Source organism: Arabidopsis thaliana (assembly GCF_000001735.4).
Source record: "Arabidopsis thaliana chromosome 1 sequence".
Lineage (NCBI taxonomy): Eukaryota > Viridiplantae > Streptophyta > Magnoliopsida > Brassicales > Brassicaceae > Arabidopsis > Arabidopsis thaliana.
The window spans coordinates 14,885,852-14,957,940 of NC_003070.9; the positions used below are offsets into that span (position 1 = coordinate 14,885,852).

At 34.6% G+C, this 72,089-nt stretch overlaps 2 protein-coding genes and 8 pseudogenes across 10 annotated transcripts; 6 read left to right on the top strand and 4 right to left on the bottom strand.

Annotated features, from left to right (window-relative positions):
• Positions 1–6,584: 6,584 nt before the first annotated feature.
• On the bottom strand, positions 6,585–11,035 carry AT1G40075 (annotated as a pseudogene; the record flags this gene model as incomplete). Its single annotated transcript has 1 exon — positions 6,585–11,035.
• A 2,951-nt stretch (positions 11,036–13,986) lies between these two features.
• AT1G40077 lies at positions 13,987–20,745 on the bottom strand (annotated as a pseudogene; the record flags this gene model as incomplete). The annotated part of the gene is made up of 1 exon: positions 13,987–20,745.
• A 6,343-nt stretch (positions 20,746–27,088) lies between these two features.
• Positions 27,089–29,173, top strand: AT1G40078 (annotated as a pseudogene). Its single transcript has one exon.
• A 739-nt stretch (positions 29,174–29,912) lies between these two features.
• On the top strand, positions 29,913–30,500 carry AT1G40079 (annotated as a pseudogene). Its single transcript has one exon.
• Positions 30,501–31,316: 816 nt separating this feature from the next.
• On the bottom strand, positions 31,317–31,781 carry AT1G40080 (annotated as a pseudogene; the record flags this gene model as incomplete). Its single annotated transcript has 1 exon — positions 31,317–31,781.
• A 1,020-nt stretch (positions 31,782–32,801) lies between these two features.
• Positions 32,802–33,737, top strand: AT1G40081 (annotated as a pseudogene; the record flags this gene model as incomplete). Its single annotated transcript has 1 exon — positions 32,802–33,737.
• A 2,834-nt stretch (positions 33,738–36,571) lies between these two features.
• Positions 36,572–37,204, bottom strand: AT1G40083 (uncharacterized protein; the record flags this gene model as incomplete). The annotated part of the gene is made up of 2 exons (NM_001160923.1): positions 36,572–36,959; positions 37,071–37,204. 2 exons carry the CDS (start codon positions 37,202–37,204, stop codon positions 36,572–36,574), a joined length of 522 nt encoding a protein of 173 aa, NP_001154395.1.
• A 979-nt stretch (positions 37,205–38,183) lies between these two features.
• On the top strand, positions 38,184–38,825 carry AT1G40084 (annotated as a pseudogene; the record flags this gene model as incomplete). The annotated part of the gene is made up of 1 exon: positions 38,184–38,825.
• A 1,175-nt stretch (positions 38,826–40,000) lies between these two features.
• AT1G40085 lies at positions 40,001–41,119 on the top strand (annotated as a pseudogene; the record flags this gene model as incomplete). Its single annotated transcript has 1 exon — positions 40,001–41,119.
• Positions 41,120–44,426: 3,307 nt separating this feature from the next.
• On the top strand, positions 44,427–46,509 carry AT1G40086 (uncharacterized protein; the record flags this gene model as incomplete). The annotated part of the gene is made up of 7 exons (NM_001333195.1): positions 44,427–44,436; positions 44,518–44,591; positions 44,888–44,982; positions 45,439–45,482; positions 45,521–45,540; positions 46,156–46,175; positions 46,473–46,509. The coding sequence occupies 7 exons, from the start codon at positions 44,427–44,429 to the stop codon at positions 46,507–46,509; spliced, it is 300 nt and encodes a 99-aa protein (NP_001321093.1).
• Between the last annotated feature and the right edge of the window lie 25,580 nt (positions 46,510–72,089).

The window sequence follows — 72,089 nt, forward strand, 5'->3', positions numbered from 1 at the left end:
AGAAAATGGGTATAAGTATTGTCTAAACACTTCTAATCTATCTCTAACTCTTATAATTAGTCAAATGCATTGGATTGTGACACAGTTTGACCATAGATATAACTAACAAATATATTGAGTGCTTCTAAACAAATTTTTGTTGGTTTTAGCCTCTTTTGGGAGAAAATGGGTATAAGTATTGTCTAAACACTCCTAATTCATCTCTAACTCTTATAATTAGTCAAACACTTTGGATTCTGACACATTTTGACCATAGAAACACTAACAAACCTATTTACTGCTTCTAAGCAATTTTTTCCTTGTTTTAGCCTCTTTTGGGAGAAAATGGGTATAAGTGTTGTCTAAACACTCCTAATCCATCTTTAACTCTTATAAATAGTGAAATGCATATAATTGTGATACATTTAGACCATTAAAACACTAACAAAGCTATTTATTGCTTTCTAAGCAATTTTTAATTGGTTTTAACCTCTTTTGGGTGAAAATGAGTATAAGTATTGTCTAAACACTCCTAATCCATCTATAACTCTTATAATTAGTCAAATGCTTTGGATTTTGACACATTTTGACTATAGAAACAATAACAAAGCTATTTACTGCTTTTAAGCAATTTTTTGTTGGTTTTAGTCTCTTTTAGGAGCAAATTAGTATAAGTGTTGTCTAAACACTCTTAATCCATCTCTAACTTTTATAATTAGTCAAAGGATTTGCATTGTGACTTATTTTGACCATCGAAACACTAACAAACCTATTTACTGCTTCTAAACAATTTTTTGTTGGTTTTAGCCTCTTTTGGGAGAAAATGGGTATAAGTGTTTTCTAAACAGTCCTAATCCATCTCTAACTCTTATAATTAGTCAAATGCATTAGATTGTGACACATTTTGACCATACAAACACTAAAAAATCTGTTTATTGTTTGAAAGCAATTTTTTGTTGGTTTTATACTCTTTTGGAAGAAAATGGGTATAAGTGTTGTCTAAACACTCTTAATCCATCTCTAACTCTTATAATTAGTCAAATGCATAGGATTGTGACACATTTTGACCATAGAAATACTAACAAAGCCATTTACTGATTCTAAAGCAATTTTTTGTTGGTTTTATCCTCTTTTGGGAGAAAATGGGTATAAGTGTTGTCTAAACACTCCTAATCTATCTTTAACTCTTATAATTTGTCAAAGGCTTTGGATTGTGACACATTGTGACCATAGAACCACAAACAAAGCGTTATACTGATTCTAAGCAATTTTTTGTTGGTTTAAGCCTCTTTTGGGATAGAATAGGTATAAGTGTTGTATGAACACTCCGAATCCATCTCTAACTCTTATAATTAGTCAAATGCATTGGATTGTGAAACATTTTGACCATAGAAATACTAACAAAGCTATATACTGCTTCTAAGCAATTTTTTGTTGGTTTAAGCCTCTTTTGGGATAGAATAGGTATAAGTGTTGTATGAACACTCCGAATCCATCTTTAACTCTTATAATTAGTCAAATGCATTGGATTGTGACACATTTTGACCATAAAAATACTAACAAAGTTGTTTACTGCTTCTAAAGCAATTTTTTGTTGGTTTTATCCTCTTTTGGGAGAAAATGGGTATAAGTGTTGTCTAAACACTTCTTATCCATCTTTAACTCTTATAATTAGTCAAATGCATTGGACTGTGACACATTTTGACCATAAAAACACTAACAAAACTGTTTAATGCTTCTAAGCAATTTTTTATTGGTTTTAGCCTCTTTTGAGAGAAAATGGGTATAAGTATTGTCTAAACACTCATAATCTATCTTTAACTCTTATATTTAGTCAAATACATTGGATTGTGACACATTTTGACTATAAAAACACTAACAAAACTTCTTACTGCTTCTAAGCAATTTTTTGTTGGTTTAAGCCTCTTTTGGGAGAAAATAGATGTAAGTGTTGTATGAACACTCCGAATCCATCTCTAACTGTTATAATTAGTCAAATGAATTGGATTGTGAAACATTTTGACCATAGAAATACTAACAAAGCCATTTACTTATTCTAAAGCAACTTTTTGTTGGTTTTATCCTCTTTTGAGAGAAACTTGATATAAGTGTTGTCTAAACACTCCTAATCTATCTTTATCTCTTATAATTAGTCAAATTCATTGGATTGTGACATATTTTGACCATAGAAACACTAACAAATCTATTGACTGCTTCTAAGCAATTTTTTGTTGGTTTTAGCTTCTTTTGGGACAAAATGGCTATAAGTGTTGTCTAAACACTCCTAATCCATCTCTAACTTATATAATTAGTCAAATGCATTGGATCGTGATACATTTTGACCATGAAAACACTTAAAAAGTTATTTATTGCTTCTAAGCAATTTTTTTATTGGTTTTAGCCTCTTATGAGAGAAAATGGGTATAAGTGTTGTCTAAAACACTCCTAATCCATCTATAACTCTTATAATTAGTCAAAGGATTTGGATTGTGACTTATTTTGACCATCGAAACACTAACAAACCTAATTACTGCTTCTAAACAATTTTTTGTTGGTTTTAGCTTTTTTTGGGAGAAAATGGGTATAAGTGTTTTCTAAACAGTCCTAATCCATCTCTAACTCTTATAATTAGTCAAATGCATTGGATTGTGACACATTTTGACCATAAAAACACTAAAAAAACTGTTTACTGTTTGAAAGCAATTTTTTGTTGGTTTTAGCCTCTTTTGGGATAAAATGGGTATAAGTGTTGTTTAACCACTCCTAATCCATCTCTAACTCTTATAATTAGTCAAATGCATTGGATGGTGACACATTTTGACCATAGAAACACAAACAAAGCTATTTACTGCTTCTAACAATTTTTTATTGGTTTTATCCTCTTTTGGGAGAAAATGGGTATAAGTGTTGTCTAAACACTCCTAATCCATCTCTAACTCTTATAATTAGTCAAATGCATTGGACTGTGACACATTTTGACCATAGAACCACGAACAAAGCTATTTACTGCTTCTAAGCAATTTTTTCTTGGTTTTACCCTCTTTTGGGATAGAATGGGTATAAGTGTTGTCCAAACATTCCTAATCCATCTTTAACTCTTATAATTAGTAAAATGCATTGGATTGTGACACATTTTGACCATAAAACACCAACGAAACTGCTTACTCCTTCTAAAGAATTCTTTCTTGGTTTAAGCCTCTTTTGGAAGAAAATAGGTGTAAGTTTTGTATGAACACTCCTAATCCATCTTTCACTCTTATAATTAGTCCAATGCATTGGATTGTGACACATTTTGACTATAGAAACACTAATAAAGCAATTTACAGATTCTAAAGCAAATTTTTGTTGGTTTTATCCTCTTTTGAGAGAAACTTGATATAAGTATTGTCTAAACACTCCTAATCTATCTTTATCTCTTATAATTAGTCAAATTCATTGGATTGTAACACATTTTGACCATAGAAATACTAACAAAGTTATTTACTACTTCTAAGCAATTTTTTGTTGGTTTTAGCTTCTTTTGGGACAAAGTAGCTATAAGTGTTGTCTAAACACTCCTAATCCATCTCTAACTGATATAATTAGTCAAATGCATTGGATCGTGATACATTTTGACCATGAAAACACTAACAAAGTTATTTATTGCTTCTAAACAATATTTTTATTGGTTTAACCTTTTTTGGGAGGAAATGGGTATAGGTGTTGTCTAAACACTCCTAATCCATCTCTAACTCTTAGAATTAGTCATAGGCTTTGGATTGTGACACATTTTGACCATAGAAACACTAACAAAGCTATTTACTGCTTCTAAGCAATTTTTTGTTGGTTTTAGCCTCTTTTGGGAGAAAATGGGTTTAAGTGTTGTCTAAATACTCCTAATCCATCTTTAACTCTTATAATTAGTCAAATGCATTGGATTGTGACACATTCTGACCATAAAAACACTAACAAAAGTGTTTTCTGCTTCTAAGCAATTTTTTGTTGGTTTTAGCCTCTTTTGGGTGAAAATGGGTATAAGTGTTGTCTAAACACTCCTAATCTATCTCTAACTCTTATAATTAGTCAAAGGCTTTGGATTGTGATACATTTTGACCATATAAACACTAACAAAGCTATTTACTGCTTCTAAGCAAATTTTTGTTGGTTTTAGCCTCTTTTCAGAGAAAATTGGTATAAGTGTTGTCTAAACACTGCTAATCTATCTCTAACTCTTATAATTAGTCAAATGCATTGGATTGTGACACAGTTTGACAATTGAAACACTAACAAATATATTGAGTGCTTCTAAGCAAATTTTTGTTGGTTTTAGCCTCTTTTGGGAGAAAATGGATATAATTGTTGTCTAAACACTCCTAATCCATCTCTAACTCTTATAATTAGTCAAAGGCTTTGGATTGTAACATATTTTGACCATAGAAAAACTAACAAAGCTATTTACTGCTTCTAAGCAATTTTTTGTTGGTTTTAGCCTCTTTTGGGAGAAAATGGGTTTAAGTGTTGTCTAAACACTCCTAATCCATCTTTAACTCTTATAATTAGTCAAATGCATTGGATTGTGACACATTCTGACCATAAAAAACACTAACAAAAGTGTTTTCTGCTTCTAAGCAATTTTTTGTTGGTTTTAGCCTCTTTTGGAGTAAAATGGGTATAAGTGTTGTCTAAACACTCCTAATCCATCTCTAACTCTTATAATTAGTCAAAGGCTTTGGATTGTAATACATTTTGACCATATAAACACTAACAAAGCTATTTACTGCTTGTAAGTAAATTTTTGTTGGTTATAGCTTTTTTTCGGAGAAAATTGGTATAAGTGTTGTCTAAACACTGCTAATCTATCTCTAACTCTTATAATTAGTCAAAGGCATTGGATTGTGACACAGTTTGACAATTGAAACACTAACAAATATATTGAGTGCTTCTAAGGAAATTTTTGTTGGTTTTAGCCTCTTTTGGGAGAAAACGGATATAAGTGTTGTCTAAACACTCCTAATCCATCTGTAACTCTTATAATTAGTCAAAGGCTTTGGATTTTAACATATTTTGACCATAGAAATACTAACAAAGCTATTTACTGCTTGTAAGCAATTTTTTGTTGGTTTTAGCCTCTTTTGGGAGAAAATGGGGTTAAATGTTGTCTAAACACTCCTAATCCATCTTTAACTCTTATAATTAGTCAAATTCATTGGATTGTGACACATTCTGACCATAAAAACACTAAAAAAAGTGTTTACTGCTTCTAAGCAATTTTTTGTTGGTTTTAACCTCTTTTGGGAGAAAATGGGTATAAGTGTTGTCTAAACACTCTTAATCCATCTCTAACTCTTATAATTAGTCAAAGGCTTTGGATTGTGATACATTTTGACCATATAAACACTAACAAAGCTATTTACTGCTTCTAAGCAATTTTTTGTTGGTTTTAGCCTCTTTTGGGAGAAAATGAGTATAAGTGTTGTTTAAACACTCCTAATCTATCTTTAACACTTATAATTAGTCAAATGCATTGGATTGTGATACATTTTGACCATAGAAACACTAACAATGCTATTTACTGCTTCTAAGCAATCTTTTGTTGGTTAAAACCTTTTTTGGGAGAAAATAGGTGTAAGTGTTGTATGAACACTCCTTATCTATCTCTAACTCTTATAATTAGTCAAATGCATTGGATTGTGACACATTTTGATCATAGAAAAACTAACAAAGCCATTTACTGATTTTAAGCAATTTTTTGTTGTTTTATCCTCTTTTGAGAGAAACTTGATATAAGTGTTGTCTAAACTCTTCTTATCCATCTTTAACTCTTATAATTAGTCAAATACATTAGATTGTGACACATTTTGACCATAAAAACACTAACAAAACTTTTTACTGCTTCTAAGCAATATTTTGTTGGTTTTAGCCTCTTTTGGGAGAAAATGGTTATAAGTATTACCTAAACACTCTTATTCTATCTCTAACTCTTATAATTAGTCAAATGCATTGGATTCTGACAAATTTTGACAATAGAAACACTAACAAAGCTATTTACTCCTTCTAAGCAATTTTTTGTTGGTTTTAGCCTCTTTTGGTAGAAAATGGGTATAAGTGTTGTCTAAACACTCCTAATCCATCTTTAACTCTTACACTACAAAAATATTGGCTTTTGGTAGCATCCGATTAACGCTATCTAACTATTTCATAGCGTTTTGTTATGCGCTATTTCTGCGCCGGTCATCGTAGGTCCGACACTTTAGATAGCGTTTATAATGTCTTCTATTATATTATTATATACAATAGCGGTTTTCTCGATGCAATGAAATATTATTTAATAGCGTAATCATATTGTTATAATTAGATTATTAACAACATTTTTATATTGTTATGTTTATTTTTAATATAGCATTTCAAAAAATGTAATGGTTTAATTTTGTTTCTTGCTATAATTGATTCGAAACGAAATTCAAAATTTGATTCAAATTAGAGAAATCGATATATAGAAAGACGATTATATTGAATGAAAATACTTATGAATTTGTCACATACAACATTAGTTTACACAATACACACCAAGATTTGAAGTTCATTGTACTTAAGACTACCTGAAAAACCCAAAAATATTGTCACACAAATACAATCTTGTTATTAGGCCAAGCAACTGTGGTTCCTACTGCATCAGCTATGAATGTATCTTCGGAATTTACCCTCCACACTCGTGCACCATCAACCTTGGAAACCTCTACCCAGACCTTGCTAGCGTTGGAACCTAAAGGGACGTGATGGACCTTCTTTGCTGGATCAGTTGAAGACACACAACCTACTGCAACTTTCTGCCCAGAGTTATCAATATCGAATAGAAAGCACTTCTGTTTCGAACCTTTGCTGCTATTACCAGTGCTGGGAGTACTAGTACTCTAACAACAAAAAATTTAAAACAATTCATCAGATTAACATCACAGCAACATCAACATCACAGCAACATCAACACATCAATGAAGCTACTCTAATATTCCCATTTTCTAATCTAAACATGAAGCTACTCTAATATTCCCAACTTAATTAAAAACTTACTCAATGTGTTTTTTTGGTTGATTCATGTGCTGTAGGTAGATCAAGTAGGTGTAACCTATCAATAGGCCATGCGATGGTCTCATTTAGTGCATCCCTCATCAATGAGATTGGCGGATTTGGTCTCCATAAATAAGCTCCAGGTTTAAACCACCAACACGATCTTAATGGCTGCAGCACCATGTCCTAGAGGTCTACCGTCTACCAATTCTTCACCATCAGTTGACAACAATAAACCTTCAACAATCAATTCATCATCTCCATTCCAATATTGATAGATGTGAACTCTTCTAATGGTAGCATCCGCTTGCTAATGAGTCATGCATATAATCCACAGTCTATATTAGTAATCTAATCAATATGACTGCAAGAGGAACATAGAAGGAATTCTAATTTACCTCTGATCCCACATTATCTTGTTTCAAGTCAATATCGTCATCCAATATTATCTTGTCAGCGGGCCATGCAATTTTACTTCCTACAGCTTCACCAAGTGTGAAAATGGTTGGAGTAGGTCTCCAGACAGATGCACTCATGACTGATGCAGACTTCAAAAGTACAGCAGCTGCATTACGACCTAACGGTATCAACCAATCTTATAAGTTTGTTCACTTGAACAAAATTCTCCTTCACCAACTATCACCTCTTCATTAGAACACCAATCTAAAAGCTGGCACCTAATTCCTCCTTTGCTAACATTGCTTAAATAAGACATCGAGACTTCGTCATTCTGCCTCTGAGAAATAAACAAGTTTTTAAATATCTAGTCTTATTGAACAAAAGAGTTCACAATGGAAAACAAGATCAGATGAAAAGGTTTACCTTTTTACTAGCTAAGTTACTAACCACATTCTGCAAATTCTCAATCTTGCTAAGTAATTCTGCTTGAGTAGCTTCAAGTTTCTGGACATGTGAGTCTCTAGTCTGTAAGAAAGCCAACTTGGTAACAGTAGCGCCTCTGCCCATTCCTCTAAGTCTTCCAGGTCTGTCTTTTCCTAGTACCTGACTCACAGCATCGTCGCTAACATTATCTGTGGATGTGGTGGAGTCCATTTCACTATCAATTGTCTTGATCATTTCCTGAAATCAAAAACAATACACACGTAGTAGAAGTCCCATTTTAAATGAACCTTAAGAAGATACAAATCTTACAATAGTTTCTGCAAATTCTTCCCTCACATGTCTCCCATCAGAATGGGTATGTCCTGCTATCCACACCTTACTTCTAGTAACTTTCCTTGGATCAGAACTGTTCTTTTTCTGCAAGTTCATCATGAGTAAATTGTTAATACAACTATCAAACACAATGGGAAACAAGATCAGTTAAATGCATACCATCTCATCAGCTAATCGAGTCATTCCTTTTCGACTTGTTGTGTGAGGAATCTGATTCTTCCTCAGCTTTCTGAAATTTTCACTTCGTTCCTACAGACATAATGAGTTAGTATTGTTCTTTTTCTTAAAAAACTCGAGTAAAAAACAGCAGCTCTTACAGACATTACCATCTGTCTCAACATCTTCATTGCTAGTAATTGTTTCCTGATCTGGAACTGATTTCTTGAGAAACTCCAAACAAAATGATATGCATTCACCAGCCAAATAGCCTTCAGCCATACAAGCTTCTGGTCTTGCAAAATTCTTCACATAAGCCTTAAGGGTCTTCATATACCTACAATGGAAACAGAATGTTAATATAGACATAATTTAAAAAGACATCATACTAATTTAAAGAGACATCATACTAATAGCATACCTCTCAAACGGATACATCCATCTGAAGTGTACAGGGCCACCCAAGCGTGCTTCTCTTGCTAAATGAATTGGCAGATGAAACATAATGTCCAAAAGGGATGGTGGAAAGTATCTCTCCAACTGGCACATTGTTTCAACAAACTTTGATTCCAAGGTAACCTGCTGCTCTGAATCTATTACACGTTGGCACAGCCTATTGAAGTAATTGCAAATACGATTCACTGCAATCCGAGGTCCTCTAGGCAGTAAACCTCTTAATGCCACATGTAACAGATTCTGTAGTAGTACATGATGGTCATGTGACTTCATACTACCAATGTTGGGAGGATCTACTGACACACAGTTGGATATGTTGGCACAATATCCATCCGGGCCTCTGAATTTTGCTAACCTTCTGTAGTACTTTCGTTTCTCTTCCATAGAAAGCCAATATGCAGCTGGGGGCAAGTAAGTTCTCTTACCACGGTTCTCTGTGTGTAAGTTGCTTCGAATCCCAATGTCTTCTAAGTCTTTTCTTGCTTTCAAACCATCCTTGGATTTTACACTATGCATCAGAAGTGATAATAGTGCATCAGAGACATTCTTTTCCACATGCATGACATCTATATTATGCCTCACAGGTAAATCCTGCCAAGTTAAAGTTCATAAAGTATTGTCAGTAAGACATTTTAGTAATTAGATTTCAATATAAGTTAAAAACTTCTAGGTAATGACTACTAACCTTCCAGTAAGCTAACTCATATAAGATTGATCTCTTTTTCCACCGCCATTGATCATCGTGTTCTGCATATTCATCAGTTGCGTTCAAGTCATCATCATCATCATCTGCTTCAATCCTTTTTCTCTTGCCTTTCTTCTTTAAAGGTCTACCAAATTCATTCTTAAAGTCTTTAAGGCACTCAAAGATTTCTGCTCCACTCTGAATTCTATTTGCAGTACCAACCTCAACTGTATTGTCAAACCACACTTTCTTACGTCTGTAAGGGTGAGCAGGCCTCAAACGCTTTCTGTTGCCCATATAAACATGCTTGCAGCTAAACTTTAACCACCTATGAGGTGTATCCTTCCCACAAACTTTACATGCTTGCTTGCCCTTCACTTTACAACCAACTAATGTACCTAATGCTGGATAATCAGTGATACTCCATAGCAGCATAGCTCTTAAAGTGAAACTCTCCTTCTTGAATGAGTCATAAACAACCATACCTTCATTCCACAAGTCTTTTAGGTCATCTATCAGCGGCTGTAGATATACATCAATGTTGTTGCTTGGAGCGGTTGGTCCAGGTATCAACATTGTTAGCATGATATTCTCTACTTTCATACACTCAGTTGGAGCCATATTGTAATTGACTAAGAGCACATGCCATGTGCTGTACTTGGTGTTTTGGATAGAAAAGGGATTCATCCCATCAGTAGAAAGACCTAGTCTAAGATTCCTCGGATCTGCAGCAAACTCTGGCCATTTCTCATTGACATGAACCCATGTCAATGAGTCTACTGGATGCCGCGTACCGTCTTCACTAGCATTAGTGAAATGCCAACACAAAGACTCAGCCATCCGTTTTGATCTAAACATCCTCCTAAATCTGTCTTTGATAGGAAAGTACCTCAACACTTTAGCTAGAATCCCTTTTTTCTTCTCACCCGTATCCTTGTCTTTTTCCCATCGTGATTCACTACATCTTGGGCAGCTCACCAAGTCCTCATATTGATTCCGATAGAGTATACAATTATTTCTGCAGGCATGAATGGAATCATAACCAAAACCAAAAATCTTCAGAAATCTCTTCATCTCATCTGTAGACTTAGGCAGCACATTTCCTCCAGGTAACATATCATGAACAAGTGTCAGAAGCAGATCAAAAAAATTCTCTGACATACCACTCTTGACCTTTATCCTATAAAGTCCCATGATTGCGCTAACCTTTGTGTAGTTCAGACAAGTCAAATACAATGGAGTTTCTGCATCCTCTAACTTCTTTCTGAACTCAACTTCTTCTTTACTGTCCATTGTTTCTGACTCTTCAACATTATGTTGCTGTGATGGTAGCTTCTCCTCACTTGCCATAAAAGCTGTCCTAAACAAATCATAAGCCTCATATTCAGACGTCTGTTCTGCAGTATTGTTACTTCTATCCCCATGTTTACTCCAACACTTACTTCTCTTATACTTAATATCCATCCCTCTAATCACTAGATGCTCTAACACTTTCTCATTTGACGGATGAACCATATTGCGGCAATCAAGACAAGGGCAAAACATATCTCATACATTACCCAAACAGCTTGCTGAATCAAATAGAAACTTAGTCGCTCCTTCCTCATACTCAAGGCAATTCCTGTAAGCAATCAAAATCGAAATTCTTTTAGAAAACTTAAAGTTTTTCCGACCGAGAACGAGATTAAAAAAGAGTAAAGAGAACGAGAGCAACGTCTTACCTTGGTAACCAGACCCAAGCTTTATCCATGGTACAAACACTCCGACGGAAGGTGTATACAATTATCAAAGAGAATTCCCAGTTAAGCATGTACAAGAATAGAGTAGGAGATCTGATAACAATAGAGGATAAGAGTGAAATACCTAAATCGAGCCGGAGATGAAGAACGTGAAGAACGTGACTGAGATTGAACGAGACAGAGCGAGCTAGATATTGTCTTCTCGTCTTCCTAAATCGAGCCAGAGATGAGATAACGTGACTGAGCGAGCTAGATTTGGTTGGAAGAGAATACTGAGATTGAATTAGGTTTGCAATCGAGCAAAATTGTTAGAGAGGGAAAACACATCGAGACAAATTGATAGAGAGGGAAGAAATCGAGCAAAAAATTAGGTCTGCAAATTTGGGGATTTTTCGATCCCAAAGAGAATGAAAATTTTCTAAGTGCGGGATCTAAATTTTTTAGGTTACCGCCTAACTTTAACATAGCGTTCTTAATAATTTCTGCTATTGAAAACCTGATTAATAAACACGTGACTTAAAGTTTATTATATCATAGCGTTTCATTATACACAAACGCTATTTAAAATAAAGTGGTTACATAACAATAGCATTACTGAGATAAACGCTATATTATAGTGCTATTAAAACCCAATATTCTTGTAGTGTTCGAATTAGTCAAAGCCTTTAGATTGTTACACATTTTGACCATAGACGGCCAATCCATTGGGATAGAGACGCATATCTTAGAAACTAGTGGATCAAGCATTCCATCGAACACCTTCTGGGTGCGGGAATGCTTGGGATCGAATTCCAGTTGATCAGAAAGAAATAAGCAGTAAACGCAACTAGTCGTAAAGGGATTCAATCAATTCTAAAACTTAACCATTCTACAGAGTACGGATTCCACAACTACTTTATCCCATCCCTAAGAATTCTAAGTCACTACTCAAACAACATGCTCAAAGACATAAACGCAGATAAATGATAATATTGCATAAGTAAAGAGATAAATAGTAGAGAAACAGGATGACAGATGAAATCAAATGTGGAATCTGAATAACTTGGAAAAATCTCGAATTACAGGTTGTAGAAGCAAAAGCGGCGTAGCAGAGTAAAACAAAAAATAAAACTGAAGCAAAAACTCAATGTCGACTAGATGTCTCCAGACAGAACCCTAAGACATCTATTTATACAAAACGAAATAAAATGATAGTAGACGGGCCAATAACCTAATCGCCCGGCCCATAGAATGATAGAGTGAATGGTCGAGTGTGGTCAAGTGGTGTGGCGAAGTGATACTCGACCAAGGGGTCGAGTAATGTGGTAGAGTGAATGGCCAAGTGTTGTCAGGTGGTGTGGCGAAGTGATACTCGTCCAGGGGGTCGAGTAACGTCATCGAGTGGCTTGGGCTGAGGTTACTCGACCAGGGGGTCGAGTAGAAGGGAAAAATGGCTCCAAAGTCACTCGACCAGGGGGTCGAGTAGAAGGGAAGAATGGCTCCAAAGTCACTCGACCAAGAGGTCGAGTATGGTGCTGGATGCACACGACCAGGTGGTCGAGTATATCTTCTAGTTCTGACTCGTTTCTTCCAATTTGCTCGCAAACAGCTCCAAATCACCTGAAAACAACTCAGAAATGCAATATGTATGCAAAGTTATCCTAATCATGCAAAGTATGCAAGAATGATGAGAAATGATATAAAACAGTGATGAATGATACGAAACTGGACTCAAAACGATGATGAATGGACACTGAAAACATGCAAATTATAGACATATAAACTCCCCCAAACTTAGTCTTTGCTTGCCCTCAAGCAAATAAGAAGACATAGTTGAAGGAGAGGTTTGAAGGCGGGGACTCAGAACCAAAGGATATGATAGAGCAAATAAAATCAATGTCCAAGTTGGTAGTTCTAAGATGCGATATGAATGAATTTTACTCAAAAACGTTAGCCATACCTTGTTATCAATCAATCTGTCTCTTATACTCGACCTACACATGCTTTCAAATCTACCAATCCCTTTAACATTCATTAGTTCTGGAACGTGAATCAAGCAATGCATCGTCAATGAACTCATTTGGCTAAGGTGAAGGTCAAGAGACAAAGATGGTCCCTTACAGAATAGGCTTAAGTACCAGGGGATCTCTCAAGAATGATTGAGCTTTAGTAGAATGCTAAAGGTAAGTCCCAAGTTATGCATATAGAGATAAGATCCCATCTACCCAGAGTATAACAATGAAGCTCTAATGGTAATCTCAACTCTAGTCCCAACTTAACTCTACCCTTCGCACTCATGAATCTTTCAAAACCTTTTCATATCATTCTTTTCTTTTCTCTTAACTCTAGGAGAAGCTTTCTCAACACTCTGATACATCTAGCGGATTTGGATTTCTTTAACAACTAAGGTTCCTGTTTTTAATCTTTAAAACCAAAGGCTTTTAACCCTTCTTCTTTAGCTAACAAGAACCTCATTCTTTCTTTAACATTCCCAAAACCTTTACTAGATTATTTTCTAACTTCTTTAGCTTACTTCCCCTAGAATTCTTTCCCTTTCCTTATCAACAATGAATTCACCCTTTTCTTTTAAACACATCCCAACCCATGATATAAGCGCCCACCTAGTCCTATCCAGTCCGAAGAACGCGAACTAGAACTACATGAGACACTATCTCTGTCATTACGAACCTAACACTTTCTACCAAGCTCAATCGAAATAAGACCTCACAAACACTCACAAGTGATATAGGGCTTGAAAGAAAGTTTAGGTTTGGGTTCGGGTTAACTGCTCTAATAAGGAGAGTCAGCTACTTGGATTAACAAGAGTGGTCAAAATGAGTAAGAAAATCCAAGTATTTTAGGGTATCCATGAGTTCAAATTCGATGCCAAGACATGATAATTCTAAATCAGATTCAAGTTCAAATTGATAGGGAATGGTATCAGATCCTAACAGTGTGGTTGAGTAGAGCAATCTAGGCATGGTGCAGTTTTACTTCAATTTCAATGACTACGCATCAGACAACTAACAACGAGGGCACTGAGCTTATCTGGTGAACCAAAATGCTTACAAGGCTATCTCATCATTATCCCCTATGCATATGCAACAATCCTAAACGAAACACTCTAGATTCGATCCTAAATGCAATGCAACTACATGAACACTCTATTTTTGTGAAATCATTTTCTGAAATTTTTCATTTTTTTGGTTTTTTCTATGCCTTAGATGAATGCAGACTCAAGATTGTATACAATGCAACACACACTTCCTGAGCCCTCCCCCAAACTTAAATCACATAATCCACTAAGTGACCAAATTTGGAAGAGAGTACTCAGGACAAAACACATCACAAAAACAAAATAAAAACAAGAGATGGTATATTACAATGGTGGAGTGAGGTGCATACCTCAGTGGAAGAAGGAGCGGAGTTGGTCGTCAATAGCTGCTTGTGATTGCTCCCAGGCCATCGAAGAATCTCCTTGTTGTGTCTCAGCTTCCCCCTGGGGGTACTCGACCTCTGCTCCTTCGTCGCGGCCAGCATCGCTCTGATGATACTCGACCTCTCTTCTTCTTCTGCGGCCAGCACCGCGGTCGAGTGAATTAGTGACTGCATCATTCGCTATACTCGACCACATCGTCATTCGGCCCTTGTAGGGTGTGGTCGAGTGATTTCCTGGGGTGAAAGCCAGAACAATGTCTATTTTGATTGCTCTGTGGTCGAGTATATTGCTGCTCCTTCAAAGCCAGAATCTTTTTCCCTCAGCTCTTCATACTTATCTCCTGAAAACACTAACAAGATGCATCAAAAACAACAAGGAAAATTAAAGATATGTACAAAGATAGGCTTGGGACTTCCTCCCAAGTGAGCTTGTTTTAGGTCTCTAGCTTGACTCCTCATACTCATTAGGCGTTTATAGGCTCCTCCAAAGAAACAGAAGTTCCTTCTGGAATAAACTGATCTATCATGTATTTCTTGAGCCGCTGGCCATTGACTGTGAAGTCTCCATTCTTTCCACTTAGAGTGATAGCACCATAAGGTCGGGCTGCAGTAACAGAGAAAGGACCAGACCATCTAGACTTGAGCTTGCCTGGAAAAAGCCTCAGGCGAGAGTTGAACAGCAACACTTGATCACCAACCTTAAAATCTCTTGAGACTATCTTCTTGTCATGGAAAGACTTGGTTCGCTCCTTGTAGATTTTGGAACTCTCATAAGCTTCTAAGCGAATCTTGTTGAGATCGTTCAGTTGGATCAACCGCTTCTCCTTGGTGGTTTTAATGTCAATGTGCAGGAGTTTAACTGCCCACATGGCTTTATACTCGAGTTCAACAGGCAAATGACAGGATTTTCCATAGAGGAGGTTGAAAGGAGTCGTGAAGGCTGTTCTGTAAGCCCATAGTGCGTCATCGAGCTTAGCAGACCAATCTTTCCTTGTAATTCCCACTGTTTTCTCTAAAATTGCTTTTATCTCCCTGTTGGAGATTTCCACCTGCCCGCTCGTCTATGGATAATAAGGAGTGGCTACCTTGTGCTTTACTCCATGCTTCTTCAAAAGGTTCTTAAAAACATTGTTGATAAAATGTTTCCCTCCGTCACTGATCACAACTCTCGGGACTCCAAATCTAGGGAAGATAATTGTCTTGAACAGCTTTAGCACAACTCTAGCATCATTGGTGGGGTTGGCTATGGCTTCCACCCATTTGATACATAGTCTACTGCGACCAGTATGTACTTGTTCCCGTAAGAGGAAGGAAACAGACCCATAAAATCAATTCCCCAAACGTCAAAGATCTCAACTTCTAAGATCGGATTCTGAGGCATCTCGTTCCTTCTGCTGATGTTTCCTCTTCTCTGACATGAGTCACATTTCGAGATAAATTCCTGAGCATCCTTAAACATTGTTGGCCACCAAAAACCTGCTTGCAGGATATTTGACACTGTCTTGAATGTTGCAAAGTGGCCACCATAGGCAGACCCATGGCAGTGTAGTAGGATGCCTTCGATTTCGTCTTCTGGGACGCATCTCCTGAAGATCTTATCTTTGCAGAGTGTGTAGAGATAAGGTTCGTCCCAGTAGAAATGGTTAATGTCCTTGAAGAACTTCTTCTTCTCATAGCTCGACAGATTTGGGGGCTCTTCACCACTAACAAGGTAATTGACGTGATCAGCATACCATGGAAGCTTTTCTTCAATTGCACATACTTGATCGAGTGATTTCCGAATTTGAGCACTTTCGTTAAGTTGCTGAATTGCCATTAGCTGTTCTTCTGGCATGGAGTCGTTAATAGGGACCTCGTCTTCAATTCTCATCCTAGACAGATGATCAGCTACACCGTTTTCAATTCCCTTCTTATCAACTATCTCCATGTCAAACTCTTGGAGCAATAAGATCCATCTCAACAGCCTAGGTTTGGTATCCTTCTTCGCATATATATGCCTTAGAGCATGATGATCAGTGTAGACTGTCACCTTAGAGCCCACTAGGTAGCTTCTAAATTTCTCGAATGCAAATATCACAGCTAGCAGTTCTTTCTCTGTGGTGGCATACCTTACCTGTGCATCATCCATCGTTCTGCTCGCGTAGTAGATCACATGCAGCTTTTTATCAATCCGCTGGCCCAGAACTGCTCCTACTGCATAATTTGAAGCATCGCACATGATCTCGAATGGGAAGTCCCAGTTTGGAGCTTGGACTATTGGGGCAGTGACCAAATCTTCCTTGATTAACTTAAAGGCTGTCAAACATTCTTCATCAAATGCAAACTCGATTTCTTTGCACAGCAGTCTGGTGAGCGGTCTTGCCAACTTGGAGAAATCCTTGATGAATCTTCTGTAAAATCCTGCATGTCTAAGAAAACTTCTGATGTCCTTGATAGTCTTTGGTGGCTGTAACTGCATCATCACGTCAACCTTAGCTTTATCAACCTCTATTCCCTCCTCAGAAATTTTGTGCCCCAAAACGATGCCTTCTCTAACCATGAATTGGCATTTCTCCCAGTTCAGCACTAGGTTTGTCTCTTCACATCTTTTGAGTACCCTACATAGGTTCAACAAACACGAGGAGAAGGAAGAGCCATACACAAAAAAATCATCCATGAATACCTCTACCATCTCCTCTATCAAATCCGAGAAAATGGAAGTCATACACCGCTGAAAAGTAGCAGGTGCATTACAGAGACCGAAAGGCATATGCTTGTAAGCAAAGGTCCCATAAGGACAAGTAAAAGTAGTTTTCTCTTGGTCATTTGGGTGAATAGGGATTTGAAAAAATCCGCTATAACCATCCAAAAAGCAATAGTAAGGATGGTTTGCTAATCTTTCTAGCATTTGATCAATGAAGGGCAATGGGAAGTGGTCTTTTCTAGAGGCAGCATTTAACTTTCTATAATCAATACACATCCTATGTCCAGTTATAGCCCCAGTGGATATCAGTTCATCTTTAGAATTTTTAACAACCGTCATACCTCCCTTTTTAGGAACGCAGTGAACTGGAGATACCCAAGTGCTATCAGATATAGGGTAGATAACCCCAGCATCTAATAGTTTAAGTATCTCCTTTTTCACAACCTCTTTCAAGTTTGGATTTAATCTCCTTTGAGGTTCAATGCTAGAGTAGGATTCATTTTCAAGATGGATTCTATGGGTGCACAAGGTGGGTGAAATCCCCTTAATATCATCTAACGAATATCCTATAGCTTTCCTATACTTCTTGAGCTCAGTTATCAGCAGGTTTACTGATCAGCAGTTAGCTCATCATTCACTATGACAGGATAAGTAGAGTTTAATCCAAGAAAAACGTACCTTAGCCCTTTTGGTAGCGGTTTCAAATCTATTTTGGGTGCCTTGAGTTCAGACCAGTCATCGGATACTAAGTTGGCTTCAGGGGAGGGGTTGTGGTCGAGTAGTTCGGTCGAGCACACTGAATGGACTGTTGGTCGAGTGATGTGGTCGAGTACATATTCCCCCCTTGCTCTTTCACCCAAATCTTCATATTCTTCAGGATTCTCAACTGCTTTGTGTTCATCTAAAAGCTTCTGGTACCCCAAAGTCTTCAAATGTAAATCTCCTTCTTTGCTATCCTTTGTTAGAGCACTCTATAGATGATCTGTTTCTCCTAGCTCTTCTAGCATTTTGTCAGCTAACATATAAATCTCTTCAATCCAGAAAACATTTCCTTCTATTGTAGGCTTCTTCATGGTGTTGGTGATATCGAAGGTCATCTTGAGATCTCTCCCGAGGTTAAGATCAATCTTTCCCTTCTTAACATCAATGATAGCTCCAACTGTAGCTAAAAATGGTCTTCCCAGTATCAAAGGGTCTTTGGGTTCTTCATCCATTTCTAAAACCACAAAGTCTGTAGGTACCTCGACCACGCCTATCATGATTGGTAAGTCTTCGAGCAGACCATGGGGAATCCTAACAGATCTGTCAGCTAGGATCAAGGATATATTGCAGGGCTTGTACTTGTTGAAGCCCAGTTTCTTTGCCATAGAGAGAGGCATGAGACTCACAGATGCACCTAGATCACAGAGGCACTTGCTGAAGGCTAAAGGACCAAGAGCGCAAGGCAAGGTGAACGAACCAGGATCTCCTAATTTTTTTGGAATGATCTTCTACTGAATGATCGCACTGCATTCATGACTTAGCACCACCATTCCTTGGACTTCTTTGATCCTCTCTGTAATCATGTCTTTCACATATTTGTTAGAGTTTGGTATAAGTGCAAGACAATCGACAATAGGCATCGTGACTTCAAGATTTTTCAATTGTTTCTCAAGGAGAGCTTTGTACTTCTGTATCATGACCTTCTTGAATCGACCAGGAAATGGGAGTGGGGGCTTGTAAGGTGGGGGAACGAAGACGTTGTCTTTGGTTTTGGCGGCAGCTGGTTTTTCAACACGAGGAGATGCTGCAGGAGCTAGTGGTCGAATAGGTTGGTCGAGTAGAGGCTCTTCTATTGCTTTTTCAGCGGGATCTTCATTCTGACAAAAATCCTCCCCATCTTGCTCCACACTGTCCTAAGTGTTCTGGTTCGGACTCTCTTTTGTGGGTAATTCTTTATCGCTTCTAAGTGTGATAGCATGAGCATACTCCTTTGAATTTGGCATTGATTTTCCGGAAGGTCCTGTAAATTTGGGTGCTGAGGTCGACCCAGTTTGGCCTTCTATGTATCTGATCTTAGATGTTAGTGCTTCAACCTTGATATTGATATCATTGTAACTGCAGTCAACCTTGTTGTGAATTTCTGCCATCCTTTTGGACAAATCCATTGCTCCTGTTGCTTGCCCTTGGAGAATCTACTGTAACATGTTCTTCAAGTCTGAATTGGGAGTTGTTGAAGCTGGTTATTGTTGCTGCTGTGTGAAACCAGGTGGTGGAAGTTGCTGCTGATAGTTGCCTTGGTACTGCTGCTTAGGAACATACCCTTGACCTTGGTTGTATGGAACAAAGGGCTTGGGTTGATTCTGCTGCTGTGAAGGGTAGACTTGGTCCTGCGGGTTTGCAGCGTTTGTACTTCTGTAAGACAGATTGGGATGGTTCTGCTTGAAGTTGTTAAAACCTTTGTTGTAACCTCCTTGGTTCTGCACATAGCTGACCTCTTCTGACTCCAGAGTCTCCCCATCCTGAACTTGGAACGCCTCATCCTCACCCAAAAAATGAATGTGCTTCTGTTGCACAAGGAGTAGCTTGTCCAGTTTGTCATTCATGGCTTTCATTTCCCTACGGTGCTTTTCATCAGAATCAGAGTTGGTGCAGATACTTCTGTCATAATCTTCATTATAGTTGCCATCCGACTGTGCCAAGTTCTCTACCAGCTCCCATCCCTCTTCAACGTCTTTGTTGAGGAAGTTTCCGTTAGAAGCGGTATCAAGAAGCATCCTGATCTTGAGAAGGACACCTCTGTAGAGGGTGCTGAGAAGTGAAGCTTTGGAGAAACCATGATGAGGACATTGCGTCTTATAACCTTTGAAGCGCTCCCATGCTTCGCAGAAAGTCTCATTATTTGTCTGTATGAAACCGGAGATATCATTCCTTAGTCTCGCAGTCCTGGAGTTTGAGAAAAACTTAGCCAAGAAGGCTTTCTTGCAGTCATTCCAGGAGGTGATAGAGCCTTGAGGAAGCGACTTTTCCCACTGATGGGCTTTGTCTCCAAGAGAGAATGGAAACAATCTGAGTTTGAAGCCATCCTCACTAACTCCATTGATCTTTGTTAGGCTGCAGATCCTATCAAACTCGTCCAGGTGATCGAGTGGATCCTCCATAGGGAGGCCGTGGGACTTGTTGCTCTGAACCATGGCAATGAGACCGCTCTTGATCTCAAAGTTGTTGTTCTGCACAGGTGGAGGCACGATGCCATTACGCTGATTGTGGTTGCGTGGTGCATCGCCTGCACCTATGTTGTTTGGTTGCACCTGCTCATCAACAACTGCAGCCATTGTGTCTGTTTCTGTCTGCGTTCTGAGTTGGCGTGCAATATGGTCGATGTTATCGTTGAACAGGAGATTCTGATTTCCTCGTGATCGTGTTTGCATACAACGAATACCAACTGGTTAAGCTGGTGATTCGTAGTACCTGAATCAAAACAGACTAACAGAAAAAACACAAAGTTAGTAACTTTCAGAAAAAATGAAAAAGAACTTGATCTTAAGTATTCAGAAATCTCAAATATAGCAAACAAACACCCAATTGGCAACGGCGCCAAATTGATAGTAAGTTTTTATGCAATTATCCAAATAATAGGTTTTTATGCAATTATCCCCGGCAACGGCGCCAAATTGATAATAGGTTTTTAGTCAATTAATCCTAAAACACCAATCATGTCATTGTAGTATTTTAGGTGTCAATCCAAATGAGTGTGATGCAAACAGATAAGATGTGATCAGAAGTCACTAAGTCAAGCCAAGCAATAACAGTTTTGGGGTTTCTAACAGTCCTAAGTGAACATGCAGAAAACAGAAACAATAACAGAATTACTAAAATCACTCGACCACAACAGGCTGATGCCAGAAGTGGGGTGTGGTCGAGTAACAGGCAGGATATGAAACAGATATACTCGACTGCACAGTCTGTTGCCAGACACTGGGTGTGGTCGAGTAACAGACAGGAAACAAGACAGCTGTACTCGACTGCACAGTCTGTTGCCAGACACTGGGTGTGGTCGAGTAAATTGGTCGAGTAATTGCAAAACGAAGAAACAGGCAATGAGAACGATTAAGCGATAACGATAAAACAGAGAAATCAAATAGAAGAGAAATTCCTAAGGATGGGGTAATTGAATAGAGTGGTATCCTAGCCTATTCGAATGGTTAACAAGCGCAATCAAGCTATCCCTAGACAACAGGTTCAACAACAGATCAATTCACTCCCGTGATAGAAATCCTCAAGCAAACCTAGCCCAGACTAATTCCCATTAACGGAATCTATCTATGCAGGCAATAAGAACAGACTGATAAAGTCAATAAACGCTCTAAACGGCCAATCCCTTGGGATAGAGACGCATATCTTAGGAACTAGTGGATCAATCATTCCATCGAACACCTTCTGGGTGCGGGAATGCTTGGGATCGAATTCTAGTTGATCAGAAAGAAATAAGCAGTAAACACAACTAGTCCTAAAGGGATTCAATCAATTCTAAAACTTAACCATTCTACAGACTACGGATTCCACAACTACTCTATCCCATCCCTAAGAATTCTAAGTCACTACTCAGACAACATGCTCAAAGACATAAACGCAGATAAATGATAATATTGCATAAGTAAAGAGATAAAGAGTAGAGAAACAGGATGACAGATGAAATCAAATGCGGAATCTGAATAACTTGGAAAAATCTCGAATTACAGGTTGCAGAAGCAAAAGCGGCGTAGCAGAGTAAAACAGAAAATAAAACTGAAGCAAAAACTCAATGTCGACTAGATGTCTCCGGACAGAACCCTAAGACATCTATTTATACAAAACGAAATAAAATGATAGTAGACGGGCCAATAACCTAATCGCCCGGCCCATAGAATGATAATGGGCCGAGATTGGCTTCGTGATCCGATGGAGGTCCAGGCCGCTTCCAAACACTTTGTCTTCTCCTCTTCTCTTCCTTGTGCTCAGCTTGTCTGGTTGAGTGAAGGTGATGGTGGTGAGTGATGATACTCGACCAGGGGGTCTAGTAAATTGCTAGAGTGAATGGTCGAGTGTGGTCAGGTGGTGTAGCGAAGTGATACTCGACCAGGGGGTTGAGTAATGTGGTATAGTGAATGGCCGAGTGTTGTCAAGTGGTGTGGCGAAGTGATACTCGAACAGGGGGTCGAGTAACGTCATCGAGTGGCCTGGGCTGAGGTTACTCGACCAGGGGGTCGAGTAGAAGGGAAGAATGGCTACAAAGTCACTCGACCAGGGGGTCGAGTAGAAGGAAAGAATGGCTCCAAAGTCACTCGACCAGGAGGTCGAGTATGGTGCTGGATGCACACAACCTGGTGGTCGAGTATATCTTCTGGTTATGGCTCGTTTCTTCCAATTTGCTCGCAAACAACTCTAAATCACCTGAAAACAACTCAGAAATGCAATATGTATGCAAAGCTATCCTAGTCATGCAAAGTATGCAAGAATGATGAGAAATGATATAAAACAGTGAATGATACGAAACTGGACTCAAAACGATGATGAATGGACACTGAAAACATGCAAATTATAGACATATCATCACATTCTGACCATAAGAACACTAACAAAAGTGTTTACTGCTTCTAAGCAATTTTTTGTTGGTTTTAGCCTCTTTTGTGAGAAAATAGGTGTTTACTGCTTCTAAGCAGTGTTGTCTAAACACTCCAAATCCATCTCTAACAAAAGTGTTTACTGCTTCTAAGCAGTATTGTCTAAACACTCCTAATCCATCTCTAACTCTTATAATTAGTCAAAGGCTTTGAATTGTGACACATTTTGACCATAGAAACACTAACATAGTCATTTACTGCTTCTAAATAATTTCTTGTTGGTTTTAGCCTCTTTTGGGAGAAAATGGGTATAAGTGTTGTCTACACACTTCTAATCCATCTTTAACTCTTATAATTAGTCAAATATATTGGATTGTGACACATTTTGACCATAAAAACACTAACAAAACTGCTTACTGCTTATAAGCAATGTTTTGTTGGTTTAAACCTCTTTTGGGAGAAAATAGGTGTAAGTGTTGTATGAACTCTCCTAATCCATCTCTAACCCTTATAATTAGTCAAATGCATTGGATTGTGACGCTTTTTGACCATAGAAAAACTAACAAAGCCATTTACAGATTCTAAGCAATTTTTTGTTGGTTTTATCCTCTTTTGATAGAAACTTGATATAAGTGTTGTCTAAACACTTCTTATTCATCTTTAACTCTTATAATTAGTCAAATGCATTGGATTGTAACACATTTTGACCATAAAAACAGTAACAAAACTGTTTACTGCTTCTAAGCAATTTTTTGTTGGTTTTAGCCTATTTTTGGAGAACATGGGTATAAATATTATCTAAACGCTCCTAATCCATCTCTAACTCTTATAATTAGTCAAATGCATTGGATTGTGACAAAATTTGACAATAGAAACACTAACAAAGTTATTTACTAATTCTAAACAATTTTTTTTGTTGGTTTTAGCCTCTTTTGGTAGAAAATGGGTATAAGTGTTGTCTAAACACTCCTAATCCATCTCTAACTCTTAGAATTAGTCAATGGCTTTGGATTGTGACACATTTTGACCATAGAAACACTAACAAAGCTATTTACTGTTTCTAAGCAATTTTTGTTGGTTTTAGCCTCTTTTAGGAGAACATGAGTATAAGTGTTGTCTAAACACTTCTTATCCATCTTTAACTCTTATAATTAGTCAAATGCATTGGATTGTGACACATTTTGACCATAAAACACTAACATAATTGTTTACTGCTTTTAAGCAAGTTTTTGTTGGTTTAAGCCTCTTTTGGGGGAAAATGAGTATCAGTGTTGTCTAAACACTCTTAATCCATCTCTAACTCTTATAATTAGTCAAATGCATTGGATTGTGACACATTTTGACCATAGAAAAACAAACAAAGCCATTTACTGATTCTAAGCAATTTTTTGTTGGTTTTATCCTCTTTTGAGAGAAACATGATATAAGTGTTGTCTAAACACTTCTTATCCATCTTTAACTCTTATAATTAGTCAAATGCATTGGATTGTCACACATTTTGACCACAAAAACACTAACAAAACTGTTGACTGCTTCTAAGGAATTGTTTGTTGGTTTTAACCCGTTTTGGGAGAAAATGGGTATAAGTATTACCTAAACACTCCTAATCTATCTCTAACTCTTATAATTAGTCAAATGTATTCGATTGTGACAAATTTTGACAATAGAAACACTAACAAAGCTATTTACTCCTTCTAAGCAATATTTTGTTGGTTTTACCCTCTTTTGGTAGAAAATGGGTGTAAGTGTTGTCTTAACACTCCTAATCCATCTCTAACTCTTATAATTAGTCATAGGCTTTGGATTGTGATACATTTTGACCATAGAATTACTAACAAAGCTATTTACTGATTCTAAGCAATTTTTTGTTGGTTTTAGCCTCTTTTGGGAGAAAATGGGTATAAGTGTTATCTAAACACTCATAATCCATCTTTAACTCTTATAATTAGTCAAAGCCAAATGAGTTAATTGATGATGCATCGCTTGAATCATGTTCTTAAACTAATGAATGTTAAAAGGATTGGTAGATTTGAAAGTATGTGTAGGATCGAGTATAAGAGTGGGATTGAACTATAATAAGGCATGGCTAACATTTTTGAGTAGAGTTCGATAATATCGCATCCTAGAACTGCCAACTTGGACATTGATTTTATCTGATTTATATGATGTTTTGGTTCTGAATCTCCACCTTCAAACCTCTCCTTCAGCTTATGTCTACTTGTTTGTTTGAGGGCAAGCAAAGACTAAGTTTGGGGAAGTTGATATGTCTATAATTTGCATGTTTTACACATCCTTTTATCACCATTTTGAGTCTAGTTTCATCCATCTGTCATAACATTCACCATCATTTTTGTACATTTTGCATCTTTAGTCGAGTCTAGGACTAGTCTTGCATACATTCTGCATTCTGGAGTTGTTTCAGGTGTTTTGGAGCTATTGGTGCTCAGAAAGAGGAAAAACAGAACAGAAAGTCACACTTCCACCAACATACTCGATCACCAGTAGCAGAGAGGGAAGTAGTCAGCTCAACAGTCCATCTAGACACTTCTACTCGATCGTAGAGGAGACCAGGCAGTCCATTTTGCCAGATATACTCGATCACAGAGGAGAGGAGGCAGTGCATTCTGCAATTCTACTCTTTCGCAGAGGCGACCAAGCAGTCCACTTTGCTAGTCCACCAGTTATACTCGATCACAAAGGAGAAGAACGAGTCCATCCTGACAGCTGACCCACTTACTAGATCACAGAGTCCAAGAAGCAGCCAAGACCATTCCGTCAACCAACCTACTCGACCCTCTGATGAATCCGCACTCAACCAGACAACCTGAGCATCAGAAAGAGAAGAGAAGAGAATGCCCATTCGAAGCCCATTCGAAGCCCATTCGAAGCCCATCAGGAAGCCCACTTTGAGCCGACACTCTTGATCACGCTGTCCATGGGCCGTTAAGTGGGCTCGAAGCCCGCTTTCTTATCTTAGTATAAATAAGTCTCTAAGGGTTTCGCCCTGAGACATGCACTTTTAGAGACACGAATTTCGCACTATTATTCAGCAGCCGCTTTTCATTCCTACAACTTTGTATTTCGATTTTTCTTCTAAGTTATTCAGATTTTGCTTTCATTTGCTTGTTCATCTTTGTTTCATTCCCTTAATATTTTTAGTATGCAATCTTCAATCGTTTCTATGTTATTGTTTTTAAGCATGTTGTCTGAGTAGTGATTAGGATTTCTGAGGATGGGATAGAGTAGTTGTGGAACCCCTGGTCGAATATGTTGGTTAAGTGTAGATTTATTGAATCTCTTCTGGATTAGTTGTGTTTACTGCTTATTCCTTTCTGATCAACTGGAATCCGATCCCAAACGTTCCAGCGCCCAGAAGGCGTTTAATGGAATTTTGGATCTACTAATTTTAGTGATAATCGTCTCTATCCCAAAGGATTGACCGTTTAGAGCGGTTATTGGCTTTAACAGTCGGTTCTTATTGCCTGCTAAGTTTGAGATCGCTAATGGGAATTAGGTCAATGTCTAGCTATGGTTGAGGATTTCTATCACGGGAGTGAATTAATCTATTGTTGAACCTGTTGTATAGGGATAGCTTAATTGAGATTTGTTAACCAACTGAATTGATTAGGGAGACCACCCTATTTGATTACCCCATCCTTAGGAATTTCTCATCCATTTGATTTCTCTGTTTACTTACATGCTTCATTCACTTGTTATTGAATTTTAGTATTTTTCTGTTTTCAATCATTCTACTCGATCACACTAGTCTACTAACAGTGAGACTGCGTGATAGACTAAACTGGTCCATTTCTGCATTTTCACTCTCTATCATCCTGTTGTACTCGATCACAGGGTCCCTTCTGGTAGTCGACCTTGCGATCGAGTATATCAGTCATTTCTGTGATTTTTTACTGTTTTCTGCATCAACACTAGGACTGTTAGAAAACCAACCAAATTCTGCTTGGCTTGACTTAGCAACTTCTGATCATATCTCATCTGTCTGCATCACACCCATTTGGATTGGCACCTAAAATACTACAACGACAGGATAGTGTTTTAGGATTAATTGACCGTAAAAACTTATTATCCACTACGTATTTGGTATGGATTCCCAATTGTGGATATACTTAACTTTGTGGATAACTCACTTTATGCCCTCTTTACCTTGTAGGATGATAAAAAAGAAGATGATCAAAAAGACAATGATCATAAAGAAGATGATGAAATTGAAAACGATGATGAAGAGGTAGAATTTCCTGCTGCTCATTTGGAATGGTGGTTTATTTATGGCGTTCTCAAAATATTAAATTTCATTTATAACATCTTAGGATGTTCCCGCCAATAGTGGAGCTTATGTTGAAGTCAGTGATTCATCACCTGCAAGGGAACGGTCGCCAACTGTTTTCACTGATACAGAAGCCCAACTTGTTTTGTTTTTGCAAAAAAAAAAACAAATGCTCCCCCACGGATCAAATTGATTTGTTTCCCATTTTGGACTAAAAAAAATTCTAAGATTTCATTGACAACCTCCGGAAGGAGCCACATAAGTAATTTGATTACCCTTTTTACTTTTCTCTATTTTTGATGCTTTATAGACAAACTAAAATTACTTAATAATTTCAGGGAAAAGATCACTCGTGGTGATATTGTGATATCCCACAGATTCCTGCTCCAGCTTGCACAGCCGACCAGTTGGGTTGATACCATGGTAAAACAAACTCCCATTAACTCATTTTAGTTCATGTGGATCAATATGCTAATTACATGGAGGTACTAGGAAGTTTCCTTAATGAAAGGCACAGATTGACACTCTGTAAAGAATGCGCAGTAATTATCAAACCTTGGTTGGACAATTATCTACAAGGGAAATACCGTTCCTTTCAATCTGCAAAAAATAAGTTGCGTGTCCAATGGAATAACCAGTTCAAGCGGACCATTCCTGGTTCTCCATTAGTTTGGTTAGAAGAAATTGACCTCATCTTGATGCCAATGATTTGGAAAAACCAGCATTGGGTCGGGCTGGCAATCAATTTAGGGAATTGGTGTGTTGACATACTTGATCCAAACTACCACCTAAACGATGATCGACAAGTCGAGGAGTTCATTGCACCTATTGTGGTTCAAATCTCGTACATAATTAACAAATTCTGTCAGCCTCGTATGTCTCAAGTTCATGGATTGGCTCCTTTCAGTTGGACAAGGATCAAAGGGATTTATGTCAACGAGAGGTCTGGGGATTGTGGACGGGTCTCAATGAAGCTCATCAAAATTTATGCAACTGATGGAAATGTAGAGAAAATGGCCCTTATCACAGATGAAATTGTCAATGAATTCAGGGGTCAGTACGCTATAGATCTTTTTCAAGAACTTGTCGCACCACTTCACCAATCGCACTCCAGCTAATCAGCTTTCCATTTAACTAAATCTTAATTAAGATATTATATGTGTTTTAGACATTGGTGTTGTTTCACGGCTACCTTTATTTACTTTTTTGTCTGCTACTTTATATGTTTGATGTATAAGTTGTACTGAATTTTCAATTTCTCACTATTAGTCCAACTAATTGTTTCGAAGTTAATAAAAGTAGAGAGTGGATTTGTATTCATGGACACATACAATTTATACAAAATATATTCAGCTGAACAAAATGTTGGGTTAACGCAGATTTAGCAATGTGGATAGTTATATATGGATTCCGAATTTGGGAAATTAGGGAAATAGTATTCGGTACTTATCCTCTATATTAAAACACTGCGTCTATGTATTTATTTCCATCATACCAATAGAAATAACCCTAAATACTCTCAAAATTATTATAATTTTCCAACTCCATCATACCAATAGAAATAACCCTAAACACTGCGTCTAAGTATTCATTTCTGATGAAGTTTTAAAGGAGGTTTGTCTTGATGAGTTTATTACGGTTTCCTCTTTATGCATCGAAGGGTCGCCCTACCGGCCATTTTTGCTAAGGTGTTTACAGTCTGGTAACAACACAGCCAAATACATCGAAGGCTTACGACTAGCTGCTCTAGTTGGCCCCTATGTTCAAGCTTTGAATAAGCTGCAGTTCATTACTTACACTCTTATTTTGTTTTTGGTATTTTTTATGTTCTTTGCTGTAATCCAGAGGATGGTAGAATAATACTAAAAAAGTATTTGGAGATGTTTAATAATTTCCAGGAAGCTGTTAATTGCGCCGAGCAGGTCATGACTCAGATACAAGACATGGCTCCAACAGGACAGCAACTATACCGGGGGTATAGGATTTTAAACTCTATCCCAGATTGTCATTTACTACATTTTGGGAGTTTGGATGTTTGCCCCGAGTGCTTTGTCCTCACTTATTTTTTTAAGATCCGTGCTTTGTGTTAGATCAATTTTCAGTTTGTTGGAAATTTGCTCTGTGTTAAGCTGTTAATCAATAACGAACTAAAATGTTAGAACATCATTTTCTACAGTTTGTATTATGTATGATTTTGTGGATTTGTATCTTTGGACTAGTTCAATATTCATGGATTTGTCACTAATGGATTTGTATACTTGAAATCATAATTTTACTTTTTATGAATGGATTTGTCACAAGTGGATAGGTTTCCATAGATTTCGAATAAGGGAATTTAAGGAAATAGTATCCGGTAATTGTTCTCTTTATTAAAACTCTGCGTCTAAGTATTTATCTCCATCATACCAATCGAATCAACCATAAATACTATCAAAATAATTATTTAGGTATTCGGTAATTGTTCTCTATATTAAAACATTACATCATTTTCTACGGTTTGTGTTATGTATGTTTATGTGGATTTGTATTCATGGACTACTTCAATATTCATGGATTTGTCACTAGTGGATTTGTATAAATAAAACCATAATTATACTTTTTATTTAATTTATATAATATTTTAATCAACTAAACCATAAAATGGTCCGCTTATATAATATTTTAATATTAAAATTATACTTTGAAGGTGATTATACTTTTTATTTAATTTATATAATATTTTAATCATTTACACTTTTACACTTCTATAGAAACTTGAACATGGTAGATCGACTTGGAGGTATCCCGATGTTCTGCCCTTGTGACGAGGAAGTAGTGATGAAAACATCAGCTACTCCAAGGAACCCTGGTCGTTTGTTTTATGCATGTCCACTGGGATCTTCCGTAAGTAAATCTACTAATTATCTGATAATTCATACTACTTGCTATCCGAATTAACTATCGATAATACAGGAAAATCGGAACCATTTGTTCAAATGGACGGATACATGTATCGTTGAAGAGATCTATGAGTTGATAGAAAAGTGGATAACATCGAGGCTTATACACTAAAAAGTGAAAAAGGGCTAAATTTTGTGATTCCGTGATTACATCTTTGTCACAGGAGTCGCGGGATCTAGATTCCGTTCTTCGGGAAGACATTGAAGACCTGAGATCGCAGCTTAGATCTATGAAAAATATCCTCGTTTTATTTTTGCTTTTTATTTTATTTGTTTATGTTTTTAATCGTTTTATTTCCGAAATTATTGTAATTTCTGTTAGTATATTTATCAAAGTATAATTCGGCTATTCATCATTGCTTAACCATTTCGATTCTATTATCTACCTACGTTTTGATTAATAAGTTGTACTGAATTTTCAATTGGTCAGAATTAGTCCAACTAATTTTCTTGAGTGTTATTAAAGGTTCAAGTGGATATGTATTCATGGACACATAAAATTTATATCAAATATATCATGCTGAACAAAATGTTTTATTAATGCTGATTTAATAATGTAGATAGTTTTCCAAGGATTCCGAATGAGGGAAATTAGAGAATCCCTATACCCTAATTTCTATAATCCTAAACACTATAACCTTAGCCCTTTTTGTAGTAGGTATCATAATCTATTCGTTCTTTTTAGACCTAATACGTCAGGTTTTCACTTCCTACTAACACCCTTTATATTGATTTATCTGTTGAATATTATTCGTGAAGCTATACATCAAGGGATCCATCGTCAACACATATGTCCTTCCGATGCTAGTTTCTAGACATATTCACTATTATGTTTTTTCCTCATTTTGATTATAGATTTATATGGATAACAAACTAAACAATTTTCTTTATATCAAAGGATACAAAATTGCCATTTAATGAATAAGACTCCATGGATTGGAGATATATATTTTCTTACAAGGATAACAAACGAAACAATTTCCAATAACGAAAATGAAAACATATGACTAAATAAAAAATTGGACCTTATATGTCATTGTAAATTAAAGATCACAATCTTTACTGGTTTATATTCCCCTAAAACTTAATATAATATAACAAAAACAAAAAACACTTAGATGTTACTAACCAACAAAAACACAAACCCATAGATCTTCTTATTCATGAGGTCCACCTTAAGTGAGACACTTTTTGCACCTATGCCCAACTTTCTTGCACCTATGGCACGTACGCCTCACCATTCTTCCTGGCTGGAAAGGAGGATGCATAATGCACCTTTTCTCGTTATTCATGTCAATGAACACGGGTTTGTCGTGAGTAACATTCCATCGGCATCTCATCTGATAGTACCCGGTTGTTGACTCATACGCCAGTCCTTTGTTCTTCTCTACAAACTTTGCATACGGATTATTTGCACCAAGACATTTTTGGAAGAAACTGTAGTACTTAGAATGAGGCATTGACCACCACATAAAATGATTGTCCATGTCAATGCAAACAGAGGCTAGGGTTTTTGTGGACATAAGAACATCCTTTCCCTCTCTCCCAGCTAGCAACCAGTTCTTTAAAGCTTCAACACCATCTTCAGCAAGTTTACTAACGATGATCTCAATCAATAGCTGAGGAATGTGTACATCCATCATTGGAATCTCCTACATATTAAATGAAGAAAATTACTCACAATCATTATGTAAATTAACATTATTATAAACTTTGCTTTCCCGTAAATCCCCCACCTTATCTTCATTAAACAATTCATCTTTTTATAAGAATGTTTAAAGGTTTTGTTCTATTTATAGACCTTATTATACCAATAACTTAGACATCGATGTGTGGTATAGACCCGGTTTGGTCTATGTTTAATTTTTGCAACTCTGTCGTTGGTTTTGATTGTTGTGTATAAAATATATTTAATCTTTTTTAATCAGTGTAGTAATAAAAAAAAATTACAATCCGCCTGGATATTTGTTTCCCAAAAAAAAAGTTGATATTTGTTGTGTTTTTGGTGGCAATTTTCCCTCTCATCCGAATTAGATTTCCCCACCTTCCCAGTTCAAATATTTTCAATGTATCATTTTACTATTTTAATCATTTCTAGACATTTGTTGTAATCCATGTGGTTATAGTAATGTTTGACATATCATGGATCCTTAAAAATAGTGAAATATTGTTTGTCATTATATCTTGTATGTGGATTTGTTACCATGAATACAAGTATAAATACGTATTTATCCAAAGTAAAACAAGATGATTTTTGAATTGGTTTTGGCAGCAATTTTCCCTCGCTTCCGAATGAGAGCTCTCCATCTTCCCGGTTCAAATATTTTGATTTAATATTCAAAAATATTAAACATGCTAAATAAATTTTTTGTTATCCACGTGGATCTTCAGACGTTTATATCTAATGGATTCACATATATAGTTATGTAATGCATGACAATAACCCAAATTTTGTGGATTTGTTACTATGGATACTCGTTTTAAAAATAATCTTTGAGTCCATAATGTAATTATACCTAAACGATATCCGGTTAATTCGTATAGTTATTACTAATCTATCGGTATTCTAAACATTGAGTTATTGGTTATGTGAGATGTTATTTAAAGAAGTTGCTTAACCCATTAGTTGACCATAAAATCACTGAAACGAAAAGAAAAAAATGTTCAACTACCATCTTCTCAACGAGCACTCCCCAGTAATCACCGGCTGGACTGTACGAGTCCTTGTCTGGAAAAAGTACAAAATATTACAAAGAGACGATTCATTCGAACTAAGAGTTATCATATCTGATGAAACGGTAATAATTTTTTTTTTTTTGCATGTTCCTGATTTTAACAATTTGCGAGTTTCTGAATAAGGGATGAGGATGGAGGTTACAATCCACCGACCCTGCCTTCTACTTCGACAAGATCTCTGAAAATAAGTGGATCAGGTTAACCAACTTCAAGGTTATACATAATTCTGATCCAGTCAAGACTACGACAGCTGAATATGGGATTTACTTGATGGACGAGACGGTTGTAACCTCTGTGGATCCGAACACCGCTATCTAGTTCAACAATTTCACTTCCTTTGACAACATATTGGAGGGGACTTTCGATACCGACCAGTTAGTCGGTAAGTCTATGTTTATTAACTTTATCAATTGATTTTTAGAGACAACATATTTGAGGGTAGGGTTTGATCTAAACTTACACTGAACGTACAGATCTCGTCGGTGCTGTTGTTGAAGTTGGAATTCTGTCTCATTCTGGTGATCCCGACGTCGGCGTTGAGGGGATGATCGTTTCTTTCAAATTGTTAAATGTTTTCCTACTGCAGCAAAGAGGTTCTAGATTGTGAGGCCAATGGGAGAAAGGCATTGGAATTTGATACCTGTTACCGGCGCTATGGTCATCCAAAAATTGTTGTGGCGCTTGCTTGGTGGAGGGTGGTTAGGGAGCCTGAACTGGATGGTGTGCGCAAAAACAAGGTTAAAATCGTGAGTTATGGTGCAGTTTCATCTGTTTACCCGGAACCATCGATTGAAGAAGTTGAAGAAATCAAAATGGTAAGAACTCATCTTAGATTTACACGTATGGTTCACATATGATAATAACTAATTAGTATACGTAATGAAGTCATGCGATGCTGTCAAGAATTTAAGTTAGATAACTGTGTTTTGATTACTATAAGATTTGAATATGAGTTTAAGAGAAAATTTGAATCCCGAATGCTATATTTATGTGTTGAGTTGCTGAGCTTGCGAGATGTCTATTCTGTTAGGTCACAAACAGAAGTTTGCTTGAAAATAGGGAAAGAATTATAGTAAAAATTTTAATGAAATCATGGGTGTCAAGACTTATTGTGGAAAATTAATTTTCTAGATAACTGTGAATTGGTAGGTCCTGTTTCTAGTTCTAGGTGTTTCTATAATGATATCATTCTGGGTTATATGAACTCTTATTAATGACTTCTCTATATTGCTTCACATAATATGCAGGTGGTCGCCGAATACTAAAGTTGGACTATGTCTTCTTTTGCTCCTAATGAAGACTTTTTATCGGATTTATTTTTGTTGTCTTTTTAAGGGACCCTTGTTTAAATCTCTTGCTGAACTCTTTGTTGTAATGTTTTTTGTTGTAATGTCCTTTGTTGTACGAACTAATTATCCTCTTAAAACTCAGCACTACACTAATTTAAGTAAGTCAACCTAAGTTTATAAGACTATTATACAATATAATTACATAACCACAACCACATGGATACCTATATCATCTGTTTAAAATTGATATTTATTGGAATAAAACTACAAATTTTCGAATTTTTAATTGTAAAGGTTTAACAGCATATGTCAAATAATAATTGAGTTTACATTGGTTAATGTGTTTTGTGGGTAATTGAGCTTACAACCGTTTCAACAGTTGATTGATTGATATGTCATTAGATGGTGTAAGCGGCTGCATGGAACGATTCTCAATAACAACTTACACACGCCTCTAACGCTATAGACTATGAAGGTCCTACATATAGATCTAATTATCTTTTCCTGCAAAATTCATCATGACGTTATTTTAAAACTTTCCAACAATTCGGTTTAACTTCATGTGGTCAAGCGGTGCTTTCAATATCCTTATCGCATATTCTCTCTATATGATTTATAAATTCTGATTTATATTGTATAATATGCATTGTAGTGATATTGAAAATGTTTAGAAATCTAAAAAGTTCGTGGACTAATACTAATAGACGAATCCACATATACAAATTTAGTTTATTATCTATATCCAAATAGACGTATCCTCATAGACGTATCCACATATACATATTTAGTTTTAAATTTTTATTTATTGTTCCTTAACATTTTATTACTTGCCTATAATTATCGTTATACAAATAGACGTTTTCAATTTAGTCAAATAAATATTTAAAGAACATTGAACCGGTCCAAATCTTTTGAAAATTACCTAAGAGAATTTAATCGGTTCAAACCATTTATCTAAAGATGTATACAAATAGACGTATCCACACAGACGTATCTACATATACATATTTTGGTTAAAATTAATATTTATTGTTTCTAAACATATTATTACTTGACTGTAATTATCGTTATCCACATAAACGTATCCAATTTAGTCTAATAAATAGTTAAACAATATCTAATCAAAGTTTATGTACGGTTTATATAAGAGATATATAGTGTGTTTATTCATTAAACCAATATCCTATTTTTAACCTAATTTCGGATAGATGGCAAATTTCCCGCTTAGGTTTATATTTTTTTTTAAATTATATACATTTTAGACACATGGATATGTCAGTGTGGATTTGTAAAATATTATGAATTCTTTATTATATCTTTTTAATTCAACTTCATTAATGAGACAAGACAATAATGTTACCTTCACTTTTCATAATCTTAGTATATGCTACCAATATCCAGACTGCATTAGAACCTTAAAATACTTACATATGAACGTTGCTACATATTAGGCTAAACGTGGATGTATATTTTTCAGTATTTCCACTACTTGATGATCAATTGTTTTTGCGGCAAATTTCCCTCTCAAACATAGAAAGTAAACGATTGTCAAATAGCTTCTTTTTTTATTACAAAAAATAAAAATATTTGTACACAATTTTAAAACCAATGGATTATTAGTTGTGTTATAATGTATCATTTTCATGGATAAGTGTGATATATATATATATGGGTTTAAACGAAAACATAGCTAAGTACTATCCACGTGACAATGGGAACTATTCATATACCAGACCCTAATGTATCATTGCCACTTTTTTAAATTATTAGAGGTTTATAGACACATGGATATGTCAGTGTGGATTTTTTAAATATTATAAATTCTTTATTATTTCTTTTTAATTCAACTTCATTAATGAGATAAGACAATGATGTTACCTTCACTTTTCATAACCTTGGTATATGTTGCCAATATCCAGACTGCGTCAGAACCTTAAAATTCTTCCATATGAACATAGCTACATAATAGGCTAAACGAGGATGTATATTTTTCAGTATTTCCACCACTTGATGATCTATTGTTTTGGCGGCAAATTTCCCTCTCAAACGTGGACAGTAAACGATGGTCAAATATGGTCAAATAGCTTCTTTTTTTATTACAAAAAATATTTATATTTTTACACTATTTGTATAAACCAATGGATTATTAGTTGTGTTCTAATGTATCATTGCCATGGATAAGTGTGATCGATATGTATTGGTTTAAACAAAAAAAAGCTAAGTACTATCCACGTGACAATGGGAACTATTCATATACTAGACCTTACTGCCTGACCAGGCGGACTATATTTAAGACAAAAACATCATTACCCTTTCTTTTGATTAATGAACAAGAGAATAATGGGATATAATCCATAAAATAATTTAACAACAAGTCTAAGTACCTACCATTCATCATTAGTAACTTAAGTCATTTCCATAATATCTCTAGACAAGTAGAAGTATATACAATCTATACACCGCTCTACGATGTATGGTCCGCCATTGAATTCATCTAGAAACTGATGTGATTCCCAACACATTGGGCTGTCGGTGAAACACCACGTCTCACTATACGTTCCAAACCGGTTTGGCGGCAACATTCTTATGTGGAACTTCAACGTTTCACAAAATCCCTCTGCTTCTTCGTAATTGTATCTCTTTTTAAATTTCGAGTAAACTTCGTGGTCCTCTTTTCCACCTAAACTCTTCAACATAATGTATAATAATTTGGCCACAGGGTAGACTTTTTTAGCATATGCGGCGAGCTCAATTGCCTCTTCTATGTCAAAAAATAGGAAAGCCGACACTAGGCTTCAAACATACAATGCATAAGGATTTTTTGCCTTTACACATTTCCAAAAAAATATATTGTAGACACTATCAAGGCTGAACCAATATACAAAATCTCTAGTTTTGTCCAACCTTACCGATTTCACACAGTCAGGTGAAAATACTGCTACCATTCCCTCCCTCCAGGATAAAATCCAATTCTTTAACTCACCAATCTCACCTTCAGCTATATAGCTAACAGTTTTTGCAAGAATGCATGCAGGCATGTGGAAGTTTGTTGACGGCCCCTACATGTATGAAAACAGATTTTAAAATATTTATAAACGTACGTTTTACTCTTTTATAAAGACAGCATCAGCTCTTACCTTTTTTTGTAACCCGACGATTGATTCCAGCTTTTGACTACAAGTTAGTTCGGCCATCCGTCTAGAAATTTGTTGTCTCCTACTACGGATGAATCGGTTGGGATTATTGCTTGGAACAGGGCAATGCATGCAGTGACCTTTCTCACAAACTATTTTAGGAACCATAGTATATATCCTTAAGGTATTTGGAGCATATGACACCTAATCGCACCTTTACTTATTAAAAATTTTATTTTAATTTTTTGGGAGGGAAATTTTCCGCCTAAGTATATGACCAAGTTGATATGTATAGTTGAACAATATATGCCCTAATATGTAATTATTTTTGGTTTCTCTAACCACATGGCTTTGTTATGATGGATACAATAATCCTAACGATAGGTGATAAGGTTTATATTTAAGGTTTAATGATTATTTGGTTTAGTAGTAAGTATTGTTAGTTTATTTATTTTTTTAGGTTAAGGGTTTAGGAAAAGTTTATTTAGGAATTATATTTTTGGTTATAGGGTTTAGGGTTTAGGGTTTAATGTTTAGGGATTGGTGTTTAGGGTTTGGTGTTTAGTGTTTAAATATTAGTGTTAGAGTTTAATGTTTAGCAAAAATTTTGTTTAGGATTTAGATGTTAGGGTTTAGGGTTTAGTGTAATGTTATAGTTATTTGGGTTATGCATTTAGGTTTAGGGTTTAGGTTGTAGTGTATAGAGTTTGGGGTTAAATGTTTAGGGTTTAAGGTTTAGTGTTTAGGGTTTAGGGTTTAGGGTATAATGTTTATGGTATTTGATAAGTGTGTATTTTGCATGTTTTGAGCATCCATTTGTCATCACTTTAGCATCATATCATCACTGTTTTATACCATTTCTCATCATTTGTCATCACTTTACATGTTTAGGATAGCTTTGCATGCATGTTGCATATTTGTGTTGATTTCAGGTGATTTGGAGCTGTTGACGAGCTAACTGGAAGAAGCTGACCTGATCATGTCAAACCACTCGACCCCAAAGTCGAGTAGGATCTTCCAGATCTCAAGAGACCACTCGACCCCCAGGTCGAGTAGAGGGCTTCTCGATTTCATCACATCACTCGACCACGAGGTCGAGTGTCTTCATCCCCATCACTTGACCATCACTCGACCACGAGGTCGAGTGTCTTCACTTCCATTACCTGATCATCACTCTACCAGGAAGTCGAGTATCACCATCACCACCACTCGACTGCATACTCGATGACAAGCTTCAGAGTCTTCTTCATTCCGCACTCAACTAGACACTCGAGCACAAGAAAGAAAAGAAGACTCCAGCTATTCACTCGACCTCTCACTCGACCACATGGGTCGAGTACAGTTCTTAATTCGTCCCATTACTTTGTCATTTTAAGTATTAGGGTTTCGGAATATTTGGCTATAAGTAGCATGTACTTCACATTTTCGCAAACAAGTTTTTTTTCTAATTTTATTCCGCAGACACTGTGTTCTTGACCTTTTGTAATCCGGATTTCTTTTTATCTATTCAGTATTCAGTATTCAGTATTTGTTCTTGATTTCGTTTACTGTTGTTCATCCTGTTATCATCCTGCTGTTACACTGTTGTTATCATGTTTCCAACCTGTTCAACGTTTATGCTTTCTACTATGATGTCTGAGTAGTGAATTGGTTTCTGAGGATGGGCTAGAGTAGTGTAGAATTCTCAGTATGCTAGGTGATTGAGTATCGATTGATAGATCCCTTCTGGATTAGTTGTTCTTAATGCCTATTGCTTTCTGATCAACTGGAATTTAAGCCCAGACATTTCCGCGCCCAAAAGGTGTTCGACGGAATGTCTGAACCACTAATTCCAGAGATTCATGGCCCTGTACCAAGGTATTGGTTGCAGGGAGCGTTTTGGCTTTAACTTGTTGATTCGTAATGCCTGTTAGGTTAGCTCTCGTCAATGGTGATTGAGTCTGGGACTACGTTAACTTGAGGGTCTCTGTTGCGGTGGCACTTAGATTTGGTTAATGAACTTGTTGTCTAGGGATAATTTATTGAGCATTTTCAATCACCTGTAAACTGAGGAAACAAAACTACTCAATTACCCCATCCTCGGGAATTCTTTATCTGATTGAATTCTTTGTTTACTCTACTGTTGTTTACTGCATCTTGTTATCTGTTGCTTAATTTCTGCAATTCTTTCTTGTTACTCGACCTAATACTCGACCACCTAGTAGTCTGGCAACAGACTGTGCAGTCGAGTATCTGTGTTTTATTTTCTGTCTGTTACTCGACCTGTCACTCGACCTCACCCAGTGCTCTACTTAGTGAGCTGTGTTGTCTGGCAACAGACTGTGCAGTCAAAGAGCTGTGTTGGTCGAGTGTTTTACTGTTTCTGCTTGAATTTCTGTTTTCTGCATGTTCACTTAGAACTGCTAGAACACACCAAAACCTATTATTGTTTGGCTTGACTTAGTGACTTCTGATCACATCTTGATTGTTAGCATCACACCCATTTTGATTGACAACCTTCAGTACTACAACGACATGATAGTGCTTTAGGATTAATTGATCTAAAAACTTATTATCAATTTGGCGTCGTTGCCAATTGGGTGTTTGTTTGTTACATTTGAGATTTCAGACTTGTAGATCAAGTTCTTTTTCAATTTTCAATCTGGTTGCTAACTGTGTGTTTTTCTTGTTGTCTTCTTGATCCAGATACACCTCTGCTGTATGCGAACTCGATCAACAGGCAATCAAAACCTCCTTTTCAACGACAACATCGACCGCATAGCTCGCGAACTCAGAGAAAGGAGAAACACAATTAACCTTGTACTTCAGCAACCACTCGAAATGGCTGACAAACAGAATCAACAAAATGGCCCTGCCAACATTGGTGCTTGAGATGCACCATGTGATCACCGTCAGAGGAAAAGAATTGCACCTCCTGCTATCCAGAACAACAACTTCGAGATTAAGAGTGGTCTCATCTTGATGATTATGGGGAACAAATTCCATGGTCTATCAATGGAGGATCCACTCGACCACCTTGATGAATTCGATAGGCTCTGCAAACCTAACAAAGATCAATGGTGTCAGTGAAGACGGATTCAAGCTACGTTTGTTTCCATTCTCCTTGGGCGACAAAGCACACATCTGGGAGAAGAATCTGCCCCATGACTCAATCACCACCTGGGATGATTGCAAGAAGGCTTTTCTATCAAAGTTCTTCTCCAATGCCAGAACTACAAGACTCAGAAATGAGATCTCTGGCTTTTCACAGAAGACTGGTGAAAGCTTCTGTGAAGCATGGGAGCGTTTCAAGGGTTACACCAACTAATGCCCTCATCATGGCTTTACTAAAGCCTCTCTGCTCAGCACTCTTTACAGAGGAGTCCTACCACGTATCAGAATGCTTCTGGATACCGCCAGCAATGGAAATTTCCAGAACAAAGATGTTGAAGAAGGCTGGGAATTGGTTGAAAACCTTGCTCAATCAGATGGCAATTACAACGAGGACTGCGATAGGACCGTCAGAGGCACAACTGACTCTGATGACAAACACAGGAAGGAGATCAAAGAGCTGAATGACAAGCTGGACAGGATTCTTCTTAGCCACCAGAAGTATGTGAACTTCCTTGTTGATGACAAGCAGTTTCAAGTCCAAGATGGGGAGGGTATCCAGTTGGAAGAAGTCAGCTACATCAACAACAACCAGGGTGGCTACAAAGGATACAACAACTTCAAAACCAACAACCCCAACCTCTCCTACCGCAACACCAACGTTGCTAATCCTCAGGATCAGGTGTATCCTCCACAGCAACAACAAGGTCAGAACAAACCTTATAATTAGTCAAATGCATTGGATTATGACACATTTTGACCATAGAAAAACAAACAAAGCCATATACTGATTCTAAGCAATTTATTGTTGGTTTTATCCTCTTTTAAGAGAAACTTGATATAAGTGTTGTCTAAACACTTCTTATTATAATTAGTCAAATGCATTGGATTGTGACACATTTTGACCATAAAAACACTAACAAAACTGTTTACTGCTTCTAAGCAATTTTTTGTTGGTTTAAGCCTCTTTTGGGAGAAAATAGGTGTTAGTGTTGTATGAACACTCCTAATCCATCTCTAACTGTTAAAATTAGTCAAATGCATTAGATTGTGACACATTTTGACCATAGAAACACAAACAAAGCTATTTACTGCTTCTAAGCAATTTTTTGTTGGTTTTAACCTCTTTTGAGAGAAAATGGGTATAAGTGTTGTTTAAACACTCGTAATCAATCTTTAACACTTATAATTAGTCAAATGCATTGGATTGTGACACATTTTGACCATAGAAACACTAACAAAGCTATTGACTGCTTCTAAGCAATGTTTTGTTGGTTTTAGCCTCTTTTAGGAGAAAATGGATAGAAGTGTTGTCTAAACAGTCCTAATCCATCTCTAACTCTTATAATTAGTCAAAGGCTTTGGATTGTGACACATTTTGACCATAGAAAAACTAACAAAACTAATTACTGTCTCTAAGCAATTTTTTGGTGATTTTAGCCTCTTTTGGGAGTTAATGGGTATAACTGTTGTCTAAAAACTTCTTATCCATCTTTAACACTTATGATTAGTCAAATACATTGAATTGTGACACATTTTGACCATAGACACACTAACAAAGCTATTGACTACTTCTAAGCAATTTTTTGTTGGTTTTAGCCTCTTTTGGGACAAAATGCGTAGAGGTGTTTTCTAAACACTCCTAATCCATCTCTAACTCTTAGAATTAGTCAAAGGCTTTGGATTGTGACTCATTTTGACCATAGAAACACTAAGAAAGTCATTTACTGCTTCTAAGCAATATTTTGTTGGTTTTAGCCTCTTTTGGGAGAAAATGGGTATAATTATTGCCTAAACACTCCTAATCCATCTCTAACTCTTAGAATTAGTCAAAGGCTTTGGATTGTGACTCATTTTGACCATAGAAACACTAAGAAAGTCATTTACTGCTTCTAAGCAATATTTTGTTGGTTTTAGCCTCTTTTGGGAGAAAATGGGTATAATTATTGCCTAAACACTCCTAATCCATCTCTAACTCTTATAATTAGTCAAATGCATTGGATAGTGACAAAGTTTGACAATTAAAACAGTAACAAAGCTATTTACTGCTTCTAAGCAAAGTTTTCTTGGTTTTAGCCTCTTTTGGGAGAAAATTGGTATAAGTATTGCCTAAACACAACTAATCCATCTCTAACTCTTATTATTAGTCAAATGCATTGGATTGTGACATATTTTGACCATAGAAACCCTAACAAAGCTATTTACTGCTTCTAAGCAAATTTTTCTTGGTTTTAGCCTCTTTTGGGAGAAAATGGGTTTAAGTGTTGTCTAAACACACCTAATCCATCTCTAACTCTTATTATTAGTCAAAGGCTTTGGATTGTGACATATTTTGACCATAGAAACCCTAACAAACCTATTTACTGTTTCTAAGTAATTGTTTCTTGGTTTTAGCCTCTTTTGGGAGAAAATGAGTATAAGTGTTGTCTAAACACTCCTAATCCATCTTTAACTCTTATAATTAGTCAAATGCATTGGATTGTGACACATTCTGACCATAAAAACACTAACAAAGTTATTTCCGCTTCTAAGCAATTTTTTGTTCGTTTTAGCCTCTTTTGGGAGAAAATGAGTATCAGTGTTGTCTAAACACTCCTAATCCATCTCTAACTCTTATAATTAGTCAAATGCATTGGATTATGACACATTTTGACCATAGAAAAACAACCAAAGCCATATACTGATTCTAAGCAATTTTTTGTTGGTTTTATCCTCTTTTAAGAGAAACTTGATATAAGTGTTGTCTAAACACTTCTTATTATAATTAGTCAAATGCATTGGATTGTGACACATTTTGACCATAAAAACACTAACAAAACTGTTTACTGCTTCTAAGCAATTTTTTGTTGGTTTAAGCCTCTTTTGGGAGAAAATAGGTGTTAGTGTTGTATGAACACTCCTAATCCATCTCTAACTGTTAAAATTAGTCAAATGCATTAGATTGTGACACATTTTGACCATAGAAACACAAACAAAGCCATTTACTGATTCTAAGCAATTTTTTGTTGGTTTTATCCTCTTTTGAGAGAAACTTGATATAAGTGTTGTCTAAACACTTCTTATCCATATTTAACCCTTAATATAAGTGTCAAATGCATTGGATTGTGACACAATTTGAGAGAAACTTGATATAAGTGTCAAATGCATTGGATTGTGACACAATTTGACCATAAAAACACTTACAAAACTGTTTCCTGTTTTTAAGCAAGTTTTTGTTGGTTTAAGCCTCTTTTGGGAGAAAATGGGTATAAAGGGTGTCTAAACACTCCTAATCTATCTCAACTCTTATAATTAGTTAAAAGGCTTTTGATTGTGACACAGTTTGACCTTAGAAACACTAACAAAGCTATTTACTGCTTCTATGCAATTGTTTTTTGGTTTTAGCCTCTTTTGGGAGAAAATGGATAGAAGTGTTGTCTAAAAAGTCCTAATCCATCTCTAACTCTTATAATTAGTCAAAGGCTTTGGATTGTAACACATTTTGACCATAGAAAAACTAACAAAACAAATTACTGTCTCTAAGCAATTTTTTGGTGGTTTTAGCCTCTTTTGGGAGTTAATGGGTATAACTGTTGTCTAAACACTTCTTATCCATCTTTAACACTTATGATTAGTCAAATACATTGAATTGTGACATATTTTGACCATAGAAACACTAACAAAGCTATTGACTACTTCTAAGCAATTTTTTGTTGGTTTTAGTCTCTTTTGGGAGAAAATGGATAGAAGTGTTGTCTAAAAAGTCCTAATCCATCTCTAACTCTTATAATTAGTCAAAGGCTTTGGATTGTGACACATTTTGACCATAGAAAAACTAACAAAACAAATTACTGTCTCTAAGCAATTTTTTGGTGGTTTTAGCCTCTTTTGGGAGTTAATGGGTATAACTGTTGTCTAAACACTTCTTATCCATCTTTAACACTTATGATTAGTCAAATACATTGAATTGTAACACATTTTAACCATAAAAACACTAACAAAGCTATTGACTACTTCTAAGCAATTTTTTGTTGGTTTTAGCCTCTTCTAGGAGAAAATGCGTAGAGGTGTTTTCTAAACACTCCTAATCCATCTTTAACTCTTATAATTAGTCAAAGGCTTTGGATTGTGACTCATTTTGACGATAGAAACACTAAGAAAGTCATTTACTGCTTCTAAGCAATTTTTTGTTGGTTTAAGCCTCTTTTGGGAGAAAATAGGTGTAAGTGTTGTATGAACACTCCTAATCCATCTCTAACTGTTATAATTAGTCAAATGCATTGGATTGTGACACATTTTGACCATAGAAACACTAACAAAGCAATTTACTGATTCTAAGCAATTTATTGTTGGTTTTATCCTCTTTTGAGAGAAACTTGATATAAGTGTTGTGTAAAAATTTCTTATCCATCTCTAACTCTTATAATTAGTCAAATGCATTGGATTGTGACACATTTTGACCATAAAAACACTAACAAAACTGTTTACTGCTTTTAAGCAATTTTTTGTTGGTTTTAGCCTCTTTTGGGAGAAAATGGGTATCAGTATTATCTAAACACTCCTAATCCATCTCTAACTCTTATAATTAGTCAAATGCATTGGATTGTGACAAAGTTTGACAATAGAAAAACTAACAAAGCTATTTACTGCTTCTAAGCAATTGTTTCTTGGTTTTAGCCTCTTTTGGAAAAAAATGGGTATAAGTGTTGTCTAAACACTTCTTATCCATCTTTAACTCTTATAATTAGTCAAATGCATTGGATTGTGACACATTTTGACAATAAAACACTAACCAAATTGTTTACTGCTTTTAAGCAAGTTTTTGTTGGTTTAAGCCTCTTATAGGAGAAAATGGGTATAAATGGTGTCTAATCACTCCTAATCCATCTCAACTCTTATAATTAGTTAAAGGCTTTGGATTGTGACACATTTTGACCATATAAACACTAACAAATCTATTTACTGCTTCTAAGCAATTGTTTCTTGGTTTTAACATCTTATGAGAGAAAATGGGTATAAGTGTTATCTAAACACTTCTAATCCATCTTTAACTCTTTAATTAGTCAAAGATATTGGATTGTGATACCTTTTGACCATATAAACACTAAGAAAGGTATTTACTGCTTCTTAGCAATATTTTGTTTGTTATAGCTTCTTTTGGGAGAAATTGGGTATAAGTGTTCTCTAAACACTCCTAATCCATCTCTAACTCTTATAATTAGGCAAATGCATTGGATTATGAAACATTTTGACCATAGAAACACTAACAAAGCTATTTACTGTGTCTAAGCAATTATTTGTTGGTTTTAGCCTCTTTTGGGATAAAATGGGTATAATTGTTCTCTAAACACTCCTAATCCATCTCTAACTCTTATAATTAGTCAAATGCATTGGATTGTGACACATTTTGACCATAGAAACACTAACAAATCTATTGACTGCTTCTAAGCAAGTTTTGTTGGTTTTAGATACTTTTGGGAGAAAATGGGTATAAGTGTTGTCTAAACACTCCTAATCTATCTCTAACTCTTATAATTAGTCAATTGCATTGGATTGTAACACATTTTGACCCTATAAATACTAACAAAGCTATTTACTGCTTCTAAGCAATGTTTTGTTGGTTTTAGCTTCTTTTAGGAGAAATTAAATATAAGTGTTGTCTAAACACTCCTAATCCATCTCTAACTCTTATAAATACTCAAATACATTAGAATGTGATACGTTTTGATTATAGAAACACTATCAATTCTATTTACTCTTTCTTAGCAATATTTTGTTGGTTGTAGCTTCTTTGGGGAGTAAATGGGTATAAGTGTTTGTCTAAACACTCCTAATCCATCGCTAGCTCTTATAATTAGTCAAATGCATTGGATTGTGACACATTATGACCATAGAAACACTAACAAAGCTATTTACTGTGTCTAAGCAAATATTTGTTGGTTTTAGCCTCTTTTGGGATAAAATGGGTATAATTGTTGTCTAAACACTCCTAATCCATCTCTAACTCTATAATTAGTCCAATGCATTGGATTGTGAAACATTTTGACTATAGAAACACTAACAAATCTATTGACTGCTTTTAAGCAATTTTTTTTGGTTTTAGCCTCTTTTGGCCGAAAATGGGTATAAGTGTTGTCTAAACACTCCTAATCCATCTCTAACTCTTATAATTAGTCGAATGCATTAAATTGTGATACATTTTGACCATATAAACACTAACAAAGCTATTTAGTGTTTCTAAGCAATATTTTGTTGGTTATAGCTTCTTTTGGGAGAAATGGGTATAATTGTTGTCTAAACACTCCTAATCCATCTCTAACCATTATAATTAGTCAATTGCATTGGATTGTGACACATATTGACCATAAAAATACTAACAAAGCTATTTACTGCTTCTAAGCAATGTTTTGTTGGTTTTAGCTTCTTTTAGAAGAAAATGGATATAATTGTTGTCTAAACACTCCTAATCCATCTCTAACTCTTATAATTACTCAAATGCATTAGATTGTGATACACTTTGATTATAGAAACAGTAAAAAAACTATTTATTGTTTCTAAGCAATATTTTGTTGGTTGTAGCTTCTTTTGGGAGTAAATGGGTTTAAATGTTGTCTAAACACTTCTAATTCATCTCTAAATCTATAATTAGTCAAATGCATTGGATTATGAAACATTTTGACCATAGAAACACTAACAAAGCTATTTACTGCTTCTCCTAAGCAAATTTTTGTTGGTTTTAGCCTCTTTTGGGAGAAAATGGGTATAATTGTTGTCTAAACACTCCTAATCCATCTCTAACTCTATAATTAGTCCAATGCATTGGATTGTGAAACATTTTGACCATAGAAACACTAACAAATCTATTGACTGCTTTTAAGCAAAAAAATTTGGTTTTAGCCTCTTTTGGCCGAAAATGGTTATAAGTGTTATCTAAACACTCCTAATCCATCTCTAACTCTTATAATTAGTCGAATGCATTGGATTGTGATACATTTTGACCATAGAAACACTAACAAAGCTATTTACTGTGTCTAAGCAAATATTTGTTGGTTTAAGCCTCTTTTGGGATAAAATGGGTATAATTGTTGTCTAAACACTCCTAATCCATCTCTAACTCTATAATTAGTCCAATGCATTGGATTGTGAAACATTTTGACGATAGAAACACTAACAAATCTATTGAGTTGTTCTAAGCAAGTTTTGTTGGTTTTAACCTCTTCTGGGAGGAAATAAGTATAAGTGTTGTCTAAAAACTTCTAATCCATCTCTAACTCTTCTAATTAGTCGATTGCATTGGACTGTGACACATTTTGACCATAAAAATACTAACAAAGCTATTTAGTGCTTCTAAGCAATATTTTGTTGGTTATAGCTTCTTTTGGGAGAAAATAGGTATAAGTGTTCTCTAAACACTCCTAATCCATCTCTAACTCTTATAATTAGTCAAATGCATTGGATTGTGACACATATTTACCATAAAAATACTAACAAAGCTATTTACTGCTTCTAAGCAATGTTTTGTTGGTTTTAGCTTCTTTTAGAAGAAAATGGATATAAGTGTTGTATAAACACTCCTAATCCATCTCTAACTCTTATTATTAGTCAAATGCATTGGATTGTGTCACATTTTGACCATAGAAACACTAACAAATCTATTGACTGCTTCGAAGCAAGTTTTGTTAGTTTTTCACTCTTTTGGGAGAAAATGGGTATAAGTGTTGTCTAAACTATCCTAATCCATCTCTAACTCTTATAATTAGTCAAATGCATTGAATTGTGTCACATTTTGACCATAGAAACACTAAAAAATCTATTGACTGCTTCGAAGCAAGTTTTGTTAGTTTGACACTCTTTTGGGAGAAAATGGGTATAAGTGTTGTCTAAACTATCCTAATCCATCTCTAACTCTTATAATTAGTCAATTGCATTGGATTGTGACACATATTGACCATAAAAATACTAACAAAGCTATTTAGTGCTTCTAAGCAATGTTTTGTTGGTTTTAGCTTCTTTTAAAAGATAATGGATATAACTGTTGTCTAAACACTCCTAATCCATCTCTAACTCTTATAATTACTCAAATGCATTAGATTGTGATACATTTTGATTATAGAAACACTAGAAAAAACTATTTATTGTTTATAAGCAATATTTTGTTGGTTGTACCTTCTTTTGGGAGTAAATGGGTATAAGTGTTGTCTAAACACTTGTAATCCATCTCCAAATCTATAATTAGTCAAATGCATTGGATTATAAAACATTTTGACCATCGACACACTAACAAAGCTATTTACTGCTTCTAAGCAAATTTTTGTTGGTTTTAGCCTCTTTTGGGAGAAAATGGGTATAATTGTTGTCTAAACACCCCTAATCAATCTCTAACTCTGTAATTAGTCCAATGCATTGGATTGTGAAACATTTTGACTATAGAAACACTAACAAATCTATTGACTCCTTTTAAGCAAATTTTTTTGGTTTTACCCTCTTTTAGTCGAAAATGGGTATAAGTGTTATCTAAACACTCCTAATCCATCTCTAACTCTTATAATTAGTCGAATGCATTTGATTGTGATACATTTTGAACATATAAACACTAACAAAGCTATTTAGTGCTTCTAAGCACTATTTTGTTGGTTATAGCTTCTTTAGGGAGAAAATGGGTATAATTGTTGTCTAAACACTCCTAATCCATCTCTAACTCTATAATTAGTCCAATGCATTGGATTGTGAAAGATTTTGACTATAGAAACACTAACAAATCTATTGAGTGCTTTTAAGCAAATTTTTTTGGTTTTAGCCTCTTTTGGGAGAATTTGGGTATAAGTGTTGTCTAAACACTCCTAATCCATCTCTAACTCTTATAATTAGTCAAATGCATTGGATTGTGATACATTTTGACCATATAAACACTAAGAAAGCTATTTAGTGCTTCTAAGCAATATTTTGTTGGTTATAGCTTCTTTTGGGAGAAAATGGGTATAAGTGTTCTCTAAACACTCCTAATCCATCTCTTACTCTTAGAATTAGTCAAATGCATTGGATTGTGACACATTTTGACCATAGAAACACTAACAAATCTATTGATCGCTTCTAAGCAAGTTTTCTTGGTTTTAGCCTCTTTTGGGAGGAAATGGTTATAAGTGTTTTCTAAACACTTCTTGTCCATCCCTAACTCTTATAATTATTCAATTGCATTGGATTGTGACACATTTTGACTATAGAAACACTAACAAATCTATTGACTGCTTCTGAGCAAGTTTTGTTGGTTTTAGCCTCTTTTGGGAGTAAATGGGTATAAGTGTTGTCTAAACACTTCTTATCCATATCTAACTCTTATATTTAGTCAATTGGATTGGATTGTGACACATTATAACCATAGAAACACTAATAAATCTATTGAATGCTTCTAAGAAAGTTTTGTTGGTTTTAGCCTCTTTTGGGAGAAAATGGGTATAAGTGTTATCTAAACACTCCTAATCCATCTCTAACTCTATAATTAGTCAAATGCATTGGATTATGAAACATTTTGACCATAGAAACACTAACAAAGCTATTTACTCCTTCTTCTAAGCAAATTTTTGTTGGTTTTAGCCTCTTTTGGGAGAAAATGGGTATAAGTGTTGTCTAAACACGCCTAATCAATCTCTAACTCTTATAATTAGTCGAATGCATTGGATTGTGATAGATTTTGACTATAGAAACTGTAACAAATCTATTGACTGCTTCTAAGCAAGTTTTGTTGGTTTTAGACTCTTTTGGGAGAAAATAGGTATAAGTGTTGTCTAAACACTCCTAATCCATCTCTAACTCTTATAATTAGTCGAATGCATTGGATTGTGATACATTTTGACCATATAAACACTAACAAAGCTATTTAGTGTTTCTAAGCAATATTTTGTTGGTTATAGCTTCTTTTGGGAGAAATGGGTATAATTGTTCTCTAAACACTCCTAATCCATCTCTAACTCTTATAATTAGTCAAATGCATTGGATTGTGACACATTTTGACCATAGAAACACTAACAAATCTATTGACCGCTTCTAAGCAAATTTTGTTGGTTTTAACCTCTTTTGAAAGGAAATGGTTATAAGTGTTGTCTAAACACTTCTTGTCCATCCCTAACTCTTATAATTACTCAAATGCATTAGATTGTGATACATTTTGATTATAGAAACACTAACAATTCTATTTACTGTTTCTAAACAATATTTTGTTGGTTGTAGCTTCTTTTGGGAGTAAATGGGTATAAGTGTTGTCTAAACACTCCTAATCCATCTCTAACTCTTATAATTAGTCAAATGCATTGGATTGTGTTACATTTTGACCATAGAAACACTAAAAAATCTATTGACTGCTTCGAAGCAAGTTTTGTTAGTTTGACACTCTTTTGGGAGAAAATGGGTATAAGTGTTGTCTAAACTATCCTAATCCATCTCTAACTCTTATAATTAGTCAATTGCATTGGATTGTGACACATATTGACCATAAAAATACTAACAAAGCTATTTAGTGCTTCTAAGCAATGTTTTGTTGGTTTTATCTTCTTTTAAAAGATAATGGATATAACTGTTGTCTAAACACTCCTAATCCATCTCTAACTCTTATATTTACTCAAATGCATTAGATTGTGATACATTTTGATTATAGAAACACTAGAAAAAACTATTTATTGTTTCTAAGCAATATTTTGTTGGTTGTAGCTTCTTTTGGGAGTAAATGGGTATAAGTGTTGTCTAAACACTTGTAATCCATCTCCAAATCTATAATTAGTCAAATGCATTGGATTATAAAACATTTTGACCATCGACACACTAACAAAGCTATTTAGTGCTTTTAAGCAAATGTTTGTTGGTTTTAGCCTCTTTTGGGAGAAAATGAGTATAATTGTTGTCTAAACACCCCTAATCCATCTCTAACTCTCTAATTAGTCCAATGCATTGGATTGTGAAACATTTCGACTATAGAAACACTAACAAATCTATTGACTGCTTTTAAGCAAATTTTTCTGGTTTTATCCTCTTTTCGCCGAAAATGGGTATAAGTGTTATCTAAACACTCCTAATCCATCTCTAACTCTTATAATTAGTCGAATGCATTGGATTGTGATACATTTTGACCATATAAACACTAACAAAGCTATTTAGTGCTTCTAAGCAATATTTTGTTGGTTATAGCTTCTTTAGGGAGAAAATGGGTATAATTGTTGTCTAAACACTCCTAATCCATCTCTAACTCTATAATTAGTCCAATGCATTGGATTGTGAAACATTTTGACTATAGAAACACTAACAATTCTATTGAGTGCTTTTAAGCAAAAATTTTTGGTTTTAGCCTCTTTTGGGAGAATATGGGTATAATTGTTGTCTAAACACCCCTAATCAATCTCTAACTCTGTAATTAGTCCAATGCATTGGATTGTGAAACATTTTGACTATAGAAACACTAACAAATCTATTGACTCCTTTTAAGCAAATTTTTTTGGTTTTACCCTCTTTTAGTCGAAAATGGGTATAAGTGTTATCTAAACACTCCTAATCCATCTCTAACTCTTATAATTAGTCGAATGCATTGGATTGTGATACATTTTGAACATATAAACACTAACAAAGCTATTTAGTGCTTCTAAGCACTATTTTGTTGGTTATAGCTTCTTTAGGGAGAAAATGGGTATAATTGTTGTCTAAACACTCCTAATCCATCTCTAACTCTATAATTAGTCCAATGCATTGGATTGTGAAAGATTTTGACTATAGAAACACTAACAAATCTATTGAGTGCTTTTAAGCAAATTTTTTTGGTTTTAGCCTCTTTTGGGAGAATTTGGGTATAAGTGTTGTCTAAACACTCCTAATCCATCTCTAACTCTTATAATTAGTCAAATGCATTGGATTGTGATACATTTTGACCATATAAACACTAAGAAAGCTATTTAGTGCTTCTAAGCAATATTTTGTTGGTTATAGCTTCTTTTGGGAGAAAATGGGTATAAGTGTTCTCTAAACACTCCTAATCCATCTCTTACTCTTAGAATTAGTCAAATGCATTGGATTGTGACACATTTTGACCATAGAAACACTAACAAATCTATTGATCGCTTCTAAGCAAGTTTTCTTGGTTTTAGCCTCTTTTGGGAGGAAATGGTTATAAGTGTTTTCTAAACACTTCTTGTCCATCCCTAACTCTTATAATTATTCAATTGCATTGGATTGTGACACATTTTGACTATAGAAACACTAACAAATCTATTGACTGCTTCTGAGCAAGTTTTGTTGGTTTTAGCCTCTTTTGGGAGTAAATGGGTATAAGTGTTGTCTAAACACTTCTTATCCATATCTAACTCTTATATTTAGTCAATTGGATTGGATTGTGACACATTATAACCATAGAAACACTAATAAATCTATTGAATGCTTCTAAGAAAGTTTTGTTGGTTTTAGCCTCTTTTGGGAGAAAATGGGTATAAGTGTTATCTAAACACTCCTAATCCATCTCTAACTCTATAATTAGTCAAATGCATTGGATTATGAAACATTTTGACCATAGAAACACTAACAAAGCTATTTACTCCTTCTTCTAAGCAAATTTTTGTTGGTTTTAGCCTCTTTTGGGAGAAAATGGGTATAAGTGTTGTCTAAACACGCCTAATCAATCTCTAACTCTTATAATTAGTCGAATTCATTGGATTGTGATAGATTTTGACTATAGAAACTGTAACAAATCTATTGACTGCTTCTAAGCAAGTTTTGTTGGTTTTAGACTCTTTTGGGAGAAAATAGGTATAAGTGTTGTCTAAACACTCCTAATCCATCTCTAACTCTTATAATTAGTCGAATGCATTGGATTGTGATACATTTTGACCATATAAACACTAACAAAGCTATTTAGTGTTTCTAAGCAATATTTTGTTGGTTATAGCTTCTTTTGGGAGAAATGGGTATAATTGTTCTCTAAACACTCCTAATCCATCTCTAACTCTTATAATTAGTCAAATGCATTGGATTGTGACACATTTTGACCATAGAAACACTAACAAATCTATTGACCGCTTCTAAGCAAATTTTGTTGGTTTTAGCCTCTTTTGAAAGGAAATGGTTATAAGTGTTGTCTAAACACTTCTTGTCCATCCCTAACTCTTATAATTACTCAAATGCATTAGATTGTGATACATTTTGATTATAGAAATACTAACAATTCTATTTACTGTTTCTAAACAATATTTTGTTGGTTGTAGCTTCTTTTGGGAGTAAATGGGTATAAGTGTTGTCTAAACACTCCTAATCCATCTCTAACTCTTATAATTAGTCAAATGCATTGGATTGTGTTACATTTTGACCATAGAAACACTAAAAAATCTATTGACTGCTTCGAAGCAAGTTTTGTTAGTTTGACACTCTTTTGGGAGAAAATGGGTATAAGTGTTGTCTAAACTATCCTAATCCATCTCTAACTCTTATAATTAGTCAATTGCATTGGATTGTGACACATATTGACCATAAAAATACTAACAAAGCTATTTAGTGCTTCTAAGCAATGTTTTGTTGGTTTTAGCTTCTTTTAAAAGATAATGGATATAACTGTTGTCTAAACACTCCTAATCCATCTCTAACTCTTATATTTACTCAAATGCATTAGATTGTGATACATTTTGATTATAGAAACACTAGAAAAAACTATTTATTGTTTCTAAGCAATATTTTGTTGGTTGTAGCTTCTTTTGGGAGTAAATGGGTATAAGTGTTGTCTAAACACTTGTAATCCATCTCCAAATTCATAATTAGTCAAATGCATTGGATTATAAAACATTTTGACCATCGACACACTAACAAAGCTATTTAGTGCTTTTAAGCAAATGTTTGTTGGTTTTAGCCTCTTTTGGGAGAAAATGAGTATAATTGTTGTCTAAACACCCCTAATCCATCTCTAACTCTCTAATTAGTCCAATGCATTGGATTGTGAAACATTTTGACTATAGAAACACTAACAAATCTATTGACTGCTTTTAAGCAAATTTTTCTGGTTTTATCCTCTTTTCGCCGAAAATGGGTATAAGTGTTATCTAAACACTCCTAATCCATCTCTAACTCTTATAATTAGTCGAATGCATTGGATTGTGATACATTTTGACCATATAAACACTAACAAAGCTATTTAGTGCTTCTAAGCAATATTTTGTTGGTTATAGCTTCTTTAGGGAGAAAATGGGTATAATTGTTGTCTAAACACTCCTAATCCATCTCTAACTCTATAATTAGTCCAATGCATTGGATTGTGAAACATTTTGACTATAGAAACACTAACAATTCTATTGAGTGCTTTTAAGCAAAAATTTTTGGTTTTAGCCTCTTTTGGGAGAATATGGGTATAAGTGTTGTCTAAACACTCCTAATCCATCTCTAACTCTTATAATTAGTCAAATGCATTTGATTGTGATACATTTTGACCATATAAACACTAACAAAGCTATTTAGTGCTTCTAAGCAATATTTTGTTGGTTATAGCTTCTTTTGGGAGAAAATGGGTATAAGTGTTCTCTAAACACTCCTAATCCATCTCTTACTCTTAGAATTAGTCAAATGCATTGGATTGTGACACATTTTGACCATAGAAACACTAACAAATCTATTGACCGCTTCTAAGCAAGTTTTCTTGGTTTTAGCCTCTTTTGGGAGGAAATGGTTATAAGTGTTTTCTAAACACTTCTTGTCCATCCCTAACTCTTATAATTATTCAATTTCATTGGATTGTAACACATTTTGACTATAGAAACACTAACAAATCTATTGACTGCTTCTGAGCAAGTTTTGTTGGTTTTAGCCACTTTTGGGAGAAAATGGGTATAAGTGTTGTCTAAACACTTCTTATCCATCTCAAACTCCTATCATTAGTCAAATGCATTGGATTGTGACACATTTTGACCATAGAAACACTAACAAAGCTATTTACTGCTTCTAAGCAAGTTTTGTTGGTTTTAGCCTCTTTTGGGAGAAAATGGGTATAAGTGGTGTCTAAACAATCCTAATCCATCTCTAACTCTTATAATTACTCGAATGCATTGGATTGTGATACCTTTTGACCATAAAAACACTAACAAAGCTATTTATTGCGTCTAAGGAAATGTTTGTTGGTTTAGCCTCTTTTGGGATAAAATAGGTATAAGTGTTGTCTAAACACTTCTAATCCATCTCTAACTCTTATAATTAGTCGAATGCATTGGATTGTGATACCTTTTGACCATAAAAACACTAACAAAGCTATTTACTGCTTCTAAGCAATATTTTGTTGGTTATAGCTTCTTTTGTGCGTAAATGGGTATAATTGTTGTCTAAACACTCCTAATCCATTGCTAGCTCTTATAATTAGTCAAATGCATTGGATTGTGACACATTTTGACCATAGAAACACTAACAAATCTATTGAGTTGTTCTAAGGAAGTTTTGTTGATTTTAGCCTCTTTTGGGAGGAAATGGGTATAAGGATTGTCTAAACACTTATTATCCATCTCTTACTCTTATATTAGTCAATTGCATTGAATTGTGACACATTTTGACCATAGAAACGCTAACAAATCTATTGACTGCTTCTAAGCAAGTTTTGATTGTTTTAGCCTCTTTTGGGAGAAAATGGGTATAAGTCTTGGCTAAAGACTCCTAATATATCTCTAACTCTATCATTAGTCAAATGCATTTGTTTGTGAAACATTTTGACGATAGAAACACTAAGAAAGCTATTTACTGCGTCTAAGAAAATATTTGTTGGTTTTAGCCTCTTTTGGGATAAAATGGTTATAAGTGTTGTCTAAACACTTCTAATCCATCTCTAACTCTTATAATTAGTCGAATGCATTGGATTGTGATACCTTTTGACCATAAAAACACTAACAAAGATATTTAGTTCTTCTAAGCAATATTTTGTTGGTTATAGCTTCTTTTGAGAGTAAATGGGTATAAGTGTTGTCTAAACACTCCTAATCCATCGCTAGCTCTTATAATTAGTCAAATGCATTGGATTGTGACACATTTTGACCATAGAAACACTAACAAATCTATTGACTGCTTTTAAGCAAATTTTGTTGGTTTTAGCCTCTTTTGGGAGAAAATGGGTATAAGTGTTATCTAAACACTCCTAATCCATCTCTAATTCTATAATTAGTCAAATGCATTCGATTGTGAAACATTTTGACCATGAAAACACTAACAAAGCTATTTACTGCGTCTAAGCAAATGTTTGTTGGTTATAGCTTCTTTTGGGAGAAAATGGGTATAAGTGTTCTCTAAACACTCTTAATCCATCTCTTACTCTTATAATTAGTCAAATGCATTGGATTGTGACACATTTTGACCATAGAAACACTAACAAATCTATTGACCGCTTCTAAGCAAGTTTTGTTGGTTTTAGCCTCTTTTGGGAGGAAATGGGTTATAAGTGTTATCTAAACACTTCTTGTCCATCCCTAACTCTTATAATTAATCAATTGCAAATTTTTGTTGATTTTAGCCTCTTTTGACAGAAAATGAGTATAAGTGGTGTCTAAACACTCCTAATCCATCTCTAACTCTATAATTAGTCCAATGCATTGGATTGTGAAACATTTTGACCATAGAAACACTAACAAATCTATTGACTCCTTCTATGCATATGTTTGGTGGTTTAGCCTCTTTTAGGATAAAATAGGTATAAGTGTTGTCTAAACACTTCTAAACCATCTCTAACTCTTATAATTAGTCGAATGCATTGGATTGTGATACCTTTTGACCATAAAAACACTAACAAAGTTATTTACTGCTTCTAAGCAATATTTTGTTGGTTATAGCTTCTTTTGTGAGTAAATGGGTATAAGTGTTGTCTAAACACTCCTAATCCATCGCTAGCTCTTATAATTAGTCAAATGCATTAGATTGTGACACATTTTGACCATAGAAACACTAACAAATCTATTGAGTTGTTCTAAGCAAGTTTTGTTGGTTTTAACCTCTTCTAGGAGGAAATGGGTATAAGTGTTGTCTAAACACTTCTTATCCATCTCTAACTCTTACAATTAGTCAATTGCATTGGATTGTGACACATTTTGACTATAGAAACACTAACAAATCTACTGACTGCTTCTAAGCAAGTTTTGTTGGTTTTAGCCTCTTTTGGAGAAAATGGGTATAAGTGTTATCTAAACACTCCTAATCCATCTCTAACTCTATTATTAGTCAAATGCATTGGATTGTGAAACATTTTGACCATGAAAACACTAATAAAGCTATTTACTGCGTCTAAGCAAATGTTTGTTGGTTATAGCTTCTTTTGGGAGAAAATGGGTGTAAGTGTTCTCTAAACACTCCTAATCCATCTCTTACTCTTATAATTAGTCAAATGCATTGGATTGTGAAACATTTTGACCATAGAAACACTAACAAATCTATTGACCGCTTCTAAGCAAGTTTTGTTGGTTTTAGCCTCTTTTGGGAGGAAATGGGTTATAAGTGTTATCTAAACACTTCTTGTCCATCCCTAACTCTTATAATTAATCAATTGCAAATTTTTGTTGGTTTTAGCCTCTTTTGGGAGAAAATGGGTATAATTGTTGTCTAAACACTCCTAATCCATCTCTAACTCTATAATTAGTCCAATGCATTGGATTGTGAAACATTTTGACCATAGAAACACTAACAAATCTATTGACTGATTCTAAGCAAATGTTTGTTGGTTTTAGCCTCGTTTGGGATAAAATGGGTATAAGTGTTGTCTAAACACTCCAAATCCATCTCTAACTCTTATAATTAGTCGAATGCATTAGATTGTGATACCTTTTGACCATATAAACACTAAGAAAGCTATTTACTGCTTCTTAGCAATATTTTGTTGGTTTTAGACTCTTTTGAGATAAAATTGGTATAAGTGTTGTCTAAACACTCCTAATCCATCTCTAACTATTATAATTAGTCGAATGCATTGGATTGTGATACCTTTTGACCATATAAACACTAAGAAAGCTATTTACTGCTTCTTAGCAATATTTTGTTGGTTATAGCTTCTTTTGGGAGAAAATGGGTATAAGTGTTCTCTAAACACTCCTAATCCATCTCTAACTCTTATAATTAGGCAAATGCATTGGATTGTGACACATTTTAACTATAGAAACTCTAACCAATTTATTGACTGCTTCTAAGCAAGTTTTGTTGGTTTTAGACTCTTTTGGGAGAAAATGGGTATAAGTGTTGTCTAAACACTCCGAATTCATCTATAACTCTTATAATTAGTTATATGCTTTGGATTGTGAAACATTTTGACCATAGAAACACTAACAAAGCTATATACTGCGTCTAAGAAAATGTTTGTTGGTTTTAGCCTCTTTTGAGATAAAATGGGTGTAAGTGTTGTCTAAACACTCCTAATCCATCTCTAACTATTATAATTAGTCGAATGCATTGGATTGTGATACCTTTTGACCATATAAACACTAACAAAGTTATTTAGAGCTTCTAAGCAATATTTTGTTGGTTATAGCTTCTTTTGGGAGAAAATGGGTATAAGTGTTCTCTAAACACTCCTAATCAATCTCTAACTCTTATAATTAGTCAAATGCATTGGATTGTGACACATGTTGACTATAGAAACTCTAACAAATTTATTGAATGCTTCTAAGCAAGTTTTGTTGGTTTTAGACTCTTTTGGCAGAAAATGGGTATAAGTGTTGTCTAAACACTCCGAATTCATCTATAAGTCTTATAATTAGTCAAATGCTTTGGATTATGACACATTATGACCATAGAAACACTAACAAAGCTATTTACTCCTTCTAAGCAATATTATGTTGGTTATAGCTTCTTTTGAGAGAAAATGGGTATAAGTGTTCTCTAAACACTCTTAATCAAACTCAAACTCTTATAATTAGTCAAATGCATTGGATTGTGACACATTTTGACTATAGAAACACTAACAAATCTATTGACTGCTTCTAAGCAAGTATTGTTGGTTTTAGACTCTTTTGGGAGAAAATGGGTATTAGTGTTGTCTAAAAACTTCTAATCCATCTCTAACTCTTATAATTAGTCAATTGCATTGGATTGTGACACATATTGACCATAAAAATTCTAACAAAGCTATTTACTTCTTCTAAGCAATGTTTTGTTGGTTTTAGCTTCTTTTAAAAGATAATGGATATAAGTGTTGTCTAAACACTCCTAATCCATCTCTAACTCTTATAATTACTCAAATGCATTAGATTGTGATAGATTTTGATTATAGAAACACTAAAAAAACTATTTATTGTTTCTAAGCAATATTTTGTTGGTTGTAGCTTCTTTTGGGAGTAAATGGGTATAAGTGTTGTCTAAACACTTGTAATCCATCTCTAAATCTATAATTAGTCAAATGCATTGGATTATAAAACATTTTGACCATCGACACACTAACAAAGCTATTTACTGCTTCTAAGCAAATTTTTGTTGGTTTTAGCCTCTTTTGGGAGAAAATGGGTATAATTGTTGTCTAAACACTCCTAATCCATCTCTAACTCTATAATTAGTCCAATGCATTCGATTGTGAAACATTTTGACTATAGAAACACTAACAAATCTATTGACTGCTTTTAAGCAAATTTTTTTGGTTTTAGCCTCTTTTGGCCGAAAATGGGTATAAGTGTTATCTAAACACTCCTAATCCATCTCTAACTCTTATAATTAGTCGAATGCATTGGATTGTGATACATTTTGACCATATAAACACTAACAAAGCTATTTAGTGCTTCTAAGCAATATTTTGTTGGTTATAGCTTCTTTAGGGAGAAAATGAGTATAATTATTGTCTAAATACGCCTACTCAATCTCTAACTCTTATAATTAGTCGAATGCATTGGATTGTGAAACATTTTGACTATAGAAACACTAACAAATCTATTGACTGCTTCTAAGCAAATGTTTGTTGGTTTTAGCCTCGTTTGGGATAAAATGGGTATAAGTGTTGTCTAAACACTCCAAATCCATCTCTAACTCTTATAATTAGTCGAATGCATTAGATTGTGATACCTTTTGACCATATAAACACTAACAAAGCTATTTACTGCTTCTTAGCAATATTTTGTTGGTTATAGCTTCTTTTGGGAGAAAATGGGTATAAGTGTTCTCTAAACACTCCTAATCCATCTCTAACTCTTATAATTAGGCAAATGCATTGGATTGTGACACATTTTGACTATAGAAACTCTAACAAATTTATTGAATGCTTCTAAGCAAGTTTTGTTGGTTTTAGACTCTTTTGGCAGAAAATGGGTATAAGTGTTGTCTAAACACTCCGAATTCATCTATAACTCTTATAATTACTCAAATGCTTTGGATTATGACACATTATGACCATAGAAACACTAACAAAGCTATTTACTCCTTCTAAGCAATATTATGTTGGTTATACCTTCTTTTGAGAGAAAATGGGTATAAGTGTTCTCTAAACACTCTTAATCTAACTCAAACTCTTATAATTAGTCAAATGCATTGGATTGTGACACAGTTTCATTATAGAAACACTAACAAATCTATTGACTGCTTCTAAGCAAGTTTTGTTGGTTTTAGACTCTTTTGGAAGAAAATGAGTATTAGTGTTGTCTAAAAACTTCTAATCCATCTCTAACTCTTAAAATTAGTCGATTGCATTGGATTGTGACACATTTTGACCATAAAAATACTAACAAAGCTATTTAGTGCTTCTAAGCAATATTTTGTTGGTTATAGCTTCTTTTGAGAGTAAATGCGTATAAGTGTTGTCTAAACACTCCTAATCCATCGCTAGCTCTTATAATTAGTCAAATGCATTGGATTGTGACACATTTTGACCATAGAAACACTAACAAATCTATTGACTGCTTTTAAGCAAATTTTGTTGGTTTTAGCCTCTTTTGGGAGAAAATGGGTATAAGTGTTATCTAAACACTCCTAATCCATCTCTAATTCTATAATTAGTCAAATGCATTCGATTGTGAAACATTTTGACCATGAAAACACTAACAAAGCTATTTACTGCGTCTAAGCAAATGTTTGTTGGTTATAGCTTCTTTTGGGAGAAAATGGGTATAAGTGTTCTCTAAACACTCTTAATCCATCTCTTACTCTTATAATTAGTCAAATGCATTGGATTGTGACACATTTTGACCATAGAAACACTAACAAATCTATTGACCGCTTCTAAGCAAGTTTTGTTGGTTTTAGCCTCTTTTGGGAGGAAATGGGTTATAAGTGTTATCTAAACACTTCTTGTCCATCCCTAACTCTTATAATTAATCAATTGCAAATTTTTGTTGATTTTAGCCTCTTTTGACAGAAAATGAGTATAAGTGGTGTCTAAACACTCCTAATCCATCTCTAACTCTATAATTAGTCCAATGCATTGGATTGTGAAACATTTTGACCATAGAAACACTAACAAATCTATTGACTCCTTCTATGCATATGTTTGGTGGTTTAGCCTCTTTTTGGATAAAATAGGTATAAGTGTTGTCTAAACACTTCTAAACCATCTCTAACTCTTATAATTAGTCGAATGCATTGGATTGTGATACCTTTTGACCATAAAAACACTAACAAAGTTATTTACTGCTTCTAAGCAATATTTTGTTGGTTATAGCTTCTTTTGTGAGTAAATGGGTATAAGTGTTGTCTAAACACTCCTAATCCATCGCTAGCTCTTATAATTAGTCAAATGCATTAGATTGTGACACATTTTGACCATAGAAACACTAACAAATCTATTGAGTTGTTCTAAGCAAGTTTTGTTGGTTTTAACCTCTTCTAGGAGGAAATGGGTATAAGTGTTGTCTAAACACTTCTTATCCATCTCTAACTCTTACAATTAGTCAATTGCATTGGATTGTGACACATTTTGACTATAGAAACACTAACAAATCTACTGACTGCTTCTAAGCAAGTTTTGTTGGTTTTAGCCTCTTTTGGAGAAAATGGGTATAAGTGTTATCTAAACACTCCTAATCCATCTCTAACTCTATTATTAGTCAAATGCATTGGATTGTGAAACATTTTGACCATGAAAACACTAATAAAGCTATTTACTGCGTCTAAGCAAATGTTTGTTGGTTATAGCTTCTTTTGGGAGAAAATGGGTGTAAGTGTTCTCTAAACACTCCTAATCCATCTCTTACTCTTATAATTAGTCAAATGCATTGGATTGTGACACATTTTGACCATAGAAACACTAACAAATCTATTGACCGCTTCTAAGCAAGTTTTGTTGGTTTTAGCCTCTTTTGGGAGGAAATGGGTTATAAGTGTTATCTAAACACTTCTTGTCCATCCCTAACTCTTATAATTAATCAATTGCAAATTTTTGTTGGTTTTAGCCTCTTTTGGGAGAAAATGGGTATAATTGTTGTCTAAACACTCCTAATCCATCTCTAACTCTATAATTAGTCCAATGCATTGGATTGTGAAACATTTTGACCATAGAAACACTAACAAATCTATTGACTGATTCTAAGCAAATGTTTGTTGGTTTTAGCCTCGTTTGGGATAAAATGGGTATAAGTGTTGTCTAAACACTCCAAATCCATCTCTAACTCTTATAATTAGTCGAATGCATTAGATTGTGATACCTTTTGACCATATAAACACTAAGAAAGCTATTTACTGCTTCTTAGCAATATTTTGTTGGTTTTAGACTCTTTTGAGATAAAATTGGTATAAGTGTTGTCTAAACACTCCTAATCCATCTCTAACTATTATAATTAGTCGAATGCATTGGATTGTGATACCTTTTGACCATATAAACACTAAGAAAGCTATTTACTGCTTCTTAGCAATATTTTGTTGGTTATAGCTTCTTTTGGGAGAAAATGGGTATAAGTGTTCTCTAAACACTCCTAATCCATCTCTAACTCTTATAATTAGGCAAATGCATTGGATTGTGACACATTTTAACTATAGAAACTCTAACCAATTTATTGACTGCTTCTAAGCAAGTTTTGTTGGTTTTAGACTCTTTTGGGAGAAAATGGGTATAAGTGTTGTCTAAACACTCCGAATTCATCTATAACTCTTATAATTAGTCATATGCTTTGGATTGTGAAACATTTTGACCATAGAAACACTAACAAAGCTATATACTGCGTCTAAGAAAATGTTTGTTGGTTTTAGCCTCTTTTGAGATAAAATGGGTGTAAGTGTTGTCTAAACACTCCTAATCCATCTCTAACTATTATAATTAGTCGAATGCATTGGATTGTGATACCTTTTGACCATATAAACACTAACAAAGTTATTTAGAGCTTCTAAGCAATATTTTGTTGGTTATAGCTTCTTTTGGGAGAAAATGGGTATAAGTGTTCTCTAAACACTCCTAATCAATCTCTAACTCTTATAATTAGTCAAATGCATTGGATTGTGACACATGTTGACTATAGAAACTCTAACAAATTTATTGAATGCTTCTAAGCAAGTTTTGTTGGTTTTAGACTCTTTTGGCAGAAAATGGGTATAAGTGTTGTCTAAACACTCCGAATTCATCTATAACTCTTATAATTAGTCAAATGCTTTGGATTATGACACATTATGACCATAGAAACACTAACAAAGCTATTTACTCCTTCTAAGCAATATTATGTTGGTTATAGCTTCTTTTGAGAGAAAATGGGTATAAGTGTTCTCTAAACACTCTTAATCTAACTCAAACTCTTATAATTAGTCAAATGCATTGGATTGTGACACATTTTGACTATAGATACACTAACAAATCTATTGACTGCTTCTAAGCAAGTATTGTTGGTTTTAGACTCTTTTGGGAGAAAATGGGTATTAATGTTGTCTAAAAACTTCTAATCCATCTCTAACTCTTATAATTAGTCAATTGCATTGGATTGTGACACATATTGACCATAAAAATACTAACAAAGCTATTTACTTCTTCTAAGCAATGTTTTGTTGGTTTTAGCTTCTTTTAAAAGATAATGGATATAAGTGTTGTCTAAACACTCCTAATCCATCTCTAACTCTTATAATTACTCAAATGCATTAGATGGTGATACATTTTAATTATAGAAACACTAAAAAAACTATTTATTGTTTCTAAGCAATATTTTGTTGGTTGTAGCTTCTTTTGGGAGTAAATGGGTATAAGTGTTGGCTAAACACTTGTAATCCATCTCTAAATCTATAATTAGTCAAATGCATTGGATAATAAAACATTTTGACCATCGACACACTAACAAAGCTATTTACTGCTTCTAAGCAAATTTTTGTTGGTTTTAGCCTCTTTTGGGAGAAAATGGGTATAATTGTTGTCTAAACACTCCTAATCCATCTCTAACTCTATAATTAGTCCAATGCATGCGATTGTGAAACATTTTGACTATAGAAACACTAACAAATCTATTGACTGCTTTTAAGCAAATTTTTTTTATTTTAGCCTGTTTTGGCCGAAAATGGGTATAAGTGTTATCTAAACACTCCTAATCCATCTCTAACTCTTATAATTAGTCGAATGCATTGGATTGTGATACATTTTGACCATATAAACGCTAACAAAGCTATTTAGTGCTTCTAAGCAATATTTTGTTGGTTATAGCTTCTTTAGGGAGAAAATGGGTATAATTATTGTCTAAACACTCCTAATCCATCTCTAACTCTATAATTAGTCCAATGCATTGGATTGTGAAACATTTTGACTATAGAAACACTAACAAATCTATTGACTGCTTTTAAGCAATTGTTTTTGGTTTTAGCCTCTTTTGGGAGAAAATGGGTATAAGTGTTGTCTAAACACTCGTAATCCATCTCTAACTCTTATAATTAGTCAAATGCATTGGATTGTGATACATTTTGACCATATAAACACTAACAAAGCTATTTAGTGCTTCTAAGCAATATTTTGTTGGTTATAGCTTCTTTTGGGAGAAAATGGGTATAAGTGTTCTCTAAACACTCCTAATCCATCTCTTACTCTTATAATTAGGCAAATGCATTGGATTGTGACAGATTTTGACCATAGAAACACTAACAAATCTATTGACCGCTTCTAAGCAAGTTTTCTTGGTTTTATTTTTTTTTGGGAGGAAATGGTTATAATTGTTGTCTAAACACTTCTTGTCCATCCCTAACTCTTATAATTATTCAATTGCATTGGATTGTGACACATTTTGACAATAGAAACACTAACAAATCTATTGACTGCTTCTGAGCAAGTTTTGTTTGTTTTAGCCTCTTTTGGGAGAAAATGGGTATAAGTGTTGTCTAAACACTTCTTATAAATCTCTAACTCTTATAATTAGTCAATTGCATTGGATTGTGACACATTATGACCATAGAAAAACTAACAAATCTATTGACTGCTTCTAAGCAAGTTTTGTTGGTTTTAGCCTCTTTTGGGAGAAAATGGGTATAAGTGTTGTCTAAACACTTCTAATCCATCTCTAACTCTTATAATTAGTCGAATGCATTGGCTTGTTATACCTTTTGACCATAAAAACACTAACAAAGCTATTTATTGCTTCTAAGCAATATTTTGTTGGTTATAGCTTCTTTTGTGAGTAAATGGGTATAAGTGTTGTCTAAACACTCCTAATCCATCGCTACCTCTTATAATTAGTCAAATGCATTGGATTGTGACACATTTTGACCATATAAACACTAACAAATCTATTGAGTTGTTCTAAGCAAGTTTTTTTTGGTTTTAGCCTCTTTTGGGAGGAAATGGGTATAAGTATTGTCTAAACACTTATTATCCATCTCTAACTCTTATATTAGTCAATTGCATTGGATTGTGACACATTTTGACCATAGAAGCGCTAATAAATCTATTGACTGCTTCTAAGCAAGATTTGTTTGTTTTAGCCTCTTTTGGGAGAAAACGGGTATACGTCTTAGCTAAAGACTCCTAATCTATCTCTAACTCTATCATTAGTCTAATGCATTTGATTGTGAAACATTTTGACGATAAAAACACTAAGAAAGCTATTTACTGCGTCTAAGAAAATATTTGTTGGTTTTAGCCTCTTTTGGGATAAAATGGGTATAAGTGTTGTCTAAACACTTCTAATCCATCTCTAACTCTTATAATTAGTCGAATGCATTGGATTGTGATACCTTTTAACCATAAAAACACTAACAAAGCTATTTAGTTCTTCTAAGCAATATTTTGTTGGTTATAGCTTCTTTTGAGAGTAAATGGGTATAAGTGTTGTCTAAACACTCCTAATCCATCGCTAGCTCTTATAATTAGTCAAATGCATTTGATTGTGACACATTTTGACCATAGAAACACTAACAAATCTATTGAGTTGTTCTAAGCAAGTTTTGTTAGTTTTAACCTCTTATGGGAGGAAATTGGTATAAGTGTTGTCTAAACACTTCTTATCCATCTCTAATTCTTATAATTAGTCAATTGCATTGGGTTGTGACACATTTTGACCATAGAAATACTAACAAATCTAGTGACTGTTTCTAAGCAAGTTTTGTTGGTTTTAGCCTCTTATGGGAGAAAATGGGTATAAGTGTTATCTAAACACTCCTAATCCATCTCTAACTCTATAATTAGTCAAATGCATTGGATTGTGAAACATTTTGACCATAGAAACACTAACAAATCTATTGACCGCTTATAAGCAAGTTTTGTTGGTTTTAGCCTCTTTTGGGAGGAAATGGGTTATAAGTGTTATCTAAACACTTCTTGTCCATCCCTAACTCTTATAATTAATCAATTGCAAATTTTTGTTGGTTTTACCCTCTTTTGGGAGAAAATGGGTATAATTGTTGTCTAAACACTCCTAATCCATATCTAACTCTATAATTAGTCCAATGCATTAGATTGTGAAACATTTTGACCATAAAAACACTAACAAATCTATTGACTGCTTCTAAGCATATGTTTGTTGGTTTAGCCACTTTTAGGATAAAATAGGTATAAGTGTTGTCTAAACACTTCTAATCCATCTCTAACTCTTATAATTAGTTGAATGCATTGGATTGTGATACCTTTTGACCAAAAAACACTAACAAAGTTATTTACTGCTTCTAAGCAATATTTTGTTGGTTATATCTTCTTTTGTGAGTAAATGGGTATAAGTGTTGTCTAAACACTCCTAATCCATCGCTAGCTCTTATAATTAGTCAAATGAATTGGATTGTGACACATTTTGACCATAGAAACACTAACAAATCTATTGAGTTGTTCTAAGCAAGTTTTGTTGGTTTTAACCTCTTCTAGGAGGAAATGGGTATAAGTGTTGTCTAAACACTTCTTATCCATCTCTAACTCTTACAATTAGTCAATTGCATTGGATTGTGACACATTTTGACAATAGAAACACAAACAAATCTACTGACTGCTTCTAAGCAAGTTTTGTTGGTTTGAGCCTCTTTTGGGAGAAAATGGGTATAAGTGTTATCTAAAGACTCCTAATCCATCTCTAACTCTATAATTAGTCAAATGCATTGGATTGTGAAACTTTTTGACCATATAAACACTAACAAAGCTATTTAGTGCTTCTAAGCAATATTTTGTTGGTTATAGCTTCTTTAGGGAGAAAATGGGTATAATTATTGTCTAAACACTCCTAACCCATCTCTAACTCTATAATTAGTCCAATGCATTGGATTCTGAAACATTTTGACTATAGAAATACTAACAAATCTATTGAGTGCTTCTAAGCAAGTTTTGTTGGTTTTAGCCTCTTTTGGCCGAAAATGGGTATAAGTGTTATCTAAACACTCCTAATCCTTCTCTAACTCTTATAATTGGTCGAATGCATTGGATTGTGATACATTTTGACCATATAAACACTAACAAAGCTATTTAGTGCTTCTAAGCAATATTTTGGTTGTTATAGCTTCTTTAGGGAGAAAATGGGTATAATTATTGTCTAAACACTCCTAATCCATCTCTAACTCTATAATTAGTCCAATGCATTGGATTGTGAAACATTTTGACTATAGAAACACTAACAAATCTATTGACTGCTTTTAAGCAAATTTTTTTGGTTTTAGCCTCTTTTGGGAGAAAATAGGTATAAGTGTTGTCTAAACACTCCTAATCCATCTCTAACTGTTATAATTAGTCAAATGCATTGGATTGTGATACATTTTGACCATATAAACACTAACAAAGCTATTTAGTGCTTCTAAGCAATATTTTGTTGGTTATAGCTTCTTTTGGGAGAAAATGGGTATAACTGTTCTCTAAACACTCCTAATCCATCTCTTACTCTTATAATTAGTCAAATGCATTGGATTGTGACATATTTTGACCATAGAAACACTAACAAATCTATTGACCGCTTCTAAGCAAGTTTTCTTGGTTTTAGCCTCTTTTGGGAGGAAATGGTTATAAGTGTTGTCTAAACACTTCTTGTCCATCCCTAACTCTTATAATTATTCAATTGCATTGGATTGTGACACATTTTGACTATAGAAACACTAACAAATCTATTGACTGCTTCTGAGCAAGTTTTGTTGGTTTTAGCCTCTTTTGGGAGAAAATGGGTATAAGTGTTGTCTAAACACTTCTTATCCATCTCTAACTCTTATAATTAGTCAATTGCATTGGATTGTCACACATTATGACCATAGAAACACTAACAAATCTATTGACTGCTTTTAAGCAAGTTTTGTTGGTTTTAGCCTCTTTTGGGAGAAAATGGGTATAAGTGGTGTCTAAACACTCCTAATCCATCTCTAACTCTTATAATTAGTCGAATGCATTGGATTGTGATACCTTTTGACCATAAAAACACTAACAAAGCTATTTAGTGCTTCTAAGCAATATTTTGGTTGTTATAGCTTCTTTAGGGAGAAAATGGGTATAATTATTGTCTAAACACTCCTAATCCATCTCTAACTCTATAATTAGTCCAATGCATTGGATTGTGAAACATTTTGACTATAGAAACACTAACAAATCTATTGACTGCTTTTAAGCAAATTTTTTTGGTTTTAGCCTCTTTTGGGAGAAAATAGGTATAAGCGTTGTCTAAACACTCCTAACCCATCTCTAACTCTATAATTAGTCCAATGCATTGGATTGTGATACATTTTGACTATAGAAATACTAACAAATCTATTGAGTGCTTCTAAGCAAGTTTTGTTGGTTTTAGCCTCTTTTGGCCGAAAATGGGTATAAGTGTTATCTAAACACTCCTAATCCATCTCTAACTCTTATAATTAGTCGAATGCATTGGATTGTGATACATTTTGACCATATAAACACTAACAAAGCTATTTAGTGCTTCTAAGCAATATTTTGGTTGTTATAGCTTCTTTAGGGAGAAAATGGGTATAATTATTGTCTAAACACTCCTAATCCATCTCTAACTCTATAATTAGTCCAATGCATTGGATTGTGAAACATATTGACTATAGAAACACTAACAAATCTATTGACTGCTTTTAAGCAAATTTTTTTGGTTTTAGCCTCTTTTGGGAGAAAATAGGTATAAGTGTTGTTTAAACACTCCTAATCCATCTCTAACTGTTATAATTAGTCAAATGCATTGGATTGTGATACATTTTGACCATATAAACACTAACAAAGCTATTTAGTGCTTCTAAGCAATATTTTGTTGGTTATAGCTTCTTTAGGGAGAAAATGGGTATAATTATTTTCTAAACACTCCTAATCCATCTCTAACTCTATAATTAGTCCAATGCATTGGATTGTGAAACATTTTGACTGTAGAAACACTAACAAATCTATTGACTGCTTTTAAGCAAATTTTTTTGGTTTTAGCCTCTTTTGGGAGAAAATGGGTAAAAGTGTTGTCTAAACACTCCTAATCCATCTCTAACTGTTATAATTAGTCAAATGCATTGGATTGTGATACATTTTGACCATATCGTCAAAATCTATTGAGTTGTTCTAAGCAAGTTTTGTTGGTTTTAACCTCTTTTGGGAGGAAATGGGTATAAGTATTGTCTAAACACTTATTATCCATCTCTAACTCTTATATTAGTCAATTGCATTGGATTGTGACACATTTTGACCATAGAAACGCTAACAAATCTATTGACTGCTTCTAAGCAAGTTTTGCTTGTTTTAGCCTCTTTTGGGAGAAAATGGGTATACGTCTTGGCTAAAGACTCCTAATCTATCTCTAACTCTATCATTAGTCAAATGCATTTGATTATTAAAAATTTTGACGATAGAAACACTAAGAAAGCTATTTACTGCGTCTAAGATAATATTTGTTGGTTTTAGCCTCTTTTTGGATAAAATGGGTATAAGTGTTGTCTAAACACTTCTAATCCATCTCTAACTCTTATAATTAGTCGAATGCATTGGATTGTGATACCTTTTAACCATAAAAACACTAACAAAGCTATTTAGTGCTTCTAAGCAATATTTTGTTGGTTATAGCTTCTTTTGGGAGAAAATGGGTATAACTGTTCTCTAAACACTCCTAATCCATCTCTTACTCTTATAATTAGTCAAATGCATTGGATTGTGACATATTTTGACCATAGAAATACTAACAAATCTATTGACCGCTTCTAAGCAAGTTTTCTTGGTTTTAGCCTCTTTTGGGAGGAAATGGTTATAAGTGTTGTCTAAACACTTCTTGTCCATCCCTAACTCTTATAATTATTCAATTGCATTGGATTGTGACACATTTTGACTATAGAAACACTAACAAATCTATTGACTGCTTCTGAGCAAGTTTTGTTTGTTTTAGCCTCTTTTGGGAGAAAATGGGTATAAGTGTTGTCTAAACACTTCTTATCCATCTCTAACTCTTATAATTAGTCAATTGCATTGGATTGTGACACATTATGACCATAGAAACACTAACAAATCTATTGACTCCTTTTAAGCAAGTTTTGTTGGTTTTAGCCTCTTTTGGGAGAAAATGGGTATAAGTGGTGTCTAAACACTCCTAATCCATCTCTAACTCTTATAATTAGTCGAATGCATTGGATTGTGATACCTTTTGACCATAAAAACACTAACAAAGCTATTTAGTGCTTCTAAGCAATATTTTGGTTGTTATAGCTTCTTTAGGGAGAAAATGGGTATAATTATTGTCTAAACACTCCTAATCCATCTCTAACTCTATAATTAGTCCAATGCATTGGATTGTGAAACATTTTGACTATAGAAACACTAACAAATCTATTGACTGCTTTTAAGCAAATTTTTTTGGTTTTAGCCTCTTTTGGGAGAAAATAGGTATAAGTGTTGTCTAAACACTCCTAACCCATCTCTAACTCTATAATTAGTCCAATGCATTGGATTGTGATACATTTTGACTATAGAAATATTAACAAATCTATTGAGTGCTTCTAAGCAAGTTTTGTTGGTTTTAGCCTCTTTTGGCCGAAAATGGGTATAAGTGTTATCTAAACACTCCTAATCCATCTCTAACTCTTATAATTAGTCGAATGCATTGGATTGTGATACATTTTGACCATATAAACACTAACAAAGCTATTTAGTGCTTCTAAGCAATATTTTGGTTGTTATAGCTTCTTTAGGGAGAAAATGGGTATAATTATTGTCTAAACACTCCTAATCCATCTCTAACTCTATAATTAGTCCAATGCATTGGATTGTGAAACATTTTGACTATAGAAACACTAACAAATCTATTGACTGCTTTTAAGCAAATTTTTTTGGTTTTAGCCTCTTTTGGGAGAAAATAGGTATAAGTGTTGTTTAAACACTCCTAATCCATCTCTAACTGTTATAATTAGTCAAATGCATTGGATTGTGATACATTTTGACCATATAAACACTAACAAAGCTATT